At 44.9% G+C, this 72,089-nt stretch overlaps 2 annotated features.

The window, feature by feature from the left end:
• Positions 13,621 to 14,148: an enhancer, noted in NCBI's record as "NANOG hESC enhancer chr2:217753461-217753988 (GRCh37/hg19 assembly coordinates)". NCBI's record gives its function as "activates a minimal SCP1, AML or CMV promoter by ChIP-STARR-seq in primed H9 embryonic stem cells {active_cell/tissue: H9 hESC(primed)}" and the evidence as "EXISTENCE:reporter gene assay evidence [ECO:0000049][PMID:30033119]".
• Positions 34,369 to 34,663: a silencer, noted in NCBI's record as "tiled region #9678; K562 Repressive non-DNase unmatched - State 18:Pol2". NCBI's record gives its function as "represses a minimal TATA promoter and a strong SV40 promoter by Sharpr-MPRA in K562 cells {active_cell/tissue: K562}" and the evidence as "EXISTENCE:reporter gene assay evidence [ECO:0000049][PMID:27701403]".

Below are 72,089 nucleotides of genomic sequence, written 5' to 3' on the forward strand. Positions count from 1 at the left end.
ATGTTGGAGCAGGATAACTCACTGGATTATTAGTTTGTGTATATTCTCAATATATTTCCCCTCCCTTCTTTGAAGCAGAGAGCCACATTTTGATTTTGTGTTTTTTTGCTTTGGGTGGGGGATGAAATGAGCTCTTTGTACATAATTCCCGTCCTGATTTTTGGTATCCAAAATCCATAATTCCCTTGCTGAGTTTTTGATATTATTGGTATTATGTTTTGGGGGCAACTTAATTTTATCTCACCTTCCAATACAGCCTGAGATAAGAACTTGTGTCTGGGCTTTGTAATGGGAGGTAGATTATAGGAAGCAGAAGGGAGGGGACAGGCCATGTGGGACAGGGAAGGAAGAAAATAAAGAGTATGTTACTGAGCTGAGTATTGTCATCAGCAACGGGGGTTCAATCCTGCTGGAGACCCTCTAAGAAACTGTGGAATGCACCTTGGAATTATCTCTCCCGATGCTGGGAGGCTGGGACATGTAATGGATTTCCATCCTCTACTAGTTGAAGGTTTCCTCTAGGAATGTTAACTGCCCCCTTCCTGGGCTGCCTAGCACCTTTGATAGGTAGGAATACTTGGTCCCTGATGTATTATTCTCTGCTTTTTTAGGGCCTCAGCCAAAACGGAGACACAAAATGCATCATGCTAACATTGTTGTATGTATGTGTATGACTACATAATATTCTATCATTTTGTTTTATATAATCTATGAACCAACATCTTATATTTACTGTAGTTCTATTTTTATTAAAACGTATATGAAAATTTACATTTTTATTCAGTATTGTTTGTGTTTTTTATATTTTCTTAGGATACAGCTTATAAAAGTGGATTTATAGGGTCAAAGGGGTTAGGTTTTTTCTAAATTGCTTTTCAGAGAGGTTTCATTGACCTGTAGTCCCATCAGTAGTGCGAGAGAGCATTAAAGGTGAACTTTGGCAATGACCTGGCATGGGTGACTAAGAGAGATTGTAAACTCTTATTGCTTAGAGGACTTTTAGCACAGTGGAGGCCTCTATTTATTTGGGGTAGGTTAGAGCACTATTCTATGTGAATAGAAAATGTATGAAGGACATTCATTCTGGATTCCTTGTCTTCCCTGGATTCTAAAAGTACTTCTTTATAGTATCAGCTGAAATAAGCATATACAAAACACATAAAATAGATTCTTCAAAGATAATTCCAATTTGAGATATTTAATAGAGTTTTCAAAGCTTCTGAATTTACCATCCCATCATTACACCCTTATTTTCTGTGTATCCATGTACTAAATGGGTTACCAGGTGTTCCATGTTCAAATTTCTAAGATTATGTGGGAAATGATAACCCAGATACATATTAGAACTCTTGGAATTTTAATTTACATGACCAAGCACCTTGTAGAAGTTCTGACAGTTGATTGACAGAATTGGAGCCCAGTTTCCCTTTGTCCCTTTTGTTTCCCAGGAGTTAAACTAGAAAATCACAGGAAAAGATTAAAAAATGGAGATCAAGAGAAAGAGGGAAAAACAAAGACCAGAATAAACATAATTTCTATTCATCCCCTGGATTAGTGAGCACAAGCCATGCTTCTTGATTCGAGCTCAGGTGAAGGGTGAAATGCAGCCACATCTATATTTTCCAATGCCTTATCTGTCTTCCTTTTTGGTCTCTTTGCTTGTTTTATTTTATAGGCTCAACGCACCTTCATATCTATTATCAACAATAAATGGGCCTGGTATCATTGGAAACGTGAAAAATAGAACGTAAGAACTTTCAACCCCCCAAGTAAACCCTGGCTCCTCCATTATCTCTGAGGTTTCCCATAAGATCTCTTAAAAGTTTGTTGTTTTCCAATGCGAACACATCACACACTGGGGCCAGTTGTAGGGTGGGGAGCAAGGGGAGGGAGATCATTAGGACAAATACCTAAGTCATGTGGGGCTTGAAACCTAGATGACAGGTTGATAGGTGCAGCAAACCACTATGCACATGTATACCCATGTAATAAACCTGCACGTTCTGCACATGCATCTCAGAACTTAAAGCAAAAAGATAAAATAAAAGTTTGTTGTTTTCATGGAAGAGTTAGGTGAACTAATTTCCAAACCAGTTGATCACCACCAGTGTCCAAGACAGGCCATTCCTCCAGAGCACCAGGTGGGGCTGTTGTGCTACTCAGTCCTGGCACCAGTCTCTTTCCAAGAAGAATATGAATATGGACATATATACCCAACCATCCAGAAACAAGGTTCTTAGTTCGTACCAGTCACAAGAGCAGGATGTTTGAAATTGGTATGGTCTTAGGGTTTCCAGAACTATGGGGGCCAGTGGAGCATGGGGGAAAAATGCAGTGTCCATTGCACTGTGTTCCGTTGCCTCCCCAGGCTTCTCCTTTTAAGCACAACAACTCGCTGAAAGTGTTTTGTTTCATGATGAGGTCTGCAGATAAAATAAGTGAAAAATGAAGCCCTCCTAAAGTAATAAAGAGGGAGCACCTTAGGAAGAAGAGACACAGACAAAACCTCTTTGCCGCAGTATGGCTTACATTTCAGGTTTCCCAATCTCCTGGGAGTTTTATTCACTGATATTTTCCAAGAACCTAGACCCGTGGCCAGAACAATAGATGATCAATAAATACGTGTTGAACAAAAGAATGGCTCCAGTTCCAGGGCTAGTCCTGGCCACTCTTTGATCACTTGGTCCCTCTGTGATTTCGTTTCCTCATCTGTTAATGTCTGATAGTGGGTGAGAGGAGAGGGGAAGGTTGTAATAGCCAGTCCCTGAGATCCTTTCTATTTGGGATGGTGCGTGGTTTCCATTTTCAAGGTCCTAGTTGGTTAAGTGACTTAAGTAGGTATCTTCTTTACTGTTTCCCAGAATAAACTAACCCATATAGGAAAGAGAACAGTTCCATTCCTGAGTATGGGCATCAGAGTATGAGCAAGTTGAATCAAAATAGATCTCTTTCAATTTTGGCTTTGCCCTCTGTTAATTTCAAGCTGTCCCTGAAATTCATATACATGGCGGTAATATGGTTCTAGTGTTTCCGTAGGTGAATAAACTTAATCCCATCTCTGTAAGGCAGCCTCTAGTTTGGCCTGGCCGGTGTTCCTTTCTGTTTGCTTTCTGTTCCTCATTATGCTTTCCACTCCTATCAGTATCACTTAGCAATGCTTCCTCACCTTGGCAGTGGCAGTTCCTTCCAGTAACAGCCAGGGATACCAGTTTGCAATTTTGTCAACACTTGTAGAACTAGGTCCATTGTTCTCCCCCGGAAACACCATCGGCCATCATCTGGTTCAGGGGTTTGGGTCCCAGCATGGTGAGCCCTCCCCTTCAGCACCAGCAGAGAAGCAGCTCCTTTTCTAAGGGCTGCAGGTCAGCTCTGTGAGTGTCTGCCTTCAAGCTTTTAAGTTTTATAATTCTAATGCTCCCTTATAATTGCTACCTTATAATAGCTCCCTTATAATTGCTACCTCTTCAATACCTTAATAATATCCCCTTTAGCCTTTTCTGTTCCTAATACTGTTAATAATTCTTTATATTAAATTCTCTCTGTTAAAATAACTGGTGTGGTTTGTTGCCTAAGACTAGATCCTGACTGATATATGCCCTGGAACAAGGGAGCCAGGGGTTACCCCATGAGGTCATAGGTTCCTGGGCATATCAGTTTTTCTGCTTATATGCAAGTGAAGTGGCTCTAGCAGGCCAAAGTTAGCCCTCCAAAGAAGAGTCACCCATAGGGGTCGCTTGGGAAGAGAAAGTGCAACAAAACTGGAGGAGTGTGCAAAGAACCTCCTGGGGGATCTGCACAGAGATGGTGGTTTCAGCTATGTGAACATATAAAAAGCCAACTTACCAACCGACAGGCTGCAAGGGCCAGATGGGTGATTCAGGCATGGTGCTTTGGGAGTTCCAGGAAGGGAAATGTCAATAAAATTAAGGAAAATCAGAAAGTTGCTCAGAGGAGGTTATGCTGGAAAGATAGGGCTTTTCAGGCTGGAAAACTAGTCACAAGCATGGTCAAGGCAATTCCAGGGGCACAGATCACTTTAGGGAGCCTCATACACAAGGCCAAGGAACTTGGCTTTGCTTCTGTGTGGGCATCTTACCATGATATTGCCCTCAAAAATCATACTATATATATGATTCAGTCACTGTGTACACCACCCAGAAGGCCCCAGGAATAAGTCAGGGTTGAGACAAAAAGATTTGTTTGCTAAAGAAAGGGACTCGCCTTTCCCGCACTAGCTTTAGATGATCCTGAGATGGCACCCTGTCTGTGGGCTTTTCCGAGAAGAGACATCTGACTTGGTTTAAATTTTAGCGAAATCTGCAGTTGATAATAGGATGTCAGACAGTAGGAGGAGTGTTGATGGGTGATCTGCAGAGTGCTGGTCATGACATTTGGCTTTCCATCCCCTTTGGCTTTCCACCCATGCTGTCTTGATTTCTTTAGTGAAACAACTAAGCAATTGGACACACCTTGTCTGAATGCCTACTCCATATCTCTCCCAGACCCAGCTGGGGATAGTATGCATCATCTCCTTTACATAATAGATTTTCCAGGATGGTCCCAATTGAAAATATGTTGGTTTCAGAGTATCCACGTATGCAAGAGCTGCTAATTCATGCCTCAGTATTAACAATATGGCTCTCTCAACTTTTAAATAATAGAAGTAATACATTGGCCTTAAAAGCCAAGAAAATTGGTGCAGCTCCAAATAAAAGTAGTAAATATATTCAGCCACAAAGTCACAGTGGCTTTGTTGCACAACATCAAAAGGCACAGGTTCTTCCCTCAAGGAGCCTGTGGTTTAGTGGGTGAAGCTTCCTTGTCTTGCCTTATGATTTGGTGTTTTGCACGCCAATGTAGGCAGCTATCATAGAGGTAGGAACAGGTGAGCGATCCCCATCTTTCCTTTGGTCCTGTGGGTAAAGGGGAAAGGAAGGGAAGAGGGCAAATAAAGTGTGTGATGATGGGGGGACTGATTGGAAAAATAGGAGGTTTGCTGGTTTCCCCCTGTTGGTGATTGGACCTAGCAGGCATGGCCCTCCTGGAAGGAATGAGGCTTAGAGAGTGAAAGCAGGTGTGCAGGAGGCTGCTGAATCACTTGGGAGAAGTGAAGTCCCCACTGTGACTCTTATCTCCAAACCCCACTTGCTCAGCGTGGACAAGGGTTCAGGATGAGATTCTGCATCTGTCCTCAACTGGGCATTACGGAATGTGTAACTACCAAAGGGGTAGAGGAAGGTGGAGGTGGAGAAGTTCTACAGAAAGAAGAACGTGAAGGCAGAAGCAGAGGGACAGCAGGAAGAGAAGAGAGGGTTCAGGAGGCAAGAGGAAAGGGGCAGGAGGCCTGGAAGACAAGGCCAGCACCAGAGGGCCTTGGTTCCCTGCCTCCCGGGGCAAAGACATCCGGGGTGGACCAGGAACCTTTGCTCCCTTTTGTCCTTACCAGCCCTGGAGAAGCACATCAACCCCCCAGGCTGTCCAGGCCCAGAGTGGGCTTTGGGAAGAAGGCTTGGAAGGAGATTTATTGGAAGGCCTGGGGGCTTTCCCTAGGCTGCAGAAATCATTTGAGGGCTGGGGAAAGATAGGTCTCAGGCCCCTTCCTGCCTCCAGGAGCCTGGCCTGCCTGGCTGCTGGCCACAAGAGCAGGGCCCATTTCCCCTCCCCACTGCACACCCCACAAGCCAGTCATCTGCCTTTTTTTCCCTCCCCCTTCTGCTTCCCCACCCCTTCAAGTTCTCAGAACTGGCTCCCATTAGATTCCAGGAAATGGCTGGTGCAACTTTGTAACCAAATCCGCTCAAATCCCTTTGTATATCTTTTCTGCTCCCTCGCCCCCTCCTTGGTGTCCTTCATGGCTGTGTCCGGTTACAGAGTAGGGACCGGCCAGGGCAGGCTGGCCCTGGCACATGCAGTCAGATCTGAGTCAGGCAACAGCACCCAGGGCCAAATTGTGGCAAAGCAAAGTGAGCCCTTCAAGTCTGGGGGACCCTGGACCTTTTCCCGCTCCACCAAGAATTTATCTGTGCAACGCTGGGCATGTTATTTTTCCTCTGGGGATCTCAGCTTTTCTCACCTGCAATGTTAGGAGAACCTGCCTTTGGCCAGCTCCAAGATTTATTGGTGACGGTCAAGTGGGAGAAAGCACATGTGTCTGGCAGGACACCTGGAGGACAGAGGGGGGTTCTGACTGAGCAACTTCTGTGTGGAGACCCAAGACCCCGAGAATTCTAGCCCAGGCAGGGGTCTGCCCATCTCTCACTTGTGGGACCCTGAGGCTGTCATTTGACAGCAGAAATAGTGATGCGGTGTAGGCCTTCTGCTTGCAGGGACACTTCTTTCTCAGAAAAATTTGTGGAGTTTTACAAAGCCTTGGTGTGGGTGCCAGAGATCTTGCTAGCAATTCAGAGGGCAGGCACTGAGCCTCTAGCCAGGGCTCCCCACTATGATTTAGGCCAAGGCTGGGATCAGGCAACAGGTGGCTTCCGGTGCAGCCTGGGTGACTGATTCTGGCCAGGGCAGCATCTAGAAACCTGTCGGGGAGATGGTTGTGGACAAGATTCTATTCTGGGAGGACACCAGAGTGTCCCAGGCGAAAGGTGGCCAGCTGAGGTATTAAAAAAATGGATCAAACATCTACAGAAATAAAATTCTGCTTAAATCTTAAGTCTGGGGAAGAGGCAAAGAGAAGAAAGCAGACAGGAGGAAAATGAGGGAAAGTTGACAACTAAAAAAGTCTTCAGACATGTATTTAGGGGTTTAGATGTAAGTGGATGTTCAAAATGAAGTCATCTGTGTAATCCAGTGTCCAGATGAATGGGAAGAACAGAGCTGGCACCAGCTAGGTTCCCAGGTAAAGCCTGGTGTTCTTTTCCCTTCCATGGATTCAGGGAACTTCACTGAGAAAACGGGCTAGCTGAAAAATTGCTTAGGGCGGGTGTGGCGGCTCACGCCTGTAATCCCAGCACTTTGGGAGGCTGAGGTGGGTGGATCATTTGAGGCCAGAAGTTTGAGACCAGCCTGGCCAACATGGTGAAACCCTATCTCTACTAAAAATGCAAAAAGTCAGCCGAGTGTGGTGGCGCACACCTGTAATCCCAGCTACTCGAGAGGCTGAAGCAGAATTGCTTGAACCTGGGAGGTGGAGATTGTAGTGAGTTGAGATCGTACCACTGAACTCCAACCTGGGCGACAGAGTGAGACTCCATCTCAAAATAAAAATAAAAAGAAAAAAAGAAAAAGAGATATCACTTAGTCCACCCTAAAATGAGGAAAGTGGAGCCCAGGAGGTCCCATACCTCAGTGCCTATACCCCCCTAGACTGTGGGGAGAGAGGTGGCCATCACTCCTCATTAGGGGATTTCTTGGAATTAGGTTCTCTGGAGTAATGAAGGAGATGGATTTGAGGAATAGCCTAAGGATGAGGCTGGGGAGGGGCTGGACAGGTAGGTTTCATCAAGGGCCTACGGCAGCAGTTCTCAAAGTGTGGTGCTCGAACCAGTGGCATCAACATCACCAGGAAATTTGTTAGACATACAAATTCTTAGTCCCTTCCTGACCTGCTAAAGCAGGACCTGGGGTGGGGGCCCGCCACCTGTGTTTTAGAATCACCCCCAGGTGATTCTGATGCTCTCTAGAGTTGGAGAACTGCCAGCCTCGGGTACTCAGGTGGGGCATGTCAGGAGGCTCAGTGCCGTCTTGACTGGAGACCATTTGAAACCCACAAAGGAGGCTCCTGAGTGAACTCTTTCTGTTCTTCCCTTCCCTCTCCATCAGCTACAGTGTTCTTGGGTCTCCTTCCAGCTGGGCACATCCCATAGCCACCCCTCTTGGGCCACAGCCTTATCTGCTTGTCCCAGATAAACAGTGAATTGGCCTAATCAGTCTGGCTGGACTGGCTGGCTCCAGGGAGGTCTGCTGGTGGTGCCACTAACAGGAATGGAGCCACTCACACGGCTGACCCCCTTCCCCACCCCATAGGCCCTGTCGCCACCGCCATCTCTCGTCTAGGAAATGCCAGGCCTCGGTTGCACTTTCCCTCCTTTGCTAATCAACCCTCAGCAACTTTATTCCCAAGACAGATAAGGGGTGACTATCTAGGGCTTCTGTAAAAATCACCATGGTCAAAGCCTCTGTCAAGATCAGGCTGTCTTCTGGGCGGCTGCTGAAGGAAAGAAAGAGGAATTGAGCCTGCCCCCAAACTTAACAATATGCATTTGCACCTCTCAACAATCTTGCAAGAGAACAGACACTTGGAATTGCTGCAGATGATCTGCCTTCACTAAGGATTCTGACTGGCTTTTGGCTACTGCCTTGCTTGTTATAATGGATGGTTAAGTGAGTTAATAGGGTGCGTTTTCCCCACATTACAAAGAAGCAGAAACGGGCTCAGAGACGTTTGCTGACTTTCTCCAGGCATTAGAATTACTCAGTGGAGTAAGCTTCTTGGCTGGGGCTGGGACCCAAAGCCACATTCCTGGTGGTGTGGCAGGAACCAGGGCTCATGCCCATGAAGGCCCATCTGCGAGGGAGGTCGGCTGGTGGACCAGACGTGCCTCCCGGATGTTTTTCCCAGGCTCAGCCTGTGTGGCATGAAGGATGGGTTAAAGGGATTTTTAATCCTGGGGAAAATGACTGTCATTCAGGGCTGGCTCAAAAACTGGTAAAGTGTGCTGTGTGTGGAACTAAGCCACAGGGCCAAAAAGCACAGAGGGGTTTTCATGAGCTCTTGGGCAGCAGCTCTGAGGTGAGGTGGAATTGTGGGCTGGGAGCAAGGGATGGCAGGGGCTGTCAGAGGGGACGTTCAGATTGCGTAGCCACTAACACAGTGCTTGTTCTGGGCCACCCCTGCTCTGCTACCAGCTGTGGTTCCTTTTCCTTGCTGGGTCTCAGTTTTCTCCTTCATCTGCCTCCCTTCTCCAGAACTGGGAGGCAGGCAGACCTGAGTGTGTGAAGAGTATCTGGCAACTGCCAAGTTCATGGAGAAGCCAGAGGACTATTATTAGGGAAGAGTAGTTTAGGAGATGGTTGTACGTCTGGAGGGGCCAGAGGCAAAGGCTGGAGCCCTCTGTGTGTGGCAAATATGTTTTTCTTCTTATGGATCAGATGAACCTTTCTGGGCAGAGCCTCAGTAGAGAGCAGAGGGGCCTTCTGTGGCTGAGGCCAGCAGTTGCTGAAGCCCTATCCCTCAGCTGCTTGACACCTCTCTCAGTACCTCCCAAGGCACCTTGGAGGATCCCTGGTGGCCCAGTGGGACAGTTTAGAAGTCCCTGGAGAAGGCTAATTAATCTGCCAGTTCTTAGGTCATCTGGAGTCCAGGAGCTGTGTCTCATTGTGAGCTCTCTGGAGGCTCCAACCGCTCTCTCAGGAGCCTGGCCAGAAACAAGTTGTCCAGGGCCTGCTTGTTTGCGGAGCCTGGGCTATTGCTCCACAGCACTGGGCTTGGCCCCTGTGACAAGAGAAACCCAGGCAGGAGCTCTTACCCCATGCAAGTGCCACTGGGGGATTAATTTCTCTTTGGGACTTGGGGGTTGTGGCCAATGCAGAGAAGCAGCAGCTGGGCTGACAGGAGTAGCTACATTTCTGGATCAGCCTTCCCCCTCCTCTGATTTCCCCTATTCAGGTCTCAGGAACCCAGACGTTGAAGTAATATTCTTGTGAGCAGTGGCGAAATCATACCAGTTTGGAGCAACTCGATTCTTGCCTTTCCAGAGGAAATAACTCGACTGAGGGGCATAAGGCAGAGGGAGAGACTGAGGCAAGTTTTAGAGCAGGAGTGAAAGTTTATTAAAAAGTTTTAGAGCAGGAATGAAAAGAAGTAAAGTACACTTGTTAGAGGGCCAACAAGCAACTTTAGAGGTCCAAGTGCCCTGTTCTGTCCTTGACTTGGGGTTTTATACCTTGGAAGGTTCCAGAGTTTGCACTTCTTCTCCCCTGATTCTTCCCTTGGGGTGGGCTGTTAGTGAGAGGTGACAGCCTACTGGCAGCTGTCGCAGCCCTTGGCACCTCCTCGGCCTTGGCGCCCACTCTGGCCGTGCTTGAGGAGCCCTTCAGCCTGCGGCTGCACTGTGGGAGCCCCTTTCTGGACTGGCCAAGGCCGGAGCCGGCTCCCTCAGCTTGCTGGGAGGTGTGGAGGGAGAGGCGCAGGCGGGAACCGGGGCTGCGTGTGGTACTTGCGGGCCAGTGCGAGTTCCGGGTGGGCGTGGGCTTGGGGGGCCCGCACTCGGAGCTGCCGGCTGGCCCCGCGGGCCCTGGGCAGTGAGGAGCTTAGCACGTGGGCCAGCAGCTGTTGTGCTCAATTTCTCGCCGGGCCTTAGCTACCTCCCTGCCGGGCAGGGATCCGGACCTACAGCAGGCCATGCCTAAGCCTCCCCGACCCCGCCCACGCCCCCGCCCCCACCGTGGGCTCCTGCGCGCCTGAGCCTCCCCTAGGGCCGCTGCTCCCTGCTCCAGGGTGCCCAGTCCCATTGACAGCCCAAGGGCTGAGGAGTGCGGGTACATGGTGCAGGACTAGCAGGCAGCTCCACCTGCAGCCCCAGTGTGGTATCCACTGGGTGAAGCCAGCTGGGTTCCTGAGTATGGTGGGGACTTGGAGAATCTTTATGTCTAGCTAAGGGATTGTGAATACACCAATTGGCACTCTGTAGCTAGCTGAAGGTTTGTAAATGCACCAATCAGCACTCTCTGTCTAGCTCAAGGTTTGTAAATACACCAATCAGCACTCTGTATCAAGCTAATCTAGTGGGGAAGTGGAGAACTTCTGTGCCTAGCTCAGGGATTGTAAACGCACCAATCAGCACCCTGTCAAAACGGACCAATCACCTCTCTGTAAAACAGACCAATCGGCTCTCTGTAAAATGGACCAATCAGCAGGATGTGGGTGGGGCCAGATAAGAGCATAAAAGCAGGCTGCCAAGCCAGCAGTGGTAACCTGCTCGGGTTCTCTTCCACACTGTGGAGGGTTTGTTCTTTCTTTCTTTGTAATAACTCATTGTTGCTGGCTGTTTGGGTCCATACTTCCCTTATGAGCTGTAAGAACTCACCGTGAAAGTCTGCAGCTTCACTCCTGAAGCCATCAAGACCAATTGGGAGGAACGAACAACTCCAGACGCGCGGCATTAAGAGCTGTAACACTCACTGCGAAGATCTGTAGTTTCACTCCTGAAGCCAACAAGGCCACTAAACCCACCAGAAGGAAGAAAGTCCAGACACGCTGCCTTTTAAGAATTGTAACACTCACCGTGAGGGTCCTTGGCTTCATTCTCGAAGTCAGTGAGACTAAGAACCCACCAATTCCGGACATATTAGGATGCACAGTGGCCTGCCAGCACCTAAGAGGGGTCGTATGTGCAGTGAGTTTACTGAAGTTGTGTACTTGCTCATTTGAGGCATTTTTCCCTTACCAGGCGAGTGTTCCTAGAGGAGGGTCATAGATCAGTTAAAGTTGGCCATTTTGCCTCTGAGAGCTCATGCGTGGGCCCACTCGCCTAACTCCTGAGATCTTATGAGGAAGCTGCTGCTGATCACCAGCTTCAGGTGTTTTCTATCTATGGGGAGACTGCCTTTTCTTGGCACCAGCTGTGACCAGTTATTATCTTAGAGAGACAGTGTAGCAACTGCCTGACAATCACCTGATGGTCACTGGACATTGCTGGTCGGAGGGACCCCTCTCCAGCCCTGCTTGTATCTGCCTGACTACTTGCTCTAACATCCCTACACTGGCTGCCCAGGATGTCAGACTTTCTGGCTCTCCACCTGGGAGCCCAACTCATGTTTTTGTTTTCTTCCATCCGTGAAGCAAGTTTGACAAGCACTACAGCCCATCAGCTCCTGCTGGTGACTCCTGACGGCCATGAGCACCAGGACCCTGAGAAGCCGTGTTTGAAAGGTACCTGGTTTTCTTTGCTTAGCCGTACTTGACTTTTCTTTGAGAAGCACCTGTTTAACATTCCTGGCGATTAGGCTCCACATCAAGTTCTTCCTTATATTGAAATAAAAGCTGTTGTCTCGTAGCATTCTCCACCATGGAGGGTTCTTGTTTGCTGTATGTTGGGTCTCTTTCCTGGTAGAATTTAATCTCCACGAGAGCAGGGACTTTGCTTAATTTAGAACAGTGCTTTGCACACAGTGGACGATAAACATTGGTTTAGTGACGGTATCTAAGTGATCTGCGTGCTGGGAAAGGCAGCCGTTTGTCCCGTGCCTTTCCTCGTGCCATCCCTCTCACCAGGAATGCCCTCCCTGGCTCCTGCTCTCCCCATTCCATGCCTGCTGCTTCTCTCCAAACTCTGAACCAGTCTATGGAGTCTTACTGGCTACCCACCACCTGCCACCATCAGTCCCTGGCCCTGCTCCCTGTGGACACCTACTCTTACTTTATCAGATCCTGCTTGCTTGGCTTTCTTCTTTGGGTGATTTAAGGCGAGCAGGTCCAATTCAGGGAACAGCTTGAATGCTGAACTGTGACTGGCTGACTGTGTTGTTCTGTGATGAGTGCTGCAGACACAGATAGACAAGCACAGCCCCTACCCTTGTGGGTCCACTCAAGGTACTGCCTCAGTGGGATACGGGACCCAGCTTCTACTGGGTCCCAATTTTTAAATTGTCTAAAGTTTCACAAGCTGTTGCCAAACACAGCCGTTTGTCAAATCATAGTTGAACTGCAATGATAAACTCACTATAGACACAAGAGTTTGGCAAAAATTCACAAAAGCGTTCTGTGAGAATCCATTGGTCATACGGAACTTACAATAGAGTGTTGCTTATTTTATTATTAATAAATTGTACATGCCCTTGTATCAGCAACATTTATTTTATATGTACAATCATAGGCTAGAGCCAGGGTCACCGCCATTTGCTGCACCAGCACGCCTGCCTCCTTAGTGCTCTGTGGCCCCCAAGATGCCCTGTTAACTTTCCTGGTTCTCATGGGTCATGCAGATGTTCTCAACCCCTTTCCAACTCTTTCCCAGGAGGGCAAAAGGAGAACAAGTGGAACGGGCAGGTAAAATCCATATGAGCCTCACCTCGCAGGGCATTCTGAGACAACATCTGCTGCAGCTGGGCTGCTAGCTGGCCGGACACTCTTCAGTCACGCTCTGACAGATGGATCCAAATAAATCAGTTCACAGCAGGAAAGGGCTTGGAGAGTTCCAAGTTTGTTGAAACCAGATCTGGTCTGGAGGGACAGAGAGAAGCCATTTCAGAGAGAGCCAGGAGGGACAGGCCTCAGGCCAGATAGGTGCTCCTGCTCAGAAAGGAGCCCAAGAGGCAGTTTCCCGGTGGGACCTTCTACACTTTCCCCAGGAGCCCCTCTTAGCCTCCCCTTGACTGGACTTTTGAGACATTGATGGGCTACATGTGTGTAAGAGCGTGCAGCTGTCTAATTCTTGTGCACATTCCTAGACCTGTAGTGCCCAGGGTCAACATGGCAGTTAAGGGAGGTTTGGAGGGCAGCATGAGCCACTGGGTCAAGTGTGCATGAAATTGACAGGCCTGGGTGCAACTCACCTGCTACTGGCTGGAGAAGCTTGAGGCCCACTGTTGTCCTATCACCAGAGATGAGCTTGGAGAAGACCTTCTGTGTTTAAAGATGTTTCTGTGGATGTCGTGTGTTCCAAGCAGACATTCAGTTGTGCTCTAGCTTATTTCATAGTGCAAAGGATCATAGTTTTCCATCTCTGGAGTTTTCTTTCTGGGTCTGCCACAGTCCCCTGTTTCTGGATCAGAAAACGTGAGAGTAGGGTTGTCTATAACGCGCTTTGGTAACATGTCCCACTACCTCCAATCTGTGTTCTCATGCTGCAGTGGCAGTGTACAAAATCCTTTTGTCTAGTTCAAGTATCTCTAGCTGTGACTACAACACATTCCCTCTTATAACTAAAGAGCCTCTGAACCCAGGGGAGCTTCCTGCTGCTCATGCAAATTTTCTTTTTCAGATTCATGGGAAATACCTAACGCTTCTTTCTCCTGAACGTGGGGACTGCTGTGGATGTTGGCAAGGGAGAGACAGCAGGGGAGGGGTGGATCTGGCCTTGCAGGCAGGTCATTTAGGCTCATGAGGCATCTAAAATGGGGCAGTTGAGCCTTGGATTCAGAGTCTGGAGTCTCAAGAGATGGCAGAGCAGCCCTGGAGAACCAGGTTGGGAGTACTAATTCCAGGCCAGTGCCAGCTTGCTGTCTGTGCTCTTATTGATGTATGGAATCCAGGCCACTGCTCCCTCGCCAGGAGCCATGTGAAATAAACCTGTCTTATTACTCATGCCTAAGCCAGTTTGCTGGGTGCTGATCATTGCCAGAGAGAGGCCAGAAGCCAGCAGGCGAATGGTGTCCCTGACGGAGACTTACTTCCCCGGCTGTCATTGGAGTTGGCTCAGAGGACAGGGTCTCATATCACTGTGCCCTCCCACGATCCCCTTGGCAGTTTCTCCTTTGAGAATTGACCAGGCCAAGCTCAGCCACGCTGACATCACAGAGCCTGGTGGTGCCTGGGGTACTCATGATGGCAATGTCCAAAAATAAACGCTATTGACCGATAATGGTTTGAAATGCAATTTGTCAGGGTGGAAGTGGGCAGGTCTGATGACAGCAGGTGTTGCTAATGGCAGTGAGGGGCAAGATAGATGGGCAAAGGCCATCTGAGGACTTTCCTTCCCTTGCCCAGCACCCTCTACCTGGCGGCTCAGTCTTTTTCTCATTTCTTCCCATAAGGAACAATAATACCATTGCCAGATGGGCATGTCTTCCTATATGGTTTTCAAATTATGTTTCCTTGGAGAGCTGTGCTGAGGATCACCTGAGAGCTTGGGAGAGGGGACTAAGTGGGACTGTAATTGTCATTTTATGCGCTAGGAAGGTGAGACACAGAAGTTCAGTGAGGTGCCCAATTTGTAAGAGGCAGAGCTCGTTCTAGAACAGGATGTTCTGATTCTGGACTCAGAGTTTTTCTCCTCTGTGGCAGGTTTCCTCCTGCCACTCCTCCATGTTATGCCCCATGCTTCACGAAGTGCCCATGGCTTAGGTTAATGCCTGGTAGACCTGATAAACCAATCCATTGTTTTATTAGGAATAGGTAATGTGGATGGTCAAAAAGGAGAGACTTTTGAGTGGATTGCATGGTGACTTTTAATATAGAGTTAGCAGATTTAGCAAATGAAAATATGGATGCCCAGTTCAATTTGAATTTCAGGTAATCAGTGAATACTTTTTTAGTATAAGTATGTCCCAAATATTGCGTAAGACATGCTTTAGATTAAAAATATGAAATTCAAATTGAACTGGATGTTCTGTATTTTATCTGGCAATCCTATTTTAATGACCCCCCAAACTATGCCATGAGAACGTCATTTTCATCACTGCTAAGACCACTCTATATTAGAATATTAGAATTTGCTAGCCAAGGAAGATGACTGAGAAATTAAGGTTGGGAGCTGACTTTCAGGGTGACTTTGAAGTTAATGCTGTATAACTAGGGGTTAGGTGGGGACAGGTTGAACTAATAACCCTAGGACCCTTCCAGTTTATGTGATGACGGCATGTCCAGCCATTAGCTTTTTATCATCCCATAGCTCTTGGATGCTGTATTCTGTTTTTGTTTCACTTTGTTGTGTTTTCTACCCTTTTTTGCCTTTGCGCTTCAGTTTGTTTAATTTCTATTGACCCATCTTCAAGTTCACCAATTTTTTCCTCAGCTGTGTTGAGTCTGTGAAGAGTCAGCCACTGGTTTTAGCAGCAAGAACCAGCTCCATACATGGAATAAAGTTGTAGCTGGAGGAACTGGTCATGAGAAATAACTTCCTATGGTGGAGGATGTGATGTCCTAGAAGAGAAGACTGAGGGAATCTGTGCTCTAAGTCCGCTACAAGGAGTCTTTTGGGGAGTAGGGAGAGAGGGGGAAGGTGGTTCCCGTTTTTTCTAGCTCAAACATTTACTGTGGTTCGGAAGTGAAGGGAGGGGTTTTTCTGCAGTTACTCCTAAGGTGCCAAAGCAGGACCCACCAGGAAACTGGGCAAAGCCTTGAACCCAGTAAAAGATAAATGGGAGATGAAAAATGTTAGAAGGAGTCAAGGTTAGAAAATTTCTAGCCTAAGAAAAAAGTCTTTGTGCCCAGATATGGGGGTAAGGGCTGGATCTGCTGGCTCAAAGCCTCTAAGCACAGCTTTGTAGTGATTACGGTACTGGTTTAGGGAGGCTTGCAAAGTGTCAAGAGGTTAGGTAGGTCCTGGAGGTGATTATATATATTTTAAAGACCGTAAATACCTGCTCCTTTTTGAGTACCCAGCGCTAACACACTGTGGTAGTAACTCCAGTGACTGTAATGTTAAACAGGGCTCAGTCCCTGTTTTATGTAGTTTTTAGTCAAGAAATATTTGGGATCTTCCCCCAGATTTTTGTATTATGCCCCCGCTTTTTTCCTATTATTCATATTTTAGCTTAAATATTAACTATGGTGACAGGCGTTTCCTAAAAGTACAGCCTGCAGTACCTCTTCATTTCACACAGTCCTACTGCAATCATGAAGACTTAGTATTTTTTTGTTTATCTATTGCTGATTGACTATCTCCTCCTTCTTGAATGTGAGTCCCACAGGGAACTGGAGCAGACTCTTCCCTGCTGTATTCCCTTTGCCTGGCAAATAACAGATATTCAATAAAGTTCATTTGGTGAATGAAGAAAAGGAAAATTATCTGACTAGAGTTTTGTTGTGATAGAATGAGCTAACATTTGATCTAAAGAGAACCCCAGAACTCTTTTTAACATTTTGCTGTGTTTTTGTTCAGTTTCTCGTTTAACCGTCTAACAAGCATGGTGCAAAAGCAAAAGGCAGAAAATAGTCTCAGCCCACAAGCTTTTAAAGCACCATGTCTGTAATTCTTTTTTTTTTTTACAGTGATGAATACAGAGAGCTTAATGGCTGCTTTTCTGAGTGATTGATTAATTAAGGTGTAAGCTCAGGGAGGCTCTGACCCAGTGGACCATTCCTTTGTGAGCAGTTGTTTCCCTACTGCAGTTCTGTGTGGTGAATGAGCGTAGAGTTCCTGGAAACTTTAAAGGACAAAGAACATGAATTCACAAAATAATATATACATGGGAATATATTTATCTGATTGAAAAAGCTACAATTTTATATTTAAATGAATCAATTTATAGCAATGCTTTATGAAGCATATCTCTTATGGGAAATAACTATGATTTTAGACACCCAAACAAATAATAAAATCCAGCAATCGTTGTCAGTTTTGTTAAGTTTCTCTCTGAGTGTCTGGCTGAGCTGCTTAAAGAAACAGAGCCCTTTGCAGTTTTAAGGTCAAAGGTCCTGTGGCTACAGGTGCTAGGGTCAAAACACAATTTGACCCCAGATCTTTGTAAACTAAACAGACCTGACTTTTTGCCCAAAAGAAACAGAATAAGAGAGTGTGGTGCAGGGAGTAGGGCAGAGGGACCCAGAGAAAGAGACCTAGAGGTAATTGATTAATTCATTGGTTTAATCAGTTATTTATTCTACTATGTTTATTATGAGAGTCCAGACACATTGCTGCACTGTATGGAGCCTGGTAAGATAAGTCAGATAAGACTTCTGACCTTGTAGGATGGCGCCTTAACAGGGAAAAGGATGCAGGTGTCGAAATTGGTTTGCGGGAAGGTAACAGATTTGGGCTGAGATACATTGGTTTTGAGATAGCCAGACATGGAGCTGGAATTATCCAACAGTCACTGTAGCAACCATGAATAAGGCCTTTCCTCTGGGCTCTGGACTCACAGATCCACCAGCCTAGCTGGAATTTCCTTTTGGACATTTCAAATTTAATGCATTCAAAGCCAATTTCCCCCCACCTCTATGAGCTCCTCCTCAACTGTTCTCATTCTCTGTGGCACCACTGGTTACCCAAGCCCAGGAGCCTCCCTGACTTCTCCCTCTCTCCCATTCTCCATTTCCTACTCACCCAAACCCAAGTTACATTGATTTCATCTCTGAAACACCTCTTGAATCTTCATCTTCCTGTCTCTCTCCATCTTAAATTCCATTCTAGACTGCCATCACTTCCCATCTGCACCCTCTCCTCTCTACAACGTGTCTGCCTGCCCCACTCTGGCCTCTACTCTCTCCTTGTTACACACCTACCGTAGAGGTGTCAGAATGCTAATCCAATCACACCAATGCCCTGGTTAACATGCTTCAGAGCTCACCCTTGCTCTCAGGAAGACCACATTTCTAATGTAGCTTCCAAGGTCCATCATGTCTGGCCCTGTGACCTAACCTCCTGTCCACTTCTCCCTTCCTTTCCGCTGTTTCAACCACGTGGACCTTCCTCCACCTCTCATACTTGTCTCTTTTCTTCTACAAGGCTTTTGACATGCTGTCTGTAATAGGCAGAATAATGACCTCCCAAAGATGTCCACAGCTTAATCCTCAGAACCTGTGAATATGTTTCATCGCATGGCAAAGGGGAAATAAGGTTGCAGATGGAATTAAGGTTGTCAATCAACTGACCTTAACATAGAGAGATCATTCTGGATTATCTGGGTGGGCCCAGTGTAATCACAAGGGCCCTTAAGAGTAGCAGAGGGAGCAGAATAAAAGGCTGAAATGATTTGATGAGAGATGGACTCAATCAGACATCACTGGCTCTGAAGATGGAATGGAGCCGAAAGCCAAAGAATGCAGGCAGCCCCTAGAAGCTGGAAAAGGCAAGGAAACAGATTCCCCCTAGAGCCTTCAGAAAGGAATGCACTTCTGCCAACATCTTGATTTTTAGCTCAGTGAGACTAGCATCATGTGTCTAAACTATAGAACTGTAAGAGAATAAATGTGTGTTGTCTTAAGCCACTATGTTTGTGGTGATTTGTTACAGCAACAACATAAAACAAATACACATGCTGTCCCTCTGCCTGGAAGACCCTTCTCTGTCTTGGTTGTCAACTCCTCAGATCTTAGCCCAAGTGCCATTTCCTCAAGGAGTTCTCTTCAGGGCCTCCTGACTGTATTATACTTTCTTTTATAATAGCCATTCAAAGCTTTATTTTCCTCTCCTTTTAAAATAATTTGCTATCATTCCAGCTATGTGTTTGTTTATATGACAGGCAGCATGGCATGCTGGTTAAAAGCATAGATGGGCCCCGTAGCCCGGTGGCTTATGCCTGAATCCTGCCTCCACTACCTGTTGTCTGTGTGATCTTGTGCAAGTTACTTAACCTCTCTACATATTGCCTCAATGATCTCACTGATGACCCAGGAATAATAGTACCTTCCCATAGGACTATTGTAAGAATTAAATGAATATTGCCTCAGTGATCTCACTGATGACCCACCCAGGAATAATAATAGTACCTATCCCATAGGACTATTGTAAGAATTAAATGAATAAACAAAGTGCTTAGAACGGTTTCTGCTGTCAAGTATATACTCTTAATGTTGATCTCTCCCTGTATGATTGCATTCTCTTTAAGGACAGGGATCATGGCTACTTCCTCTTGCCACTTTACTCAGCACCTACACAGGGTTTGGTATACAGTAGTAGGAGTTCAATATATGCATATAGAATGAATGAATGAATAAATGAATGAGAGAATGAATGAATGCATTCAGAATTGGAGCTTGGGAGATGGTAGATCTGAAAATACATAGGAGAAACGACTCTTTTCCCAAATTGGTTACTCTAAAGGTAGCGTTTCTTAATCTTGGCACAATTGACATCTTGGGCTGGACAATACCTTGGGATGGGAGCTGTTTTGGGCATTGTAGAAAGTGTAGCAGCATCCTTGGCTTCTACCCTCTAGATGCTAATAACAACCCGCCATGTCCCACCCCACCCTCATACCAGTTGTGATAACTAAAAATTGTCTCAGACGTTGCGGCATGTCCCAGGGAGGGAAAAATCATCCCCATGTTGAGAATGGCTGCTCAGTGGGTGCAGCTGTCACACCAAACAGCGACCTCAGTGTGGGTGAGCATGTGTGTGCAAGGCTGTACTCTGCCATGTCTGCCTGGCAGGACTCCAGGAGTTACCTGCTGCACAGTACCCTCAGCACTTACTTGCCCCAGCTTAGCTGCTCTAGGCCTCTGAATGTGGAGTGCAATTTGGTGTGAGAACAAGGATAGGGTTGCCCTTAAAGCTACGACACAATCATTTCCCGAATGCAGGAGGGGTTTATGTCAAAGCATATAATTCTTGAACTTTTCAGAAAATAGATTTTCATGCTAATCTGAGTTCTACAAAGATTTTAATAAATGGGATAAAATTTTGGATATGCAGATGACTTTCCTCTCTGGCTTCCTTCTTTCATTATCAGCTTGAAAATACAAGAAACCCATTGGTTTCCCGCCCGCGTCCCCCATAAGTAGTTCTCTTTAAATGCTGCTTATCCTCAGAAAAGGGCTACTTGGGTAAATTCTAGCAGGTAAACATATTAATTCCCAGTACTGGGTGCAGAGATGGGAGGTTGAAGGAGGTGGTAAAAGCCCTCTCTCCAGAGAGTGGTATAAACAGATTGAAGTGCAATCTCCATGGATTGGACTTTATGGATGTGGAGACAGAGAGGGGGATAAACCCACAGCATCCATCCAATGGGCCACTGCTTAGAGAATGAGAACCCGCATTCTTTTCCGTACCATTCTTTATACTGTGACCTGCAGGTCCTTCCTCAGTAGAAAAACCTGAAAATGGAGAGTTTAAGTGGAAAGCAAGATAACCCTGACCTCTAATAAAGGGGGTCCTGAGGAAGGAAAGAACCAAGAGCAAAGTCAAAGGTGCCTCAAAGACCCTCAGGAAAAACCAGTTTCGCCACTCTCCAAGGCCACTGGAAAGGTGGAGGAGATAAGCTGAATCTCCCCAGGCAGCTTGGGAAAAAAAGGAGCCCAGAAATAGGGCTGAGTCTATTTGTAAAGTGGAGGTGGAGCCAAGTTAACACTGCAGGTCTCCTGCCCCGAAGAGAGGTCTAGTGACAGGTCACTTTCCTCAGGGACTATTCCCATGGGCTGTATTTATTACTGTCCCAAGGAATCCAATGGAAGTCAGCAATACAAAAACTAATCTCATCCCCAATTACATATCTGTGTTTTAGATGCACTGTAATGTGACAAATCTGTTAGGGTTTGTGAATGCGGTTTTTTTTCCTTGCACATTGGTGCATTGTTGCAGGGGTGGTTTGTGCAAGCCGTGGGACTGGTGCCCAGAAGAGGATCAAATGGAGGAGAGATGAGGATCTCGTAGGAGAATGAATTTGATTTCGGGAGGTAGGGCTAAAGAGACAAAGGTGATTGTAGAAGCCATGGGATGTTTTGAGCAGAAAAGATGGAATGTGGCCAGGCGGATCAGCCCAGGCAAAATAGAACTTAGAAATCCAACAGGCCCATTTTACAGATAAGGAAAGGAGGACAAGTAGGGAAATGATTTTCTCAAGGCCAAATATCAGAGTCAGTAACAGAGATGGATGCCGTAAGCAATCAATTGCTTACTGTAGTCTCATCAACTGCATTCGCTAGCTTCATTAATATTCAAGCCACTTAATGATTTCAGAATCAACTCTACAAGATAGGGAATAATTGATAATGGTTTTAGTTTTTACTTTAATGGGACAGTAATTTATTAACAGAAGTTGCCAAGAAATTATAAGATTCTTTGCAAACAATAACATATTATTTTCCTATATAGCCAGTGTTTTGTTTTCAGAAAAGGGAACCACTTGTTGAAAAAAATTATTATAAATTAATTGTATATATTTTATTATTATTAATGAGACATATTATTTTATTTCCATCCTGTATTGGATAGGTTTGGCTTTTGGAAAGGAAACTTAGATCCATTTGTCTGAAGAACTTAAAGGAGGCAGTCTACAAGATCAACATTAGGGTGGCCACTGTGACACTCTTCTTTTTAGCTCTTGCACTTCTTTCTTAGAAAAGTCAACAGGAAAAATAGGAAGATTTCTGTTGTATTCTCCCTTGGTCAAACCTCATATGAAAAATATATTTTACCTCTGGGGACCACATTTTAAGAGAGACACATTCAGACACTAAAAAACTGGTTAGAAGAGGAGCCAAAAGAGTAATCTAACCTGTTATCAGGGATGTGGGAAGAAACCCTTAGCTGGTGAACCAGTCCCTTCCTTCTCAAAGCCTATGTATTTGTCTGTTTTTTTTTTTAATGTATGTATGATTTATTTATTTATTGTTTTGATTATACTAGTGGCAGATGCTGCCAAATGTTCTGTTGGAAATACTGAGAAATGTTCTTTAGATTTTGAAACTAAGAGGTCACAGGTGAACTTAGAACTTTTGGTAGAAAGGACATAAAGGGGGTAGAGAGAGCAGAAGCCATATTGAGGAGTATATCAGAAGCGTAGAAGTGGTTCAAGTAACCTCTATAATCATTTCTAAATCTGTAACTTTATCCTCTCTTCTCACAATAATTTATATCCCCCTTAAGTCCACCTGTTGAGGATCTTCAGAATTTGCATTTGCCAAAGGGATGGCAAAGCATCTGGGCCTGCAGTGCTTCCTTTCCCTCCCTACAGGCTGGTCTTGAACTCCGACCTGCTTGTTCTGGCTTTTGGTTACTATTAGACAATCAAGATTTTCTCCCAAAACACTCTCCCAAGAATTAAGGCTGCTGGATAGGACTTGGCTCTCTGCCACCTCTCCTTCATAGAGGTCCCATCACAAGATTTCCTTCGGTAGCCATAAAAGCTGAAAGTGAACAATTAAAGCCTGTTCCCTAGACCCCTATTTCAAAATATTCCTTATAGTGTAATCATAAGTCTTAAAATGGTCTGAATGAGTCATAAAAGTAAAATCTTGATTTTTTAAATCTTTATAAGTTTTACTTTCTGTATAACTTTGATTCATGACCTCAAAGACAGAGTAATGTTTTCCTGTATTCTAACTCATTACTTCCTGTCTTAGTCCATTTTGTGCTGCTATAACAGAATGCTTGAGACTGGGTAAGTTATGAAGAACAGAAATTTGTTGGCTCACAGCTCTGGAGGCTGGGAAGTCCAATATCAAGGTGCTGGCACCTTGCTAGGGCTTTTTTGCTGCATCATAGCATGGCAGAAGGCATCACATGGTGGCCAAAGAGAAGGCAGAGAGATAGTGAAAGAGAGCAAAAGATGGAGTGAGCCCACTCCTGAGATAAGAAATCCACTTCTGTGATAATAGTGTTAGTCCATCATGAGTGTGGTGACCTCATGACCCAAACACCTCTTAAAGATCCTACCTCCCAAAATTGTCACAATGGGGCAATTAAATTTCAACATGAGTTCTGACAAAAAGAAATATTCATATCATAGCACCTCCTCTTTTCATTCCTTATTCTCTTCTTTCTTTCTCCTTCCCTTCCTCTATTCTTCTTTTTTTCTTTTTTTCTTACCATTTAGATACAGTCTTATTTCTGTTTGCCCTAAAATATTAAAAAAAAAAGTTCACCAGTAGTATATGAATGCAGTATCATTGCAGGGAAGGGAAAACTGTCACTAATACAGATCTTAGGTTTCTTTCTTAGATGCAGTGACAGTTATTGGGGTTTGAAATACATCTTCTACACCCTTGCCACTCAAAGTGAGGTCTGAGGAAGGCCAGCATCCAAATCCGTGGGGTTCTCTTTTGAAGTGCAGAATTTCAGCTCCATCTTAAGCTCAGTGATCCAAAATCTGCATTGTAACAATGTCTCCAGGTGATTCCTATGCACAATGAAATTTGAGAAGTGTTCTACTCTAGATAAGTAGCTTTTAAACAGTTTGGATCACTTGCTCCCACCTTTAAAAAAAGATTTTGAGTATATAGCCTAATATGTGTACTTATGAATTGTGTAGTTGCTTTTCTATTAATATTGCATATCATTAAAGCTTCTTGTAGACAATATATAGTTGGGACTTCTTTTTTATTCGTTCTGACAGTCTCTTACACTTAAAGTGATTATTAACATAGTTGTATTAACATCTATCATATTTACAACAATTTTCCACTCATTTGCCTCATTCTTTGTTTCTTTTTTGTCTTCTACTTTTTTTCTGCCTTCTCTTATTTTAATTGAATATTTAATATAATTCCATTTTCTCCCCTTAGTGTATAAATTACACTTTTTAAAAAGTGGCTGCCCTAGAGTTTGTGGTGTATATTTACAACAAATTCAAGACTACTATCAAATGACACTATACCATTTTATGGGTGGTGCAAATACCTTTTAACAACAAAGTATTCTTAATTCTTCCTCTTGTCCCTTACAACGTTGCTGTCACTCATTGCACTTACCCATAAGCTATAATTATCAAATACATTTTTGGTAACATTATTTTGAACAAATTGTTATCTGTTAGATTAAGATAAGAAAAATAAAGCATTTTATTTTACCTTCATTTAATCCTCTCTAATACTCTTTCTTTATGTAGATCCACGTTTCTGACCTATATAATTTTCCTTTTCTCTGAAGAACTTAACATTAATTGCAGGTCTATTGATGACAAATTCCCTCAATTTTCATTTGTCTAAGAAAGCCCAGTCTTTATTTTACCTTTGTTTTGAAGGATATTTTTGCTGAATATAAAATTTTAGGTTGGTGGTATAAATGGAAAATAAAATTTCAGAACCCCGAACTCACTATGCCATAGGGCAAAGTTAAGCTTGGAACTGAGTGGTGCAAACTGCCTCCTATTTTGTTCCTAAATATAGATAGCTGCAAAAATAGAAAGGCCACATACCCCCCTGGGGTCAGGGGGCTCCCTCACAATTTGCTCACAAGAAAACTTTTTTAGGGGCCGAAGATCTTTACCCTAAAACAGAGTTCTGTTGAATTTCACCCTGACAATGTAAATCAACAGCTTATCCTCACAGGTACAGGACAGACAGGACTAGAAGTCATTCCTCCATTCACCTGAGATAAATGTGTATTTCACTACTTCCTCTGCTCTATGTTTGATTCTTTGATGTGAAAATTCAGATTCACTGAATGACAGATGAATGCATAGTTTTCTGTTCCTCTAACCCTCTGTTAGGCTATTTTTGCACTGCTATAAAGAAATACCTGAGACTGGGTAATTTATAAAGAAAAGAGGTTTAACTGGCTCACGTCTGCAGGCTGGACAGGAAACATGGTGCTGGCAATTTCTAGGCTTCTGGGAAGGCTCAGGGAGCTTTTACTCATGGCAGAAGGTGAAGCAGGAGCAGGCATGTTACATGGCAGCAGTGGGAGCAAGAGAGACAGTGAGGGGCAAGATGCCACACACTTTTAAACAACCAGATCTTGCAAGAGCTCACTATCATGAGGACAGCATCAAACCATGAAGGATCTGCCATTACTACTGAAATCCTTCCCACTAGGCCCCACCTCCAACTTTGGGGACCACATTTCAAAATGAGATTTGGTCAGGACAAATATCTATACCATCTTCTGCTCTTAGCCCCACAAATCTCATGTCCTTCTTGCATTTCAAAATACAATCTCAATAGTCCTCCAAAGTCTTAACTCATTCCAGTGTTAAGTCCAAAGTCCCAAGTCCTAAGTCCAAAGTTTCATCAGGAAATGATTTCCTTAAATCTATGTGCCTGTAAAATCAAAACAAGTAATTTACTTCTAAGATACAATGAGGGTACTGACACTGGGTAAACATTCCCATTCCAAAGGGGAGAAATTGGCCAAAAGAAAGGGGCTACAGGCCCCATGCAAGTCTTAAACCTAGCAGGGCAGTCATTAAATCTTAAAGTTCCAAAATCTCCTTTGATTCCATGTCCCACATCCAGGGCACACTGCTGCAAGAAATGGGCTCCCAAAGCCTTGGCAGCTCTGCCTCTGTGTCTTTGTAGGGCAAAGTCCCCATAGCTGCCTCACGGATTAGAGTTGAGTGCTTGTGCTTTTTCCACATACATGATGTGAGCTGCGTGGAGGATCTATCATTCCAGGGTCTGGAGAACAGTTGCCCCTTCCCTCAGCTCCACGAGGAAGTGCCCCAGTGGGAACTCTGGGTGGAGCCTCCAACCCCATATTTACCCTCAGAACTACCCTAGTAGAGGTTCTCTGTGAGGGTTGCAGCAGGCTTCTGCCTGGACACCCAGGCTTTTCCATACATCCTCTGAAATATAGGATGAGGCTGCCAAGCCTCCTTTACTCTTACACCCTGCGAACTTGCAAATTTAACACCACGTGGAAGCCACAAAGGCTTATGGCTTGCAACCTCTGAAGCAGTGGCTAGAGGTGTACCTGGAGCCTTTTGAGCTGAGGCTGGAGCTAGAGCAGCCTGGCCATGTGGCAGACACAAAAAAGCATTATCAGGAGAGAAATTCAAGCAGGCTGCAAAGCAGCCACTTGTTAGAGATATTTGCATGATTGAAAGAAAGCCAGATGCTGGTAGCCAAGGCAATGGGGAAAAGACCGTGAAGGCATTTTAGAAGTCTTCCAGTCTGACCCTCCTATCACAGAGCTACAGGCCTATGAGGAAAGAATGATTTTGTAGGCCAGGCCCAGAGCCCTGCTGCCGTTTACAGCCTTAGAATACTGCTCCCTGCATCCAGGATGCTCCAGCTCCAGCCTCAGCTAAAAGGGCTTCAGGTATACCTCCAGCCACTGCTTCAGAGGTTGCAAGCCATAAGCCTTTGTGGCTTCCACGTGATGTTAAATTTGCAGGCTTGCAGGGTACAAGGGTAAAGGAGGCTTGGCAGCCTCAATCTAAATTTCAGAGGATGTATGGAAAAGCTTGGGTGTCCAGACAGAAGCCTGCTGTAGCCCTCACAGAGAACCTCTACTAGGACAGTTCTGAGAGTAAATATGGGGTTGGAGGCTCCACACGGAGCCCACACACTTCCTCATGGAGCTAGGGGGAGGGGCCCCTGTCCTCCAGACCCCAGAATGATAGATCTACCAAGCAGCTCACATCATGCACATGGAAAAAGCACAACTTTTTCAACTCCAACCCATGAGGCATCTACAGGGACTGTGCCCTACAAAGACACAGAGGCAGAGCTGCCAAGGCTTTGGGAGCCTATTTCTTGCAGTAGTGTGCCCTGGATGTGGGACATGGAATCAAAAGATTATTTTGGAGCTCTAAGATTTAATGGGCCAGGCGCAGTGGCTCATGCCTGTAATCCCAGCACTTTGGGAGGCCGAGACAGGTGGATCATGAGGTCAAGGGATCGAGACCATGCTGGCCAACAAGGTGAAACCCCATCTCTACTAAAAATTTAAAAATTAGCTGGGTGTGGTGGCACACGCCTGTAGTCCCAGCTACTCGGGAGGCTGAGGCAGGAAAATACCTTGAACCTGAACCCAGGAGGTGGAGGTTGCAGATAGCCGAGATGACGCCACTGCACTCCAGCCTGGCAACAGAGCGAGACTCCATCTCAAAAAAAAAAAAAAAAAAAAAAAATTAATGACTGCCCTGCTAGGTTTCAGAATAGCATGGGACCTGTAGCTCCTTTCTTTTGGTCAATTTCTCCCTTTCAAAATGGGAATGTTTACCCAGTGTCAGTATCCTCATTGTATCTTGAAAGTAAATAGCTTGTATTGATTTTATGGGCACATAGATTTAAGAAACTCATTTCCTGATGAGACTCTGGACTTAGGACTTGGGACTTTTGACTTAACGCTGAATGAGTTAAGACTTTGGGGGACTATTGAGAAGGGATGATTGTATTTTGAAATGCAAGAAGGACATGAGATTGTGGGGCTAAGAGCAGAATATGGTATGGATATTTGTCCTGATCAATTTTTCAAACTTTTACACTCTGCTTTCTCTTTAAATATAACTTCCAACTTTAAGTCATTTCTTTGCTCCTGCATCTGAGATAGGCTGTTAGAAGCAGCCAGGCCGTATCTTGAATGCTTTGCTGTTGAGCAATTTCTTCCATCAGATACCTTAAGTCATTACTCTTAAGTTCAAACTTCCACAGATCCCTAGGACATGAACACAGTACAGCCATGTTCTTTGCTAAGACATAACATGGGTGACCTTTGCTCCAGTTCCCAATAAGTTCCTCATTTCCATCTGAGACCTCAGCAACCTGGATTTCACTGTTTATATCAGTATCAGAAATTTGGTCACCACCATCTAACCAGTCCCTAAGAGTTTCCAAACTTTCCCTCATCTTCCTGCCTTCTTCTGAGTCCTCTGAACTTGTTAAGCCTCTGTTACCAAGTTCCAAAGTTGCTTCCACATTTTCAGGTATCTTTATACCAATGTCCCACTCTCACGACCAATTTTATGTGTTAGGCTGTTCTTGCAGCCTAACTTCAAGAACAATGCTATAAAGCAATACTTGAGACTAGGTAATTTATAAAGAAAAGCAGTTTAATTTGCTCATGGTTCTGAAGGCTATATAGAAAGCATGGCACTGGCATCTGCTAGGCTCCTGGGAAGGCCTCAAGGAGCTTTACTCATGGCAGAAGGCAAAGTGGGAACAGGAACATTACATGGCAAGGGTGGGAGCAAGCGAGAGAGTGAGGGGCAAGATGTCACACATTGTTAAACAACCAAATCTTGAGAGAACTCACTATCACAAGGACAGCAGTAAGCCACGAAGGATCTGCCCCCATGACCCAAACCCCTCCCACTAGGCTCCACCTCCAGTAGTGGGGACCACATTACAACATAAGATTTGGAGAGAGCAAACACCCAAACCACATCAACCCCCTCTTTTCACATGTAAAATGTAAATTCAGTGAACACTGATCAAAGCCTCAAAAGAATGCAACCACTTGCCTCTTCTATCTACCCTCCCTGTTTTCCCTTTCCTTTCCCCGCTACTGCTCATTCTTTCTACTAGAAATATTGAAGTCCCCAAACCCTCTGGACAAAGCACAGATCACAGATGTTCATGTGATTTTGTGTTCTTTTTTCCCAGGCACGTCCTCAACCTTGACAATATAAATCTCTAAATTGACTGAGATTTGCTTCAGTCATTTTCTTTGGTTTTACAGTGGTTTCTTATTTCAACACTTTAAATATTTCACTCCATTACCTTCTTGCTTGCATAGCTTCTGAAGAGAAGTCCAATCTAATTCCTATTCTGTTCCCCTGTAGGTTAAGATTGTATTGCCCCCTCTGGCTTCTTTCAAGATTTTCTCTTTGTCTTTGATTTTTTGCAGTTCACATATGATATGCCTATTGTATATTTTTTTGTATTCTGCTTAGTGTTTTTTTTTGGGGTGGGGGGGGCTTCCTGGGTCTGTGGCTTGCTGTCTGTCATTAATTTTGAAAAATTCTCAGCCATTATTACTTGAAATATTTCATTTCTTCCTTTTTTTCTGTTTTCCTTACTGGTATTCTCATTGTGTATGTATCTTTTATAATTGTCCCACAGTCCCTGAATACATTGTTGTATTTTTTTGTTCTTTTTTTCCCTGCATTTCAATTTTAAAAGTTTTTATTGACATTTGTTCAAGTTCACTGATTCTTTCCTGGGTGTCAAAGGCCAAACTTTTCTCTAGTGTTCTTATTTTTGTCTTTCCTGTTGTCTTTAGGTTTTCCTAGAAATCCCTTAAGTAGGGTTTGAAACGTACATTTCTTTGAACTGCAATACTCTGTTATTATAACATGCATTATTGATATGGTAAAATGTGGGAGGAAGGGAAACAGTCTATAGCACTCTGGCTGGGTCTCAGTCTTTTCATGAGTCAAAGTCAGATATATATTGTTTTCCTCTGGTTGGTCAGACTTTGGTAAAGCCCCAGTTGGTTAGGCTTAAGTAACACTGTTTCCCTTGAGGGTGAGGGTAAGCCTTGTTAAGGAGAATAGAAAGTTCTGCCTATTAATATATTTCATAATGGTTACTGCCCAGTCCCGCTCTCTCCCAGGGGATATTTTTGTCTGACCTTTACAATAAAAACCTGGTGGTGTGAGGTAAAACTCAGGAAAAGCATGGGGCCCTTTCTAAGACTGGGCCCCCTCAGAGATGTTAACTCTCAAGCAAATCTACACAGAGCCTCCAGCAAATCATCGATTATAATTTAAAGCATTCCTATTGATATTGGCTGCAGCTGACAGCTTTGACTTCTCCTTCTGGGCTTCTGCTTCCAGTAAGCCATGACTTTATGTATGCACCTGTCTCTTCAGAGCTGGAGCAGTGGTTTTCCCTGTGACTCAATTCCTTGGGGAATCTAAAACAAGTTGTTGATATTCAGTTTGTTCTGCTTTGCTCTTGTTTGTGAGGATGGGAGTGATGACTTTCAAGCTCTTTATGTGTCAGACTAGAAAGTAGAAGTCTAAAGTATTTTTCTCTTTTATTTTTAAACCTAAAAATACATTTTTTCTAGAAATTTGAAGATTTCATTCTCACATCCCAGGAGACTGTCTTGTACATACTCTTGGAATAAACACATCCCACCTTGGCCATCACTGCTCCAGATATTCTCAATTTGACTGCACATTAGGGACTCAGGAAGTTAAAAGCAAAAGCAACAAAAGATGCTCAGGCACCACCCCACACCACCTAAATCAGGATCTCTGGGGGAGCATGCTTATGTTTCAAAACCTCCCCCAGGTGATTCTAATAGCAGCCAGGGTTGACAGCCTCTGTTCTTCCAGACCAAATTCTAGACTATTTTATTGCTGCTGACATTAAGGACAAACTAGCATTTTAGCATTGGACTAACCACAATTCCACAGCAAACTGTCAAGGCAGAACCGAACTGGCAATTCCCTTTCTACTTCAGGTTTGTGTTCTTTGTGATTGCATCTCCTGCAACCACAACTTAAGGGAGACAATGTGGCAGGCAGAATTCTCAGGTTGCCCTGATGATTCCTATCCCCTGGTGGTCACATATTGCATAATTCCCTCCCGTGAGCGTAGGTGGGACATGAAAGTTTCTTCTAGCCAATATAATCATAGCAGATATAAGGAAGGTCCTGAAGTCAGTTAATTTTAAGTTAATCTAAAGGGAAATTATCCTATGTGGGTATTACTTAATCAGGTAAAAGCTCTTCAAAGAGAGACTAGGCCCCAGCTAAGGTAAGAGATTCTCCTTGCTGAGTTGATAAAATCCTCTAGTCAAGCCTCAGATGAGAGTGCAGCCTGGCCAATATCTTTCCTGCAGTCTGGTGAGACCTTGAGCAGGGGACCCAGATAAGCTGTGCCCAGAATCCTGACCCACAGAAGCCATGAGATAATAAATATATGTTTCTTAAGGTGCATAGTTTGTTGTAATTGTTTATGGAGCAAATGGAAAACCAATACAGGTGTTTGGCATAATTGGAAAAAAAAAACTTTGGACTTAAATACATCGAGGCCAAATTCCTAGCTCTACTACTAGCTGTGTCACCACTGATGAATTATTTAAGATGGCTGAACAGTTTTCTCATCTGTAAACAGAAAAACATAACTCTTGCCTTGCATGGGTGGGATGGGGATTGTGAGGAATACAGCTAAGTACATATAAGCTTGCTGTTGGTATGTTCAATGCAGTAAGTTCTCAATAGCTGAAAGCTATTACTCTAATGATCATTAAGATCACCATAGGTATTGAAGTAGATAATAAATAAGACCAGTGGTGTTTCTGAAGGTGCCCTTAATTGAAAAGTTTCCACTTCGTCAACCTTCTTTCCAAATAGAAGGAACCTAAGTGTCCAACAGCTGATGAATGGATCAAGAAAACGTGGTATATAGAGACAGTGGAATACTATTCAGCCATAAAAAAGAATAAAAACATGTCTTTTGCAGCAACGTGGATGGAACTGGAGGCCACTATCTTAACAACACAGAAACAGGAAGTCAAATACTGCATGTTCCCACTTATAAGTGGAAGCTAAATAATGTGTACACGTGGACATAGAGTACAGAATGACAGACATTGGAAACTCAAAAGGGTGGGAAGGTGGGGGGCTTAGGGATGTGAAATTACTTCATGGGTACAACGCACATTATTCAGGCACTGAGTACACTAAAACCTCAGGCTTCACCACTATGCAATATATCCATGTAACAGAATGGCCCTTGGACCCCTTGAATTTATACAAATTTTTAAAATGCAAAGAACAAAGCAAAAAAAAAAAAAAAGGAAGAAATAGCATTCTTTACCCTCCTTAGAAGTGGAACAACCTCGTGCAAAGAAAACTCTCCTCAGAAGGAATCTTGATTAACTTCTATCAACTTGTTTCTAGTTTTCAGCAGGCCTCATGGGGGTAGATTGGGCTTTCTGATGTCCAATTTGAATTCTCTTGTGTTCTTTTATTTTGTTTTGAGAAAGAGTCTCCCTCTGTCACCCAGGCAGGAGCACAGTGGCGTGATCGTAGATTGCCATAGCCTCTAACTCCTGGGCCCAAGCTACTCTCCCGCCTCAGCCTCCTGAGTACCCGGGACTACAGGTGCATGCCACTACATCCAACTAGTTAATTTTTTTTTTTTTTTTTTTTTTTTTTTTTTTTTTTTTGTAGAGACGGGGTCTTACTGTGTTGCCCAGGCTGGTCTCAAATTCCTGGCCTCAAGCTATCCTCTCACCTTGGCCTCACAAAGTATTGGGATTATAGGCATGAGCCACTGCACATGTCCTCTTGTTTTCTAATAGAAAGTTGTTTTTTTTTAATCACTTTTCAGATTCCAAACTGACATAGATTTGGAGTTTTAGCCATTGCAATTATAAATTGCAAAGCAATTTATAGCACACAAGCTGCTTTCTATAAACATCACTTCATGTAATCCTCACCACAGTGCTGTGAAGTAGGCATTATTTTCTTAGCTTTATAAGTGAAGGAATGAAAGCTCACAGAATGTAAATAGCTCATCCAAAGTTCCAAAGCTAAGGAGGTGTAGAAAGGAGAATCAGTTTCAGGTCTGTATCTCCAGTGTGCTGTCTTTCAAACCAGAGAGCTAGTTAAAACAATTACCAGCCCTTAGACCAGCTGCCTGGTCACCATGTCACCCAGACATCTCCCTTTGCACTGTGGGCATATGTGAACCCCCACATGAAGGCTTTGTCATTCCCTAATTATCCAGGTTTGTTACTGATCAGTCATACTCCTGATTTGTCCTAATTGTGTGTGTGTGTATGTGTGTTTGTTTCCCTTAAGAGGAAGGCAAGTTTCCTTAAAAAACAACAACAACAAAAAAAACACATACGGAGTAAGAAAATTTACCAGTTTACTATTAACAAACTTAAAAATTCAAAAAAAAGGGGGATTCTGAGGGAACATGAAAATTTATATGGGACTAGATAATGAATAAATATATTCACTAAAAATATGGCACCCTTACTTAGTGCTCTGCCTTTTTAAAAGACATGATACACATCTTCTTGGTACGGTATATCCACTATTATCCATTCAATTTCCATTTATTTCCCCGTTTGCTAGAACTTTTCAAGCTTTCACTCCCCTGCTGTTTTAATGACAGGCTAGATGGTCATTTTGCTTTGCTTCCTATAATGAGCGAGTTAAAAGGCATGTTTTCTGCATCTGCTCGCCACACAATGGCCAATGTGATTTTACAACTGGGATGCTAAGGCAGTCTGTGGAAACACAGTGGGCCCTGGTCAGTTGGAATGTTTGAATGCTTCGGTTAACTTTTATTGAACTTGCTTGGAGAACTGCATGGGCCTTTCTCAAGCCTCCTCAACACATGTGATTTCAAAGGCTTAGCCCTCTGGAAGTCTTAGCCAGTACCCCCGCACCCATCAATTCCCTTCCTCCTGTAATAGTGATTACTGGTGCTCTTCTCTCTTTCATGACTTCTTTGCAAAACTTTCAACTTTTTCTTAACGATTTTACCTCTTTTACCTATTTCTTGCAAAGACTTACCACCTTTTCTGATTATTCTCAACAGAAGAGCTCACTGGAACACAAGACATCTTGGATGAGGAATATGTAAAACACAGATAGACCCATGTTCTCTAAATTCAAATGCTTCATTAAGGGGAACTGGAGGGTCAGAAACAATTAGTATGTCTTGGCTAGTTATAAAGAAAATTCAGCATTTGATAAAATGCTATAGTTTCCTTAAAATTTAAGTTTTTAAACGGACTTCTAAACTTTCTTTAGCTATTAAAGATTGTTATTGGAATAGCCCACTTTACAAAATTTAGTACAGTTACTTGCAAAAATGTGATATTTTGAGATCTGTAAAAATTCAAAACCAAAGAATTATGATACTTTGAATAGAGAGTAAATGAATAAATCCATAGTTGATCCCATTATGATGTTTATATTCTTATTGGTAAGGAGTAAGTACAAAGCAAAATGCTGGGCTGGATGACTCAGGCTCTGCTAGCTGAACCACACGGGATGGGTCCTTGGAACCTACATAAGTGTGGGTGCTCATCTGCAGAATGAGAGCGTCAGATACCATGATCCCTCTGGATCTGTAACTTGAAGATCTGGGATTTTCAGGAAAAGTTGAACAAAGCTTAGCAGTTGGTTCCAAATTATCTGGCCCTTCCTGCTTTTGTTGCTCACCACATCTGAAAGGTGGCATCCTTAACACTGAGGTCCAAGCCAGCTAAAGGCAGGAGGTCAACTTTGTATGCACAGTCCGTTTCCCCTTCACCTGTTGTTTGGTTGTTTTTGTGCCACGGGTCTTGTGCTCCTTCCTCTGTCCGGCCTCGGAGCTGGGCCTCCCTCACATCAGCACCATTTTGGCTGTAAGCTGCTGGAGCAGCTGCTGCCCGGGAGGGCTCTGCTCATGTCCTGAGCTGACACATGACAACTTCTATTAGGCTGAGGTGCTCCGAGGGAAGCCAGTGGGCTCTACCAGCCATCTCCCTTCTGTTTCCCCATCTGCTGGCTCCCAGGGAGGTGGTGGCAGAACTTAGGTAAAAGAGCACATCCAAAGTGAGGACATGGTGAAGACCTGGAGGGATTGCACTCTCCCTCTTTGTCAGATGTTGCCTGGCAGGGGTGGAACCTGTCCCTTAGGAGAGAATGGGGTGACTCAGACTAGCCTGGCTCATGCTGAGGACGTCCAGTCTGCCTCCCACCATCCCTGCTGGGAGTCCCCACTTGGAAATCATATTTGCAGCTTGGGTTAAACATGACCAGGTGCTCCACAGAGGCAGTGCCAGAGGATTCTTGGCATGGCCTCTGCACTTGTTTGAATGTTGTGGCTTTTAATATTTATCCCAGTTCTTATGTGTGTTTGTGAATGCCCGTGCACATGTGTTGCAGTTCCTTCCCAGGGTCCCCCAGCATAGGGATGTTCCCATCCATCAAACAGGAAGAGCAACAACAGGTTGTAGCGGGGAGCTGGGGCAGACTGCGTGAGGGCAGGGCCTGGGGAGCCTGAGGGGCCAAGCCATGTGTTCTGCTGTTAGTTCATTGGGCTGACAAAGTGGGAGGCTGCTGTGCTGGGACCCCCTCTCTCAGCCAGGGGTCCTATAGATTCCCAGACGCTACAGCTTGAAGGGAGGGGCCTGAGAGGTGATGTGGTTCAATGCTTTTATTTTCTGAAGATGAAAATGAGGCCCAGAGAGGGGCAATGGCTTGTGAAAGACACATCTAATTGTAACAGGAGCTGAACCACCAAAATCTAGGCTGTGAGTGTGCAGGCCCTTAGCTGTCTCCATTGGTGCTCTGGGGTCCAGGAAGAATCTATTGACGAATAAGCCAGCTCAGGCCTCTACATCCTAAGTCAATGCTTATACAATGCTTCCTTCTCCACCAAGAAGGACTCTAAGATTTCTTATGGTTTTGGGACTGTACGTCCCCGTTTCTTTTGATTTGCCCTACTCTAACCCTCTGAAAAGCATGCCAGTTTGGATAATAAATCATATGGTCTCATTATTTAGGATTGTCTCATTTTCTAGAATGCTGCTTCTTTGAACATATATATTCCTGGGCCAAAGAGTTCCTGTGACTGCCAGCTCAAAGCTTCACAGAAGTTCTGATGAGTTCCTGGATGCAGGTGGTGGGAGCTCTAGTGAACACATGTGAACTCAGTTACTCATGACTGGATTTATCCTAACAAAGGAATTCAAAAGCAACTGTCTAGAATTCATTTGCCTCATCTGTAAAATGGCAGAGCTGTAGTGGGTGATTCTAAGGCCCCTGACAACTCAAAAATCTGCATCCACAAATTAATTTCAGGGATCATTCTGCCCCTTGCTATGTTGGTGGTGGTTATCTAGCTTCTGCAGTGAGGTGATTGGGCCCATCTGGATAGTGCCTTAGAGGTTGTGTGTACCAGACGCCTAACATGAGAGATAGTAGCTTTACAGCCAAGATGACAGATGCCTGTCCCTGCCCTTCCTTCTGGTTCCCAAATCACAATCTCTAAGCACCGGGTCTGAGGAGAGCCCAAGGACACATGGGGAGGCCGGACTCCCATTTCCTAGTCCTTACCCTTTGTCCTTCATGTTACCCTGCCTAGTGTGTAAAACCTGGGGCTCCCAGAAGGTAGGGCATGGGCTGTGGGGGAGGATTGCTGACTTCTCAGTATAAGGCTGTTCTCTAGCAGTGCTACCCAAAAAGAGGGGTGACAAAGAGGCCCCCATCTCCTAGGCCCTCAGACCAATTAGATGCCTGATCTTGGGAAAACACAATCTCCCTAGGGAGAGCTTGTTCTTAAAAACATGATGTGTAAATCATGGTTTTGTCTTTCCAAACAGACAAAAGCTACCTCCAGCTACATTTATTGAGAGCTGTGAAATATCATGGGGCCTCATGGAGTGGCAGTTAAGTCAGGTTGCCCAGGTCCAAATCCTAGCTCAACCATTCTAGCCGTGGACCTTTGGTAACGTTCTTTCTTAATCTCCCTCATGCTCATTTGCAAACATCCTTATAGGGCTATTTTGAGGATTAAATGCGATGATTCTTATCACAGGCAGAATACGGTGCCCACAGTGGTGAGTGCTTTGTGATCGTAGTGAATACATTGGACTTTTGGTACTTACAGTCCTTTGATCACTGAAAGGGGCCATGGCTTCAGGAATGATGCATAAACCCATTCTGTGCACTTCAGCAGGCAGGCAGGGTTTGGGCATTGGGTCAATGCAGAAGGAGGAGGAAGAATTCTGCAGTCACTCTGGGGCTGCTGCTCTCATCAGTGAGTCACTAATGGGCATCAGGAGATCCCCTTAGAAGGAGGTGCATGTGCCTGAGCCTCAGGCAAAATTGGCCCTGGTCATGGTTCTCAGGCTCTCTTCTCAATGCCAAGGGGGAGACATCTGGGGAGGTTGTGAAGGACTATCAAGTTCTTATGATTCTGATGTGTTTATGGCAGTGAGTAAAATTCATAGGTCATTTATGAGCTTTGCCTCCCATTTCACACAGCTGGTCCTTTTTAGTCAGGCTGTACATGCTCCAGAAAGAACTCAGCATCAGCACCTGGAGGGGCACCTTCTCCTCCCAGTCCTGGGAGGCTCTGAGAGGGGAGGCCAGGAGAGAAGTGGAGGGTGAGGCTGATAGCCTACCTGTGCAGCACTCGGGCCTACCTCCAATGGCCTGAACCACATTCTTCTCCAGCACATGGTCCTGGGTGAGGAGGGCTAGGGCTAGAATTCATCCACTCTCTGGATGGGGTCCTGAGTCCCAGCACTCTTTGGGACCTAGAGGTTCACCTGTGATATTTTCCTGATGATATCCACAGTTTTAATATAGTCTGGCTCCCTGAAGAGAACCAGTGGTACACACAAGACATTGGGAAGGTAACTGTCCATGGGCTAGGATAAAGAAAGTCAATTCTGGTGGCTCTTGTTCATTGAAGTCTAATAGGATTTAATCCTAGGTTAAAGAAAGGATTTGCTTTACTCAAAACTACTCTAAGGTACTGTGAAACAAAGTTTAAGAATCGTTCACAGCTTAACGTGAAACAGATATGGGCCTGATCTTGACAAACTGGCTGTGGACACAAAGCTCAAGTCTCTTCCTCCTGACCACAAAGATAATGACCTTCACAAATATCTTGTGGGAAGAGACAATGAGATTCCCAGTCAAGTGCTAAGTCTTGGTAAGTTCAATTTCAGATAACCTCTTCTTCTTCCTTTCTTTCCTTAATTCATGTAGTTTTCTCTGTCTCTTCAGTGTTTTTCTGACTTGATGGTGCCTGGTCAAGAAAGGGCCATAGAACAAGTCAATACCAGAATAAGCCATGTGGAAAAGGGCAGCTGAACACAATCTGCTCCTGTCTGAATTAGTGCCTACACTGGTGATCTGGCTTATTGGTGGGAAGTCATCTGTCATCCAGACACCCAGGGGGCCAGGTGCTCCATGTTTAAATTATGTAAAGATTATTAGAGAGATAAACCTGCAAAAGTGTCTCTGGCACCAATGAGAACAGGCACGGATAAGAAGGGGCAAGGTGGCCAGGTGCGGTGGCTCACGCCTGTAATCCCAGCACTTTGGGAGGCGGAGGTGGGCGGATCATGAGGTCAGGAGTTCGAGACAATCCTGGCCAACATGGTGAAACCCCGTCTCTACTAAAAATACAAAATTAGCCGGGTATGGTGGCACACACCTGCAGTTCCAGCTACTCAGGAGGCTCAGGCAGAAGAATCGCTTGTACCTAGGAGGCGGAGGTTGCAGTGAGCTGAGATCGTGCCACTGAACTCCAGCCTGTGTGATGGAGCAAGACTCCATCTCAAAAAAAAAAAAAAAAAAAAAGGTGGGGGGGCAAAGCTTCGGTGGAACAAATGGAAGCTTAGACGCCAAGAAAGCATTCCCAATAGGAAAGAGGTGTCCTCCCCGGGAGGGCTATGACAATAAGAGGCTCATGTGTATGGCCCAGGAAGAAGGTTTTCTGTAAAAAAGGCAGGGATGGTTGACTTTTCAAGGCATTTAGCCACCTGAGGGGTCTGCCACCTACTCTCCAAGGGCACTATGTCATGGCTCTTACCAACAGAAAAAAAATCTTAACTCATTTGCTTTGCTGATAGAATGGAAATCCCAGAGGCATGAGGCTTATGCCCAGAAAGTGGCAAAGACTGAGCCAGGTTGAATGCACATCTTCTGACTTCCACCCTGGTTGTATGTGGAAGGCAGCCTCCGAGATGGCCCCCAGTGATCCCTGCCTCCAAGTAGTCACACCCTTGTGGAACCCCTTCATGTTGAGCATGAGCTGGACTTAGAGTAAGTCAGTCTTATTTACACTAGACTTGCTTCTAGTGGAGAAAATACAGCAGAAGCAATAGAATATCACCTCTAAGGTTAGGTTGTAAAAAGACTGAGGCTTCTGTCTTTGGTGCCTCCTCTCTCTCTCTCTCTCTCTCCCCCTCTGTCCCAGGTATTTAATAAAGGTATGTTGATTGACACAGGAATTATTCCATCCATAAGTTGTAACCTTGGTATCGGAGGAAAAAGCAATGTAGGACTAGATGTCATCTCTGCAGCGGGAATAACTGGACTGAGGTATTCAGTAAGCAACATTCTCTGCATCTGGGATTCTATGGACATCAACACTCACTTGCACACAGATGGTTTCTCTTTCCCACCCCCATTCTCAGTGTGTGAAATCATTCCAGCATCTAAACTGCCATCTTCATGCATGGTACCTCAACTCTGTGCTCAGGAGCCAGAATAATCCATGCAGCCAAGTCTGTGCCCTGGCTGAATGAGAGAGGATGACTGGAGGCTAGATTCACCAGCTGGGAGAGCCCATGGTTACTTTTCTGGCTTTGTCCTCACCCAGCATGACAAAGCACCAGCAACTATGGGCTGCCCCAGAGGGCACTGGAGGCATCTGACCTTTTCATCCCTAGGAGTCCGTGGTCTTAAGAGAAGAACGACATAATGGCCCTCTGTTCTTAGTGGGCTCTGCTGAGTTAAGCTGGGTTGATGGAGAGAATGGTAAAAGCCCTGGGGGAGCAAGGGTCCCCGAAGGTCATCTTACCCATTCTTCTGCCTCTGGGAAGGGTAGCTAATTAGCAACTTAGTAGGTCAAAGATGCAATGAGAAGGTGAGTCTGATCACCCTTTACTTTGGGATGTACAGAAAGGAAGATTCTACAGTTTCCTTAGTTAATAATCTGGTACCTCATGTCCTGGATGCTCAGTTCTTCCTGCTTCTCTTTTCATCCAACGGTTCCCTGTTTTTGTCCAAGCAACCTTATTCTGTCTGAGGTTCAGCTGATTCTGGAGACTAAATCTTCATAGCCATTAAAGAATTGCTTTTGGCCCCTGCCACACTCATACTTCCTCAGACTTCATCTTGAAGGTTTTCATTAAGAACAGAATTTATGTAACTAAAGTCTGGGCAAGGCATAGATGATGAGGAGGTGACAACGATAAACAGATAAGTTAGGGACTTCAGGAACTTCGATGCCATGCGAATCCTTTGGCCGTAAGCATCTTTCTATGTCACTTGAGGAGTTTGGATGTGTGCAGAAGCTCAAGAAGATAAGTGGTCAAGAGAAGATCACCTCGGTCAAGGCAGATCTAAGTCCAATACATGGACTTTTGCCTTTTTGTCTTGTAGTCTTTCCAAAGATGTCAGTTTCGTAGGCCTGAATCACTGTACAGGATGTGACTGCTTGCTTTTCTGGAGAGAAAAGAGGAAAATAAAAATCCCATCCTTTCTCAAAAAATAAGAGTAATAAAGCTCTTTAGTCTCATTAAACAGGCGTGTTGGACTTCAAATAACTCTCATCACATAACATGTTGATGAGTTAAGTGTTAATGAATCAGAAACATATGGATACAATTTCCCTGAAAATACACAAGGGTTTTGGAATCAAGGGGAGTCACCCCTACCGCCAGCCCTGCCCACCTCCTTGGCTCTGGGCTCAGGAGTTAGGATCTTGCCTCCCCTCCTGGGCTCACTGATGGGGCTGCTCCCTTTCTGGCCACCCAGACTGCTCTCAGCTTCTCCCTGGAATTCCTCCTCTCCTGTGGCTTAGTGGCCAAGTGGCAGGGGTGGGCTGAGAGATGAAAGGTCAACTGCTGAGAGAAATGAATGACACAGGGAAGAGAGGCCCGGGAGTTGTCGGCCCAAGTGCTCAGGAGATGGGCCACGTGCTGTGTGCGGGAGGGACCCGTGCTGGCGGCTACATGCTGGCTTCAGGTCTGGGGCTCTTCGGAAAGTAGTTTAAGATGTTTTCTTTCTTTCCAAGCAATATGAAATTCTCTTGATCCGTACTCACTGATTTGTGTTTTCCGGGTTGCCAGGGTTTCCTGGAGATTGCGCCTGCATCTTTGCAGGGGCTGGGACAGACAATTCGGAACTCACCAGGACGGGCACTTCTGAGCAGAAATCATGCCTTGGGGTCACCTCAACTTTTCAGAGTATGTCTCACTTGCCTCACACAAAATCCCACTGCCTTCCATGCCAGGTTAAAGTGGCTTAAAGTAGATGAAAGGACTTGCCTGTGGACCTGGGAGTTCTGCAGCCCGACCCAGCTTCCAGTGAACAGTTTCAGAGCTGGGCAGTGTCTGTGGAGTGAGGGGCCCAGTTCCTTCTTTCTTCTTGCCTGAGGTTCTCAGATGGTTGACTGTCACCCAGGCAGACCCAATAGTGGCGCATAGGGACACACTCCATGCAGGAGTGTGGATGATCCCCATATTAGATTCTTTAAGCCCCATCCTAAATTCATTTTGGGTTCCCTCAGAGTATACCTTGAAGAGAGAATTGTGGTGCAATGATTTATTCATGAGGTGATTCCAGGAAGCATGGTAGAAAATAGGGAATGTTGGGCCTGATGTGGTGGCTCATGCCTGCAATCCCAGCACTCTGGGAGGCCGAGATGGGTAGATCACCTGAGGTCAGGAGTTCGAGACCAGCCTGGCCAATATGGTGAAACCCTGTCTCTACTAAAAGTATAAAAATTAGCTGGGCATGGTGGCGTGCGCCTGTACTCTCAGCTACTCAGGAGGCTGGGATGGGAGAATTGCCTGAACCTAGGAAGTGGAGGTTGCAGTGAGCTGAGATCGCACCACTGCACTCCAGCCTGCGTGACAGAGCGATATTCCATCTTAAAAAAATAGGGAAAGTGGGATGTGGGAAGCAGATGTGTTAATGAGTGGGTTGTTTGTGTGGGCACCTGGGCTCAGTCTGGATGGGGATATTTGGAGAGGCACTCCCTCTAGGAGGAAACTGGGTGTTTATTTACCAACTCCCATTCCTCATGGGTTGCTTCTGAGACGCTCACCTCTGTGCTCTCAACCCGCTCCATGTGTAAGTAGATCATATTCCTGAGGCCAGAGAAAGCCCCAGGGCAGAGAGATGATGGTGGCTGAGGTAGGAAGCTGTTGGAGTGGCTGTGGGTGACCTTCAGGGAGGAAGAAGGGAAGAGGGGCTGGCACAGACATCATCTCCTGCAAGGGTCTGGATGTGCTCCCACTCCCCTTCTTTCTGCTTTTTGAGACTGATTCACTTCTCAATCAAGTCTTGGATGCAGAAGGAAAGAAGGGAGCAAAATAAATTAGGTACCCCCAAATGCGCTTGTTTGTGGGGACTAGAGAGTTGAAGGTATAAATGTGTGTTTGCATTGCTTGCCAAGCTGTGACTCAGAGTGTCTGGCCTGAGAGTGGCAATGCCCACAGGCCCCCAGGGCCCACTGCAAACTGCACAGGGGGCTGAGCTCTCCTACCTGTCCTGGCTTTTGGCATTTCTGGCCTGGCATAGTCATTTAAAACCTTGGTTTGGGGTCTTTTTATTTTTCTTTCCACACTTCCTGGAATCACTGGTCAGCTTCAGAGCCAGGCTGTTGCTCTGAAAGTCCTGGGAGAGGGGAAGAGAGCAAGATGGACGAGTGCAATGAAACTGTGACCCTCCTTCCTATGACGGGGCGAGCGTTATCATGCTAAGGCCAGGAATTAGGTATTCTTCATGCCCAGAGAAGACAGACGAGGGGGAAGATGGGACAGCCAGGTGGAAGCTGGGAGACTGAAAGATTATAGCTTTTAAGAGGATCCTGTCCAGATTTGATGGCCTCTGAGGGGCCTCCTTGTTTTCTACATACAAAGTTTTTCTCCCATGCAATATTGAAATCGTGCTTTAAGGCATTCATGTTAATCCATTCTTTATTTCTTAATTTCACATCATGTTCCTTAGCCTTAAAAAAAAAAAAATAAGGTCAAAGGCAGTTTTGCCACTGTCCTCGAAGATGATTGAGTTGGGGGGTGGACTGGCAGTCAGCCTTCAGGAGGATCCTGCCAGGTAAGGGGAGGAGCCACCCTTGGCTCTGAGCCACTGGGACAGAGTAGAGAGAGGTACAGAAATGGAGATGAGCAGGGGTGGAGTGGAAGAAGAAAGGATCATGCCTTGGTCATCTTCTCCTCTCTCTCCTTCCCCGGTGATTCATGCCGTCATCACTTCCCATCTCAGATCCTGGGCTCACAGCCATCCCAAAGCCTTTCCTGCTCTGCTTGGCTGGAAACAGATGCAGACTGACAGATGTCTCCTTCAGGAACTGTGACATCTTCACACCCATCCTGGGGCAGCCACTCCCTTCCAGGCCTCTGCCGAGAACAGCTCTTCTTAGGGCTTTCCCAAGGCCACCAGGCCTGGTCCTGACACCCTCCAATACCGGGCGTCTTCTCTCCCAGCTCTTTCCCCCTCCACCAGCCTCCAAGCACCCTCCTCTCCTTGCATGCACCCCACTCAGTCCTATTGGCTTCCAGTGCCTTAATGTGACTTTCCCCTTCCCTCTTGCTCGGTGCAGTTCCACCCCTCTTAAGATCTTCTCACTCTTTCTTCCTCTTGCTGGAATGATTTGGTTGTGGGGTTGGGTGGGGGGTACATGCTCTTAGGAGTCCCCTTCAGCCAGTCAAATGCCCACATCCTCTGACTGCCTCTTCTACCCCACTTGCTGCCCCACCCCCTTTCCTTGGCTTGGCCTGCCTTTCCTGACAGTGACAGTCCCTTTCCACATCCTAGGGTGCTGTGAGAACCAAACAAGACCATATACATGAAGTGCGTTGTAAACTGTAAAATCTCCAAAAGTAGGCCGGGCGCAGTGGCTCACACCTGTAATCCCAGCACTTTGGGAGGCTGAGGCTGGCGGATCACGAGGTCAGGAGATTGAGACCATCCTGGCTAACATGGTGAAACCCTATCTCTACTAAAAATACAAAAAAAAAAAAAAAATTAGCCAGGCGTGGTGGCAGGCACCTGTAGTCCCAGCTACTGGGGAGGCTGAGGCAGGAGAATGGCGTGAACCCGAGAGGCGGATCTTGCAGTGAGCCCACATCACGCCACTGCACTCCAGCCTGGGTGACAGAGCAAGACTCCGTCTCAAAAAAAAAAAAAAAAAAAAAAAAAAAATCTCCAAAAGTAAAAGAAATTCTGCAATCCATTTATATAGAAAACCAAGGTCCCCAGAAGCTTGCCAGTCCTATGGTGGACACAAGACCAGGCTCTATCTGGTCAGTGGTTTTCATGGCTCACGATGCTCAGAGCAACCCAAGAAGTGGAGTCAAGTGTGGTCTCTCCAGACCTCCTAATGTGCTCCCCTTCAGACCTCCTAATGTGCTCCCCTTCAGACCTCCTAATGTACTCCTCTTCAGACCTCCTAATGTGCTCCCCTTCAGTGGGGTGGCCTCTCTAGACCTCCTTATGTGCTCCCCTTCAGTGGGGCGGCCTCTCCAGACCTCCTAATGTGCTCCCCTTCAGTGGGCCTGATGAACCTAGACCTTAAACACACGGCCAAGGGGTTCTGAGGAGGAAGGCCTGGTGAAAAGACACTCACCTAGATTGTTTGACTCTTGACCCTCTTTCACCAAACTCTAGATCTTCCTCTTGCTGAATCCTACTAAGGGGGTGCTTAGCTCCCTGTGTTTACCTTTGTAAATTCACTTTGTATTTTCCAAAGGACTCAGTTTGGGGCTCAGGCTCCTCAAACAGCAGCTTCTGAAGCTTTCTGGAGGATAAAGCCAGAGTTCTCAAAGTGGGTGGGAGCAGGAGACCATGTCCCAACTTGGAGCACCCAACATGGCTTGGAGGCCCCTCTGGGCACAGAGGCAGTGAGAGCCATCAGCACCTCTCCTCGAGGCCAGTAGAGAGGTTCTAGGGACGTTGAGGGCCACTCTCACTTCCTATGTAAACTCATCCCTCTGGGCAGCATCTCCCTTTCTAGCAGACACTGCGCTTGCACAGCTGCTCTCTCTGGATGCTGTGTGCTGCCATGCTTGTCCCCCTCAGGGCTTTCCAGGGCAGTGGTGGGTGTGGAGAAGCTCCCCCTGTTTTGATGTGTACAGGGAAGCATGTGGATGAAGGCATTGCTAGGTGATGCTAAGATGGCAACAGCCTGCTGCAGATTGTGGGAGACATGGCATTGCCAGTGTGCAGAAGGCCAGCTGGGCTCAGGGTGGAGGGGAGCTGGCACCCAGCACCGAGTCCATGGGGGAGCCAAGCAGCTGGGAGGACCAGCCATGGGAAGGGTGTGACACCAAGTGGACAGCGATAAAACAGGACCGAAGGGGCCAGGACTGGGGCTGTCCTCCTGGCCTGCAGGAGCTGGCTGTGTGTCCTTCCACATGGTACCTCCCTTCCATGGGCCTCTGCTTGCCTGGGGGACATATCAGAGACTGGAGTCTAACAGGCACTGGTTACACAAAACATCATGTATTTTCAACAAGATGACTGGCTTAAATTGAGGGTTCCCAAATGGTTTTCTGTGAACAGAGGTTTCCACTGCTGGGCCATCCCCCAGAGGAGCCCGTTCTGAAGAGGAGTCCTGGCCACACTTACTCGCTGTCTCACTTCCAGGCATTCCTGGGGTCCTCAGGGGAATTTTCAGGGTGTCTTCTGAGCTGACCTGGTCCAGTGGTTTTCGGTGAGTAACTGAATCACAGCTCTCTCCCCCTTTCTCTGGTGGCTCACTGTGCTGGGGACTGAACAGTCCTGGGTGGTACAATAGGCTGAACCATAAGTCACTTCAGGAAGTGGGCGTCTATTTCATGCTCTGCAAGGAGCGCTGTAAAATAGTCATAACCCCCAATCTAGCAGAGTGTCAGATCCCCCCTGAGTTTTTCACTGCGATGCATAGTAATACGACTCACCATTTCTTATTAGATGCGTGAATGAATAAATTTGCGTATTTATTAGGTCCTGATGGCTTCCCGTCTTTGAGTCCTGAGAGAAAAAACTTGCGCAGTAAGTTGTTCCAGCTGACGCCTTAGAGAGGGTTCACTTTTCAGGTCATTTTCAAACCCTTCTGGGCAGCTGGCTATGAGGTTCTGGGGAAGAATGGGAGAGGTGTTCAGGGCACAACAGCAGGGCCTTTCCTCTATGTGGACGACCGGCAGGCGTGCTGCCCAGACCCCCGTTCAGGGCAGGACTTCTTGCCCAGCTATGGGGGTGTGGTCAGCAGATGGTTTCCAGCTGTCAGGTCCCTTGGAACCTCAGCTTCAGAAAACAAACTTGCTCAAGGTCACACCCTTCTCAGGGCAGCCCACCTCCAGTGACTGGGCAAGATGGAGTACACAGGCCTGGCCATTTCTGCTTGACCCAGGGTGGGATGACCAGCAATATTCACTTCAGAGCTTCCCACCAGCTTGGCCAAGACCTTGTCAGGCTGCATCGCATTTAATCTCTCCCTCCCCGAATCCTCATTCTATCCCCTCCTACAAGTAGTGATCCCTAATAAACATCATGCATCCAAAGTCCATCTCAGCATCTGCTTTCAGAGAACGCTTACTTCACAGTTCTCCCCAGGGGTGGTTCAGAATCTTGCTATAGGTCCAGTCCTTCCCCAAAACCAGTAAAGCCGATGTGCGGCCCTCCGAAAACCCATTCTGACCAAGTCAAATCCATAGCCACCAGAGTGTGTGGGGGACGACATCAGAGATGGCTGCTATGGTATCCAGTTGCCTAGAAAAAGAAATCTATCAAGCCCATACTAGCCTCAGGCCTCAGGGCCTTTGCACTTCATGTTCTCTTTTAGGAATGCTAGAGTTTGTGCCCAGTTCACCTTCTTAGGCAAGTCTTCATAGACCGCCAATCAAAATGATCCTCTCCTCAACACACAGTCACCCCACTATGTGCTGTGTTGTTGGTGATTTTCTGTTGCAATAAAAATTAAAGGTAACCTTGGATACTTAGGTTTTCAGTCTCTGTCTCTTCCCACTGGAACATGAATCCTGTGAAAGCAGGGGTCTTTCTACTTTGTTCATCTCCTCATCCCAGGACCTTGCAGCATGTCTTAAGTAAGTACCAGATAGAGAATGACAGAATGAATAGGATGGACAAATATTTTTTGAGTGGAAGTAAGAGAATCTAAGAATTCAATATTTTAAATAATTTTTAAAATATTTTGTTTACTGAATATTTTCGCTTTTTCTTTCTAGTTAAGGTAAGTGGCACTGGTTTTCACTTAGAGAAGGGACAAACTTTCTTCTTCAGAGAGCCACTTAGTAAATACTTTTGGCTTTGCAAGTCTCAAGGGCTTGGTTGCAACTGCTTAACTCTGTGGTTGTAGCACAAAGGCAGCCATTGACAATACAAAACGAATGGGCGTGGCTGTGTTACAATAAAACTTTCTCTGAAAAAACAGGTGGATGTCTGAATTTGGCTGGCAGGTTGTTACTTAGAGTAATAACATAAAATTTCCTATAAATAACTTTATTGGAGGAAAAAAGGAAGTCCGTTTAAATAAAAGTATTAACTAAATAGCTGTATAGAAACCATATGCAAATTCCTAATGTTGGTTAGTTCTAATGTTTCTTGTAACATCTGTGGCCACAGCTGTGAGGGTGAGGGAGGTGGAAGGGAGAAAACCTTTAATTTAACGTTACCAAACAGGGTGGGAGGCTCACTTAGATATTCCCGAGAGCTTGTTCTGCTTTTTCTCCCCTTGCTATTCCTTTGTCCTATATTCTTTTCACTGCCAACTCTGTACCTAGAACTAGTGGTTGTCTTAAAACGCTCTTGCTTGGTAAGCAATCCTTCTATGGGGTTTAAATACCCCCAGGTTGGATGTGACCCCACTTACCTACCTCATAAATATACCCTGAGCTTAAACATAAACATGGCAGGGCACTCAGGAGTTAGGTGTGGCAGAAGGTGACAAAGTTAGAGTGAGATTCCTAAACTTTTAGGAATGAGAATGGCTCAGGTCTACTGGGCACTTAACACAAACCAGGCCTGCTCGCATGTATTAGTTGATTCAGTTCTCACAGTCATCTTATAATAATAGTATTTCCATTTGCAGATGAGACAACTGAGGCCCAGGAGCTAAGTCAGTTGCCCAAGATTATTCAGCTAGCAAGAGGCAGAGTTAGGTTACCAACCCAGGTCATCGGCACCAGAGCCATGCTGCTAACATGTACACCTGTGATGACATGCTACAGCGTTCCACGAGATAGCAATATCAGTGTTTCCTAGGAGTCCGAATCAATTCACTATTCTTTCTCTATTACCTTTTTTACAAAAATCATGTATTTATGTATTCATTTATTTATTTATTTACTCATTATTTTTATTGAGGTGAAACTCACATCATATAAAATCAAACATTTAAAAGAATACAATTCAGGCTAGGTGCATTGGTTCATGCCTGTGATCTGAGCATTTTGGGAGGCTGAGGCAGGAGGGTAACCTGAGGTCAGGAGTTAGAGACTAGCCTGGGCAAATAGTGAGACACTCTCTCTACAGAAAAATTAAAACAAAAAGTATACAATTCAGTGCCACTTAGCGCATTCACAATGTTGTACAAGCACCACTTCTCTTGAGTTTCAATCTTTTTTTTTTTAATAACCCCAGGAGAATATTCCGTATCCATTAAGTAATCCCTCCCTAGTCCCTTCTTCCCCCTACTGGCAATGTAATCTGCTTCGTCTCTAGTGATTTGGCTTCTCTGAATATTTTATATAAAAAGAATCATATAATATGTGACCTTTTGTGTCTGGCTTCTTTCATTTAACTTGTTTTAAAGGTTCATCTAAGTTGTAGAATGAATCAATACTTTGTTCTTTTTTGTGACTGAATAATGTTCCATTGTGTGGATATACTACATTTCATTTATCCATTTATCTGTTGATGAATATTTGGGTTGTTTCCACCTTTTGGCTGTTGCGAATAGGGCTGATATAAACATGCATGAACAAATACTTGTTTGAGTATCTATTTTCAATTCTTTTGAGTACATAACTAGGAGTGGAATTGCTGGGTCACAAAGTACTCAATGTTTAACTTTTTGAGGAACTGCCGAACTGTTTTCCATAGTGGCTGCACCATTTTACATTCCCAATGAGGTAGGAGGTAGGATTTGACTCTGGACTGGACTGAAGACTGACTGAAACAGGGAAGAGGCACCAGCACCACGACAGTTCAGCATTTCCATGGCAACACTTGGAAATTACTGCCCCTTTCCATGGCAATGGCCTGGAGGTTACCACTCCTTTTCTAAAAATATCTGAATAACCTGCCCCTTAGTTTGCATATAATTAGAAGTGGGTAATTAAATATGACTGCAGAACTGCCCCTGAGCTGCTACTTTCAGCACATTGCCCGTGGGGTAGCTTGCTCTGCAGGAGCAGTCATGGAGTTGTCACACTGCCTCCTCAATAAAGCTGTTTTCTTCTGCCACCGTCTCACTCTTGAATTCTTTCCTAAGTGAAGTCAAGAAACTTCTCAGGCTAAGCCCCAGTTTTGGGGTTCACCTGCCTAGCTCATATTTCTCCACATCATTACCAACACTTGTTATTTTTTGTTTTTTGATGTTGTTTTTGTCTTTTAATATGTTAATAGATACCCCGTGGATTTGAAGTGTTATCTCATTGCAGTTTTGATTTCCATCCCATTAATGACCAGTTATGTTAAACCTCTCTTCATTGGCTGGGCAGAGTGGCTCATGCCTGTAATCGTTGGGAGGCCAAGGCATAGGATTGCTTGAGCCCTTGAGTTTGAGGCTGTATTGAGCCATGATTGTGCCACTGCACTCCAGTCTGGTGACACAGCAAGACTTTGGCTCTAAAAACAGACAAACAAACAAACAAACAAAAAAATCTCAAAACATCTCTTCATTAGCTTTTTGCTCATTTATATATCTTTTTTGGAGAAATATCCATTTAAGTACTTTAATTGGGTTGTGTATCTTTTTATTGCTCTGTTGGAAGAATTCTTTGAATATTCTGGATGTTAGAGCCTTATCAGATATATAATTTGCAAATATTTTTTCCCATTCTATAGGTAGTCTTTTTACTTTCTTGCTAACGCCCTTGTAACTGCATCAGATGAATGTGGTTTAACTTTTACGTAGCAAAGTTGTGAATTGTTTCTCAGTTGCCATGGACCCCCCAGGTTGAAGGTCATGTAACCTGAGCATGCCTAGATGAACCAAGTGTGCAACCGCAAGGGGAATCTAAGTGCTTGGACCAAGGAATGGGAATAGAATTAAGAAATGGAAACCATACATAGCAGGATCTAGTCAGATCCTGCTTCCCGGCATCACTTCATTCCAAGATCCAATCAGATCCTGCCACCTTACCCTATCCTTATAAAACCTGACTCAGATCCCAGCTAAGGGGGACACTGCTTCGAGAGCTACCGGCTATGTGCTCCTTACTTGTTGCAAGTAATAAAATGTCCTCCTAAATCCTCCCTGGCTGTGGCCATTGGGCTGTCACCTGCTAAACAACGAAACCTCCCCCGTTGTGTGGGTAACATCTTTTGTTGCACCAAAATTTTTATTTTTCTGAAGTCCAATTTATATTTTTTTCTTTCATTGCTTGTGCTTTTGGTGTTAAATCTAAGAATCCCCTGTCAAATTCAAGGTCATGAAGATTTACCCTTATGTTTTCTTCTGACAGCTTTTGTTTCAGCTTTTATATTTAGGTCATTGCTCCATCTCTGTTGATTTTAAGAGGACCTAATACAGACCTGGTTAGGGGAGGATGGGAAGACTTCAGTAGAGCCACACCGTCTCAAGTGAATAAACATCAGTTTGGATTTCAGGCCCTCCCTACTGTAGTGTGACCTCATTTCATTAATGACATCTACAAAGACCCTGTTTCCAAATACGGTCACATTCTGATGTTCTGAATGGACATGAATTTTGGTGGGGACACTATTCATACCAGCATGCCCCCCTAGTTAACTTGAGACAGAGGATAGTGGCTGCCTCCCAGACAGCAGGAGAAGGCAAAATCCCTGCAGAAGCAGCAGCTTAAACAAACTCTCAGCCGGGAGCATGGTGGTTGGGGTGGGGAGAAAACAGTGTGAGTACCAAGGGTAGCAGTATGATGTGACAGTGGCAATCCCCAAACCGCAGCTCCTTTCAAAGGAGCTTATGAGTGATAAATGCCGCTAAAGACTCTGGGCAGTGTGCAGAGTTGGAGGAAGGGGGACAGGCTAACCAGGCCGTGTGTGAGAGCAGCCTTTGGTTTCTTGTCCTGCTTTTAATTTTTGTATGTGTTAGCCTTTTTCCTTGAGGCAAAGCATACATACAGTAGAAGTGCATAAAGTGCACTAATCTTAACCGTACAGCTTGGAGGATATTTACATAGGCATGTGCTCATGAAACCATCATCCAGATGAAAAAGCAGCATGCTTCCAGCACCCCGACAGGTACCCCAGTGTTAGGGCCTGGTTCATGGCAGTGTGACCTCTCTGATGCTCAAAAGGGCTTGCATTTGGTTTAATGCTCTGCTGTCACTGTCCTGGCATTTTTGAACACGGGGCCTTGCATTTCCATTGTTCACTGGGCCCAGGTAACCCCTATTCTCTCCTTTCCATGAGTACAAATATTTCAAGGTTCAGCTGAAGTTCTACCTCCTTCAGAAAGCTTTCCCTGACTCCTCTCTGCTCTCTGGGTAACTGCGTGTCCTCAATTTCTATAGGGGCTATGCCTGACCAATACCACTCAGTACTTGGTCACATGAATTACACTCAGCCCTTGCTAGTCTCTGTTTTCTCTGTGCATGAAAGTTTTGTCTCTCCCATCTGGTTATGAACTGACTAAAGCATTGGGAAAAGCTCCTACTCTTGGGCGCTCTGATGTGGAACACTGAGAATTATTGGGATCCATGTTTCATCTCTTCTTTTAACCTGCAAAATTCCTTTATTTATCTTGATGTCCCACAGCACACCCAGCCTAGTGTCTCTGTCAAGTTCAATAAACTGTGGCCGGCCTTTTACTGCTCGCTCTTCCTGTCTTATTTCTGACCAGGTGGCTTTGCCGCACCCCAGGATTCTAGAATGTTAAGGCAGGAAGGGATCTGAGACTCATCTGGTAAAATCCATGTGTGAATGGAGGAGACTCCTCTAGGTCTAGTGTCTTGCCCAAGGTTACACAGCTAGTGGGGGGCACTGCAGGAGGGACAGAACATTTTCCTCTGTAACTGCCTCCACCCCTTTGTCCCTTCCTCTTTACAGATGTGGACCCCTCCTGTGAGTGCAGGTGGGAGGTAGCCCTCTCTCTGCCTGGAGCATCTGACCTGATTCTCCCTGAGACCGGCAGTCCATCACTGGATTGGCTTCCGGCTTCCTCTGCGGAATGGCTCCCTGGAGCCTCCCTGAGAAGTTCAGGAACCAGCTGCCTGTCAGCCACCTTATTAAACCGGTTTCCAGATGTCTCCACCTCAAAATGAGGAAGCAGGAGGAGGGTGAGGGGCTGGGAGTTTTGTCCCTTAAATGAAGTCAGCCAGATCCCTAATAAATAATGTCATGTACCGATGGAGCAGGTGGTCATGGGAGATGATGTGATGCAGAGGAGGTCCTCATGAAGCCATGTGTGAGGGTGGGAGAGGCCGACAGACAAGCAGGTAGAACATTTGGGGACAAGGACAAGAGGAAGAGATAGATGTGCAATTAGAGACTGAGAGGGGGCAGGGAGAACCCATGAAAATGTGAATGTATAAGAGAGAAACAGGACAGAGAAAGAAAAGGAAGCTGAAAAAGAGAGATGGGAAATGAGGGCCCAGACAAGGCTATTTTGCCTAAGATTTTCCATTGTGCTGATCTGCCAGGGTCTGTCTTCATTGAAATTGCTAATCACAGCCAACCCTTGAGGCCTTTCTGTATGCAAGTCCTGTGTTGTGTGCCTTATAGGTATTGGATCATTTACTCTTTGCCATAACCTCAGGAGGTAGCCCTTGCAATTATGCCCATTTCACAGGCAAGGAAAGTGAGGCTCAGAGAACTTACAGAACTTGCTCAAGGTCACACAGTAGAGAAGTCTGGTCCTCACACTTGTACCCTTAACCACTCCACTCTCCTTAGTGGTAAAATTTGGGGGAGTGGTCTTCCCAGGCTTGGCTCATTCCACTGCTGGGCACAGGGCTATAGTAGGTTGGCACAGCCTAAACTTAATATCATCCTTAGAGAGTAATTCTGAATCTGTCTGCATGTGGGCACAGGCAGAGAGACACAGAACAAGAAATAAGAACGTATCCTTTCTTCCAAGCACTTGTTTTGGAATATGCTGCATTTAGCCAGTTGGGTGGACTTATTTTCTTTTAGCTCATGAATGAACTGACTGCTTCATGTGCCTCTTTTCTGTTTGCATTTATGCATTGTATTAGTCTGTTCTCGTGCCGCTATAAAGAACTGCCGAGACTGGGTAATTTATAAAGGAAAGAGGTTTAATTGATTCACAGTTCTGCATGGCCAGGGAGGCCTCAGGAAACTTATATGGTGGAAGACACCACTTCACAGGGCAGCAGGAGACAAAATGGGAGCCAGCAGGGGAAATGCCAGAAGCTTCTAAAACTGTCAGATCTCGTGAGACCCACTCATTATCAAGAGAACAGCATGGGGGAAACTGCCCCCATGATTCAAAAACTTCTACCTGGTCCCACCCTTGACACATGGGGATTATTACAATTCAAGGTGAGATTTGGGTGGGGACACAGAGCCAAACCATATCATGCATATGTGAGAAACATGGATATATTAGTTTCCTGGGCTGCCATAACAAGTTATCACAAAATTAGTTGTTTAAGACAACAAACAACATGAATATATTCTCTCACAGTTCTGGAGGCCAAAAATCTGAAATCCAAAGTGTTGGTAGGACCACACTACCTGTGAGGGCTCTAGGGAAGAGTCCTTACTTGCTTTTTCCTGGCTTTCAATGGCTTTTTGAGCATCTTTGACATCCCTTGGTTTGAAGCTGCATCACTCCAATCTCTGCCTTTGTCGTCACATGGACTACTTCCTTGTGTCTCCTCTCTGTCTCTGTATTCCAATTTTCTTCTCTTTTTTTTAACCAGTCATTGGATTTAGGGCCTACCCTAATCCAGAATGACTTTATTTTAACTAGATTACATCTGCAAAAAACCCTATTTCTTTTATTTATTTATTTATTTATTTTAACTTTTAAGTTCTGGGATACGTGTGGAGGACATGCAGGTTTGTTACGTAGGTAAACATGTGCCATGTTGGTTTGCTGCACCTATCAACCCATCACCTAGGTATTAAGCCCTGCATGCATCAGCTATTTATCCTCATGCTTTCCCTCCCCCCACAACCCCTGACAGGCCCCAGTGTGTGTTGTTCCCCTCCCTGTGTCCTTGTGTTCTCATTGTTCAGGTCCCACTTGTAAGTGAGAACACGTGGTGTTTGGTTTTCTGTTCCTGTGCTAGTTTGCTGAGGATAATGGCTTCCAGCTCCATCCATGTCCCTGCAAAGGACATGATCTCGTTCCTTTTTATGGCTGCATAGTATTCCATAGCGTGTATGTACCATATTTTCTTTATCCAGTCTATCATTGATGGCCATTTGCAAAAATCCTATTTCTAAATAAAATCACGTTTATAAGTATTGGGGGTTAGGAGTTGAACAAGTATTTTGGGGGGACACAATTCAAACCACTACTATGGGAATATATGCAAAGTATAGGTGATAAAAAGATGTGAATAAAAGCAAATGCAAAGGATGAGTGTGTGGCAGATCAATGCTCAGGCATTTCCCTTAAATGTGGAATGTTAAACTATTATTTATACCTTCTGTCTAGTCCTTGATGCCTCCTCTTTGCCCCACCATGTGTTTCTATCTGCCTCCTTCCACCTCCCAGACACCATCCCTAAGTTTTTACATATGACCATGCTTTGGAATTGAGATACTTCCAAAATTATTCAAAATTCTTAAAAGGACACCATTTTGGGGCAAATATTCTGTTTTACCCGGGGGCAGAGCTGATTCTTGTCTCTAATCCTGGATTCATTTCCTAGATCAGAGCTACCTGCCTAGCTGATGTGTAAGGAATACAGTAAAATGGCCTTAATGTAAAATACCAGCACCCACTGACTTACCAGCAGGACCTTGTGTGATGGGGTGCTCTGAGTGCCTCATTCACCATCGATGATGAACTTAGGATGTACTGGTCTCCAGGGACTCTTCTTAAATCCAAAATAATCCTCTAGTGTTGGTTAGATCACTTTCTATGGGAAGAATATAAATACACTGGCAATAACTTTTTGCCCAGAGGAGATCTGATGACTCATGCTACTGGGGATTCCAAGGAGTGGTCTAGCTTCAGGTATAGCTGGACCCAGGAGTTCATTGGCGTCATTGAAACTCCCTCTCCCTTTCTTTGTGGAAGCAAGATGCCCCCATGGGTTCTAGAGAAAGACAGTACATAGCACATTTCAGGAAGTGACTCTCAGTCCAGCCTGGGTCTCATGTCCATCACAGGCACAATCTCAGTGGCCAGGGAGAGGGGATTTTCTGATTGCCAAGGGCAGAGTCACTAGCCACAAGGGACTAGCAAAGTAGTTCTAGCTGCTGTAACAACAATCCCTGACAATCTCAGTAACTTAATACAATGGAAGTTTACCTTTTAGTTATTTACACAGTCATATTGGGAGAACCTTCTTGAGAACACAGGGTGAGGGAGGTCCTGCCATCTTTAACAAGTGGCTTCCAAGGTCACCAAAAGCATCAGTATCCAGCCCCCTAATAGGGGAAGAGAAACTGGACCATCATGCATGGGGTTCTTTCAGGGACTAGGTCTAACATTTTCATTGGCCAGAACTCAGTCACACGAACAGATTGTAATGCTGTCTGGGAATGCAGTCTAACTGTGAGCTTGGCAGGAAAGGACACAGGTTTGTTAAATGGCTAGCCATTTCTGCCACAAGTCATAATGCTGAGCAATGTTATCAGAGAATGAAGATGAGTCCCAAAGAAAAAGGTTCAGAGCGGATTAAAAAAAAAAAGTCCTCTGAACTAACTCATGAGATGTTTTAGTCTCATCTGACTTTGCTGCTCTTAGTTCTAATTACATCTAGTAATTAGATACTATTGTGCTGCTCTTAGTTCTAATTACATCTAGTACAGATACTATTGTCCATTGCTGTATGACCAACTATCCCAAAACTTAATGGTATACAACAAGTATTTTGTTATATTTTATCATATTTCTTATATATTATGATTTCATGATTGGGAATTTGAGTAGGGCTCAGCTGGATGGTTCTTTCACTCTTCATGGTGGCAACTAGAGTCACTCATTGGCACACAGCTGGCAGATGGGTTGGTTTGGCAGGTCCAAGATAGCTCCACTCACAAGTCTGGTGCCTTGGTGGGACTGGCTGGATGTCTGGGCTCACCTGGGCCCCTCTTCCTCTCCATGTAGTCTCAGGCCTTGCCATGTGGTGTCTGCAGCAGGCTAGTCAGATTTCTTATATGGTGGCTCATGGCTTTAAGAGTGTTTCAGGTGACGCAGGAAGAAGCTGCATGGCTTCTAAGGACCTGGTCTCCAAAGCCCTGGAGTGTCACTTAGCCACATTCTATTGGCCAAGTAAGTCTTTAAGGCCAGTCCAGATTCAAGGGAGGAGAACTAGACCTTCCTGCTCAATTGTGGCAGTTTTAATCAATGACAGATCCTTTCCAGTCAAGTGACTTTTTCACATGGCAGATGTGAATTTGAGGGTCTTTTCTTCTCTATGAGAGGCTGCAGGATATGAGCCTCAACTGTTCCACCTACTGCTAGATGTTATGGCCATTTAGCTCCTGGCATTGCAGTTCTTGTCTTGAGCTGGGCCTCCAGAAACAGGATGCCATATTCTGGAACATGAGACAGGTGTTCTGGTTTAGAGACACGGGACAGAATGTCAGGGACCACGGACCACATGGATGTAACAAAGAACAGGGACCCACCCCCAGAAGTGGTATCTAACTAAGCTCAACAGCAAATATGATAGCCGCTACTTATATACTAGGCCTTATTCTAAAGTTACATGTACTAACTTGCTAAATATTTTCAGCAGCCCTATATTTAAGTACCACATTTGTGCCCATTTTATAAAAGAAGAAACTCAGACACAAAGAGGTTAAGCAACTTGCCTGGGCTCATACTGCTGCAAAATGAAGAACCAGTATTCAGACTCAAGCAGCCTGGGTCCTGATGCCATGGGGCCGGAATAACCTGCTAAAACTAGTAATTGTCCCTGTAACACTCAAGAGCCCTGAGGTTTACTGCTATTAGCTGGGGGCTCTCAAGTCTATCATCGGCACTACTGAGTTAACTGACTTTCTGTAGGAAACCAAATGTTCTTTTTGTGAATTTGTAGGTTTCTGAGCTAACAAAAAATCCTTTTCTTCAGCTACCTATTATAGTCAGGGTGACTGGGCATACCTATTCATTTCCCATGGTGTCCTAGGACTCATATGCAAATTAAGCAAAAAGAATTCTGAGTTACATTGTAGCTTTGTTACTGCAAACCTGGGTTGTTGTTGTAAAGTCAAACAGTTTTGTTTGAGGATCCAGTGGGTGTGTGTGGCAGCACTAAGCACCTTAATGTGGAAATCAGAGATCTGAGTTTTCTTCTCTGAGTGAGCAGGGTCAAGAAGCCATGCAAAGTCCAGACTTTCATAAGAAAAAGCTGATGTGGGATTCCTGTCTAGGCCTCCCATCTCTCCTAATCCCACATCCTGACCCCTCCTCCTAGCTGTGTGCACTTTGCATTTGCCCTTCTAAACTCATTTCCTTCTGAGAAAAACACAGAAAGCCCCTTTGGGAAGAAATAGTCTGACTCTTCCAGGCATTTTCTGGGATTGGATAGTTGAGGCTGCTTGGCAGAGATGAGCATTATGGGCCTGGCATCACGTAGGATCTGTTTTTGGCCCTCCAGCCGTCTCCTTCCTCCTACGTGGATGGCAGATGGCCTATATTTTTAATAATTAAAAAAATAAAGTAGGAGGGAAATCAGGCTCAGCAGGAGGAATTTGGAACCATCCAGGCAGTGCAATTGAGCTGTGAATTCATTTGTTTGGAAATTGGAAATGGTGTCTTCCCATTAAGCAGGCCTGTGGCCTCAGCCATTTCCAGGAAACTTCGAGGGCCCTGCGTAGTGATTTTCATCAGCAGGTCTCTGCTGGGGGTGGTGAATGAATGGGAGCCACTGGCAGTCCCTGGACCTTGTACTCATAGGACTGTACCTCCCAGGGGCCATGACGGGATAGTCCGTGAAACCTTCACCCCCTAATCTATCCGTAGCTTCTCAATAGCCCTGGGAGGCAGGGATCTCAAATGATTACACCAAGCAGCCGGCAAGACCCGCTTTGGGTCATTTAGAGATAAAGAGGAAATGTCCAGCTGTAACAGAAAAGATAAAGGCATCTAAGAAGAGATGGTGGAGGTCTGAGACCCTGTTGCGTTACACGGTAGAGTGTGGGACTGTTAACTTCATTTGTTTCTCATTTAGTGGGGAATGGGAGGCATGGAGGAGGAAGTGCCAGACTGGAATGCAGACTCCCAGGTTCCCTGGCCTGGTACCCCAAGCTTTGTGTTCCTCACCTGGTCATCTTCCTTTTCTGGGTCTCAGCCTTTTTTTTTTTTTTTTTTAATTAAATTTGTAAAAGAACAAAACTGAATTCTGCGAGAGGTCGAGAGAGCTGAGAAAGGTTGGAGAAGCAGCCTTCCTGTACATAACCTGACTGTCTGCTGAGGCACAGAAAGATCTCAGCAGCCAAGAAGGCTGTGAGGCATTGGCAAGGTGACCAGAGAAGCGACTGCGTTTTGTTTTGGAAAAACCACCAGTAAACACAGGCGGCATGAAAGAGGTTGGGTAGGCTCAGATACATGGGTTCCAAGGTCATCTTTTCATCCTCAATAGGCTACGAAAGAGCTGGGACCCCACAGCACATTTCTCCAATTCTCTGTCCGACTGCTCCCCTCTCTGTCAGCATCCCCCTCCCTGCTTGCTTGACGCTGTGTTGGGATTTCTAGAGAGTGTGTTGAGCAGCTCTGATGGTGTGAGGGCTGGCTGAGCAGAGCACCAGTCCTCCCGGCCCCTGTTCTGTCTGGTCTGGGAGACCACTGCATCTCAGAACCTCAAGTTCTGGCAGGAAGGGATGGGATGAACATTCCAAGAGCACAGGGAGGAAGGAAAGCTACCCCCTCGGCCTCTTCCCCCAGCTTTCTCGGTAAGTCCATGCTGGGTCCCACTGACCAGCTGCCACCAGGGGCGAGTCAGCCCAGCAGATGGTGTGAGGCTGGGCTGGGAGGGGCGTGTCGGCCAGCCATGTTACCCTCTGCAATTTGGGACGTTCTGTTCCCAAAGTTCCCTGCTCTCCCTCTCCTCCCCCTGTCCCTTCATCATCCAGCCTGCTTCCCTTTCTTTCTTCTTTCCTTCGTCTTCCTGGCTCCCTTCCCCCTTTCCCTCCCCATGTTCTCTCTGCCACTCCCTTTTCTTTATTTTGTTTTAGCCATTGCAGAGTTTGAAAAAGAGAGTCCTTCTGGCTATCCCTAGGAAAGGGAGGGGCCCAAGTTAGAGGTAGGACCCTTAAGGTAGCCACAGTGTTAATAGGAGGGCCAAAGGGGTCTGTTTCTTGGCATAACGTATCCCTAGCCAGAGAGCCACAGGTTTAAGGAGTCCCTTTCTGCACTTAGTGAAAACCTCAGCTTAACACCCATTGGCCTTGCTGTGTCGAAAACAATACTGTTAGCTTGGAGCAGAGGCCAAGGTCTGCCAGTGGATCAATTTCTGCCTAGAGAAGGCCAAGGTGAAAGCTCCAGTGCCCCAGGGCTACTTTCCAGGTCACAGATGGTTCTTCCCCCTGCACTCTCCATCCCCCTTACTATTTGGAAGGGAGTGTGGCAATTCCTGGGTCCTCGCACATTCCTTTCCTGCTGCTGAAAACACCAGGATGCTGTCTGGGCAGATTGGTTGAATGTGCTAGGTTGTTTATCTTCTCTCCTCTTTAGAAGCCTTGCTTCTCTAGGAGACTGGCCAGGGTGATGACAGCAGTAAGGGTGGTCCCAGACCCTCTTACTGAGACTCAAGCCTCTCCTGCTCTGTCTGTCCTCCTTCCTAGAGCCCCATCCCACAGGAGCAGGTGCAGCCAGCACAGTCTCCAGGCCTTTCCTTCAGGAACGTACATGTTTTCAATCCAAATCAAGAAGCCAGAGGCAGCCCTGAAGAGAAGGAAAAGAAAAGGGTTTGTTTAAAGGAGCCCAAAGATAAGCTGCTTCTACTTTTCCAGGACTCCTCCGGACTCCTAGATTCTAAACCTGTACTATCCAACAGGAGGCTCTGCAGTGGTGGAAAATGTCCTGTATCTGCATTGTCCAATAAGAAGCCACTAGCTGCAGGCAGCTACTGGATGCTTATAATGGGGTTAGTGCCACTGAAGAACTCAGTTGTTCATTTAATTCTGAGTCATTTAAATTTAAATAGCCACATGTGGCTGGTGGGTGCCATATTGGGCAATTCTAAAACATTAGGGGAACTTGGGGAATAGTAGTAACCCATTAATTGAAATAACATTTTACAAAACTCTTTACTCAGTTCCTTCCTTCCTTCCTTTCTTTTCTTCCTCTTCTTCCTCTTCTTTTTCTCTCTCTCTCTCTCTTTTCTTTCTTTGTTTTTTTTTTTTGTTTTTTGAGTACAGTGGTGCGATCTTGGCTTACTGCAACCTCCACCTCCCAGGTTCAAGTGATTCTCATGTCTCAGCATCCCAAGTAACTGGGATTACAGGTTGTGCCAACATGGCTGGCTAATTTTTGTATTTTTAGTAGAGACAAGTGTTCACCATGTTGACCAGGCTGGTCTTGAACTCCTGACCTCAAGTGATCTTCCCACCTCAGCCTCCCAAAGTGCTGGGATTACAGCTGTGAGCCACTGTGCCCAGCCTACTCAGTTCTTTTTACAGAGAGCTCGGTTTTCTGGCACAGGTAAAGAACTCCATAAATAGGTTCTTTCTTTTAATCAACAACAACAACAACAACAACAACAAAACCCTTGAATGGAGATACTGTTATCATCCACATTCTACAGAAAAGAAGAGGAAGGGGAGACACAGGGAGACTAAATTGTTTGCCCAAAGTTGCTCAGCTAGTTGGTGCTGGGACAGGATTTGTGAATGGCCCGCCTGACTCCAGAGCTGAGCTTTAACAAGCACACCACATATCACCCAAACTCCCAAGACTAGATTCCAATTCTGCCTCTACCACCTGTCAGCTCTGTGGCCTTGGTCGTCATTTCTCCACTTTTGGCCTCAGGTGGCTCATGTATGAAAGTAGAGTGTGGAAGTGATGTGTCCTACGTCCTCTTTGGCTCTGAGAATGGATGCTTCTGCTTGCCTGAGCTCAACTGGGGTCACATGGCTGTGTCCAAACACACTCTTAGAAGGACATTCCATGGTTTGAAACACCATGGCCTTCTGTGAGGATGGTAGCATGAAAAGAAGGGCTGCTTTCGGCTGAGGGTATGGAGGAGGGCTCCAGGGGCAGGCAGGATTTGAGATGGGTCTGGAGGATAGGGAAGGCTATGGATGGGCAGAGATGGGGAGACAGCCGGGGGGCAGAGACACAATGAAGACAGATAGGAGAAGAGGCCCATTTGAGGGAGGAGCACATCATGTTGTGTGATTCTTCTGAAACCTCTTCTAGAAACCCACTTAAGAAATTTTCCTCCAAGAACAAGGGAGGTAGCAGGAAACCCAAAAGTAACCAAAGGTGAGGGTGAGAGATGTCTAATATCTGTTACGCTTCCATCAAGTGTACACTGTACGTCTCTTCTGAGCTGGCTGTAATATAAATAGTTAGATCCATCTCCCTTCCTTCCACCAGCCAGCAGAGTAGTCCCTGGGGGCTGATGGTGCATTAGGCATTTTCTGCTAAGCCTGTGTGACTTTCAACATGTCCTAGGACACAACGACACATCCACCCTGCCCTGTCTCCAGGCGCCCAAGCTGTTGTCTGAAATTGCCCAGACAGCATTCTTGGCCCCGACACACCCACTCTTCTCTCGCTCCCAGACTGTATTATTTATCTCTGTGGAGCAGCCTCCACTCCCTTCTTTCTGGCAGATACTGGCACTGCCTGCCACTAGAGAAGTCAGGTTGTGACCTCAGCTAGGTCCTGTGATCTAGCTGAATCCTGCGCTTCACTCATGTAGGAGATTCCCTTGAGAGTTTTGTGTGTGCTGGTCACTGTGCAGAGCCCTGCAGGGAATCCCCAGGTGAATAAGCAAGGTCTGCCTTCCAGAAGCTCCAGGGCAGCATAGCTGAAGGGGTTCCACCTCAGATACCTAGATACACAGTAGATGATGGAAGTGCCTGCTGTGAGATCATAGGGAACAGTGGAGATCGGCAGAATTTAAGCCCTGCTTCATCTCCTTATCTCCAGCTCGTTACTACACTATACCACACAAAAACGCAGGCAGAATGGTTTGGTGCTCTTTTTTGCAAAGAGAAGCTAGAATCTGGATTTTAAGTAGAAATTTCCCAAGTTTTAAAAAGGGCATGCTGGCCAAATAAAACTCATCTCTTGGTGAAAAACATTCCTGTTTCTTTCTTATACATTGGCAAATTCCTGAAGATGTGTTTGTTGACTGGTTGAAGAAAGGAAGGAATGAGATGAGCCAATCTCTGGAAGTTGCCCCTCCCTGTTTGTGCCCACATTGACACCGTTTTCCTGCTTCAGTGTAGACAGAGCCTTGTTTGCACCAGAGCAATTAACCGGATAATTATCTCCTTGGAAAATTAGTCACAAAGACCAAGTCAACACAAGAGCAGTGGGCACATGTGCATTGGCTGCTCCTGGGTTTTCGAGGGGGTGGATTTCTTCTGCCCTCTCTCTCCCTTGCACACAGGGTCAGAAAAGGACACTGGTAACTGGGTTTCTTAGATTATGAAACCTGAAGTTTCTAGGTAAAGGCAAGGTTGAGAAGAGGGCTTAGGGCTCCCCCAAAGCCCTCCACTCAAAAACACATTAACATTTATGTCAAAAAAATTGCACTTTTAAAAAATAGTATTGGTCGTGCAGTTAGTACCCTCATGGGATTGTAGAATATGTATTGTGCTGTGTTCTTGACAGGTGTATTAGTCAGGGTTCTCCAAAGAAACAGAACCAACAGGATGCGTCTGTGTGTTTATATGTGCGTATGGAGAGAGAGAGAGAGAGAGAAGTTTATTTTTAAAAATTGGTTCATGCAATTGTGATGGCTGGCAAGTCCAAAATCTGCAGGGAAGGCCAAGAGACTAGAGACTCAGGGAAGAGTTGATGCTGCAGCCTTGAGTTCAAATGCAGTATAAGGGTAGAATTCTTTCCTCTTTCCTCTTAAGACCTTTAACTGATTACATGAGATCTACCCACACATGGAGGGTAGTTTACTTCAAAAGTCTACTGATTTAAATATTACATCTAAAAATACTTCTCTAGTAACATCTAGAATAGTGTTTGAACAAACACTGGGCACCAAAACTTACCCAAGCTGATACACAAAAACTAACCATGACAGTGGGGTAGCCATCTTGGATTAAATTCCGTCAAAGTGTTTTAAACAATACAACAAACAACCTAATGCCTGTAAAACGTTGTTGGATAGATGTGGCCAGTGCTCATCAAGATGATTGTCCAGGTAATGTTCTTTCCAGTGTTAGTTCATTCTTTCGATTTTTTTTTGTCATCTAATTTATCAAACAATCACAAGTTAATTTAGTGATTAGCTCAAACTGAGGTAGCAAAGACATTTTGTTTCCTATGACAGTTCTTTTCAATTGTTGATGACTACTTTGTGTACTAAATGTGAAGGAGCTGTGGGTGAACTCAGCTCAGAGGGGAGGAGTGTTGTATTTGAATACTCATGTCTGTGATGGGAACAGGCATGGAAGTGGTGGTATGTGTGCTGTGTATATGCCATCTACCATCAAGATCAAATCTTCATTAGAGAAGAGAGGGAAGATCAGAAAGAATAAATCATTTGAGTGAGCTCCCCCAACAAGTAAATATCAGGTGAGGAGGAGAAACTAGAAGTCAGGTCTTCTAACTCATGGTGCAGAGTTTCCCTATCAGACAAGGAATATCTAATGTACACACTTATCAAGGGACTAATTAGCCAAGTAGTGTTCTCATTTCCTCCATGTCTTATTTGTTTCATTAGAAAAAAATTTTTTGTCTCCTCAAAGAAGCCTATGTATCGTGTAACTAGTAAACTACATCCCAAATTTGGATCTCTCAAATTTTCCTTTTAAGACTGGGCAGGGTGAGTCACATCTATAATCCCAACCCTTTGGGAGGCTGAAGCAAGAGGATTGCTTGAATCCAGGGGTTCAAGACCAGCCTGGGCAACATAGTGAGATTGCCCTCTACAAAAAATATGAAAATTATCTGGGTGTGGGGGGCATTCCTGTAGTTCCAGTCACTTGGGAGGGTGAGGTGGGAGGATTGCATTTCAAGACTGCAGTGAGCTATGATTGTGCTACTGCCCTCCAGCCTGGGCAACAGAACAAGAACTTGTCTCAAAAAAAATATTTCCTTCTATGTATTTCAATTATACTATACCTCAACAAAATTTTGTAATCTAGAATGGTGATGTCCAATACAGTAGCCACTAGCCCCTTCTGGTACTGAGAACTTGAAATGTAGCTTGCTGAGGAAATAATTTGAAACGTTCTTTAATTTTAAAAAATTGAATTTCAGTAGCCACATGTGACTAGTAGATATTGTATTGGATAGCCCAGAACATTTTGATTATTTCAGATAATTCTATTGAGAAGTACCAACCTAAAGAAATGTCTAATTCATTTTTTCTTTCTTTGCTTTTTCTGTTCCTAGTAGCCTAAATTTTCAAGGCTTGACCTAAATAAGACTTTTTTTGTAGCCCCAATGCCCAATTTCTTTTGACCATCTCCTCCTTTATTTTAATTTATTTTACAGCCTCCCCTTAGTTTGGGTCCTAAACAAGGCTGGGCTTGAGGTAGGGTCTGAAGAGTCATGTGGCAAGCAGCCCTTTCTTTTTAAGGCAGAAATTGAAAGGCAGAGATGTAGGTGTTGGTAGGGAGAGACCTTTTGGAGAGAAAGGCAAGGCCAGTACATTTTGTCTGGTAATATGGTTTGGCTGTGTCCCCATCCAAATCTCATCCTGAATTGTAGTTCCCATAATCTCCACGTGTTGTGGAAGGTAATTGAATCATGGGGGCAGTTACCTTCATGCTGTTCTCATGATAGTGAGTGAGTTGTCATGAGATCTTATGGTTTTACAAGGGCTTTTTCCCCTTTTGCTCATTCTTCTCTCTCCTGCCACCTTGTAAAGAAGGATGTGTTTGCTTCTCCTTCCACCATGATTGTAAGTTTCCTGAGGCCACCCCAGCCCCACAGAACTGTGAGTCAATTAAACCTCTTTATTTTATAAATTGCCCAGTCTTGGGTATGACCTTATAGCAGCATGAGAACGGATTAATACATCTGGTCAAGCTGAATTTTTGCATCTTCCTGATTTTGAAGTGCCAAATCCTAACTCCTAATCTATTTCTATACTTCTTAGTTTAAATTTCTTGATTCTTTTTCTCTCTCCCTTAGTCAGCTCAAGCCTTAATAGTTTTCTTTCATGCTTTGTCCACTATCCTTCAGAGCTTCATTTGATATGAGGAAAGGGTTTCTGAGCCACCTCCTCTGTCATCTTACCACCCTGTCCTTGCTTTTCCTTTCTCCTGTGAACTTGTCCTCTGTTTTCAAGGTCAATACTGCCTCTTAGCACAATATGTTAAGAGCACAGGCTTTTCACCCCAGCTCTGCCACTTATACCTGGATAATATACGGCATGTCACTTAACCACCTGGTGCTTTAGTTGCATCATTTGTAAAATGAGAGTGATACTAATGATAGGATCTACCTCCTAGGTTGTTTGGAGGATTAAATATATAGTGCTTTGTATTAATCTGTTCACACACAGCAATAAAGGACTGCCCGAGACTGGGTACTTTTTAAAGAAGAGAGGTTTAATTGACTCACAGTTCTGCATGGTTGGGGAAGCCTCAGGAAACTTACAATCATGGCAGAAGGGGAAGCAGGTACGTCTTACATGGCGGCAGGTGACAGAAAGGTGAGCAGGGGGAAACGGCCACTTATAAAACCATCAAATCATGTGAGAACTCATTCACTATCATGAGAATAGCATGGGGGAAACCACTCCTATGATCCAATCACCTCCCACCAGGTCCCTCCCTCTACACTTGGGGATTACAGTTTGAGATGAGATTTGGGTGGGGACACAGAGCCAAACCATATTATGCTTAGAAAGCATGCCTGGCATTGGCAGATCCTACATAAACATTAGATAGAATTGCAGGTGTCTATGTACTTGTTTCTCTCCCCCAGTAGATGGTAAACTCCTTGAGGGCAGGGGCTCAGCATGATTCCTGGCAGGTAGGAACACTTCCATAAATATTTCCTTAATGAATAAGTAAGTTAATCACTTGGATCAGATAATCACTTTCCACTTCTTTCAAATGTCTCTGCATGAACTTTCAGATCAGATCCAACACTCGACTCCTGGCTTCTGCTACTCAGTGCCTCTTGTTTCTGTGGCCTCCTTTGTCTCTGTTTATTCTCTTTCCTGAGTTCTTCTGCTGATGAGGTCTTGTAGGGGTCATTTAATCCATTCCCCAATTTCCAGCAAGTTCTAACATTCATTCACTGTGTGCTCCAGCTTGGAAGCTGGGCCTGGGGAAGACATCCAACACAAAGATTTTTTAGAATTCCCTAAACAGGAATTCTTTCTCCCTTTAGGAAAGTCCCAGGGATGCAGACATGAGGGCATTGGTCTGTCTTCCATGATGCCATTTCCTGGGCACTGAGGCAAGGAAGTGGGTGGGGTAAGAGGAGATGGTGTCACTGGTCCCGTCATTGAAGGATGGGTGGGGGGCACACCTTCCTGCCATATTGGCTGTGATTATGTTAACCTAAAAACAGCCTCGCCTTCTGGTTTTTATCACGTGGCCTGCCTACCCTTCCTCCCATCTTCATTCCTGGCACAGAGGTGGTTTTGTTCTGTCTTTGGCCCTTTCTGAAATATCAAACCCCATTGCGTCATGGTGCCAACCAACAGCTTGTTCAAGCCAGGAACAAAGAAACCATAACTGCTTCTTAAATTCTCCAGAATTTTCTGTTCCAGAGACACACTCCTAACTGTGTAGTGCCGACGTGACCTTTCATATGCAGTACAAATGAGGAATCCCTTCAACCCACAGCCCTCAGGGCTCAATGTCTAAACCATTGCCTGTCCTGACTGGTAGCTCTAATGAATTATAACTTTCTTCAGACCACCTCCTGTGAGATCTTCTTTAGCAACTTCTCTTCCCCCGGCCTTCTGCTGCCCCTGTTTTCCTCCTGGAAGCCACGGTTCTGACATAAGTTCATCTCTAGAGAGTGAGCAGCCAGAGAAAAGCCATGCTTGATATCTGATGGAGGTTGACAGTGCGCAGTTGACTTGGTTCCAGGTGCGGCTTCCTTAGCTGGTTGAGGTTGTTTGGCTCAGGTTGTTGACTCTAAGGGTCCCTTTCCCTTCTAAGAAAGCCAGAAATATCTGGATATTAGGCATATCTTGTCTGTGGCAAAATCCAGTTTCTTTTTCCACCCCTCCCTCCCTTCCTCCCTCCTTTCCATTTTCCCTCCCTCCCTCCCTCCCTCCCTTCCTTCCTTCCTTCCTTCCTTCCTTTCCTCCCTCTTTCCACAATTATTTATTGCCTAGCTCTCGTATGCCAGATAGATGCTGAAGAAACAAAATAAAATATTCCATTAGTCTCAATTCTTGCTCTTAGAACTTAGATCAGAGTGTGAAAAACATACTTAAAAGCAGAAACTATAAATGAATATAAAATTGCAATTATTGAAATATACACAAGATGCTGTAGGAGCCCATGAGGGGTGGCCTAAGCCAGACTGTGCAGAAGGCAGTTGTGCATAGAGGAAAAGTGATTCCCAAACATTGGTGTCTTATATAAAATGATGGTGATATGAGGTGGTAAGGACAATAATGGTAAAAGTTGCTGTCTTTGTATCCATATCTTCATTTGATAAGATCTAAGAGGGGGAAATCATGCATCAGTCCTCTAAAATTGTTAGAAATGTTACTGATCCATGAAACCTCAAAAGTTTAGGAACCTCTAGCTTAAAGCATGAATCAGAAGTAGGCTGGCAAAGGATAGAGCATTTCTGGCTGAAGACACCAGAACTGGGTCACTGGTGTGATGTTCTCTTGGCTTACTCGGGTTATACTGGGTTACCCCTGGCTTACATTGTTCTACTTTCGGGACATGCACCATGTGGCTCTTCCTATACAAAGATGGTGTCACAGAACCAACACCTGGGGTATGCTTTGTATTATTTCCCAGTAGAAGCAATGGAAGTTTTACTAAGCCTTCCATAATTTCACATCTATTCTTCCTGTTGACCAAGGGAATGCCTTTGCAGGAGGGAATGCCTTTGTGAGATGGGATGGAAAATGAAAACAGTTTCCAGTGGGGATCAAATTCATGACCTTGGTTCGTTAATATCCTTCACTAAGGAATTGGCCCAACCAATTACATAAAAGCTGGTTGTTCTAGGCACAGCTGCCATCATGGCAGATGTGGAAGTAAACACTGACCTGGGACTCACAAAATTGTGCTGTACTTATGGAACTCACTGTTTCCCAGCTGTGTAGCCTTGACTGTGTTGCTCCTCTTTTCTGCCTTTGGGTTTCTCATCTGAAAGAAAGAGAGCAGAATAGCTTTAGATTAGTGGTTCTCAAATTTGAATATGTAATATAATCACTTGGAAGGCTTGTTAAAACTCAGATTACTGTGTTCTACCCCCAGAATTTCTGGTTCAGTAAATCTGGGTGGGCCTAGGATTCTGTACTTCTGAAGATTTCCACATGATGCTCATGCTGCTGGTCCAAACACTACACTTTGGGAAACCCTAGATTAGACATTCATTCAGATCCTTCATCCCTAAGGTGATATTAGTAATTCCTATCTTTGAAAAGTTTATAATCTGATTATCATTTTACCTGTGGGAGGAAAGAGATTGATGATGTAATTCTCTCAGGCACCTTCTGTGCACTCATGCTGCAAAACAGAGAAAGGAAGGCTACCATAGTCTTCCCATCCATGCATCCCTGAGAACCTTTTTGCTGTGCAAGAGCTTTGATTCCTATCAGTCACCCTGTGTGGCCAAATCTACTATATGTGGTTCCAGGGACAGGGACAGTCTAGGAAATTCAGAGCAACAGATGGTAGTAAGTCTCCTCCCTCCAAACACTTTTTCGGGGATGACTGGTGAAAATGATGACGCAGAGAGAAGCCTGTTTGTATATACACATCAGGATGGATGAAGCAGTGCCAAAGATGATTAAATTAGATCAGATTAGATTGGATTAGATTAGATTAGATTAACCTGCAGATTAGTGTGCTCCCGTCTAGGTCACCATTACCTCCTCCATGTTCCCAGCATAAACGTTTTGTTGTGTAATTCTCATCCCATCCTCCAGTGGATGCTGGACCAGAAAGCAAAGGCAGATGTGGGTCCTAATATCTTCAGTACAGCCCAGATCCAGATGGTGTTAGAGATGGGTGTACATCTAAGGACTGGGTTTAATGGGCCATGGTAGAATGTAAAAGCATTTATATTCATGAAGGGCTTTTTTAGGTTTGGGGAGTATAGGAGAGAGTGGGACTGTGGTACCAATCTGGGGGTCAAACAAGCAGTGGCTTGGAATAGATGCGTGTTGGTCAGCTTTTATTCTCCAGCTCACATCCTCTTAGCCTGTGTTTCTGCTTTGGCCATTGCTTCAGCGAACAGCAGTGTGCAGATGTGGCCTGACCATGATTCCCCCCAGTACCTCACTTATCTCCCGCCTTCTGCCCCAAGCTTCCGTCCTGTGGTATGGGAATCCTGGGGTGAGCCTGCTAAGACAGTCTAAAGTGCTCAGGAGGTAACATTTTCTGGGGCAATCTTGACCAGTGAAGGACCAGAGCTAGGGGATAAATACTCATCTTTTGTGGTTTCAGGCAATCCTGAAGCACATAGTTCTCCAGGGGATCTTCAGGAGGGCTTAGCTGTAGTTGCCCACAGAAACCTAAACAGAAACCCATCCTTGGATTAGCTTTTCTTCTTTTCCAGTTTTATCCTCCCAGGTTCTTTTCTGTACTCTGGGGTCACTTCCTCAAAATAAACCACTTGCATGCAAGTTCTTGTTTTAGGCTCTGCATTTTGGAGGATTCAAAGTTAGGGTAATTAACATGTTTCAGATGTATGGCAACATTTTAAGATGAGTATGAGTAGACAGCTTAGTTTTTTTGTGTGTTTTTTTTTTGAGATGGAGTCTCGCTCTTGTCACCCAGGCTGGAGTGCAATGGCACAATCTCAGCTCACTGCAACCTCCGCCTCCAGGGTTCAAGCAATTCTCCTGCCTCAGCCTCCCAAGTAGCTGGGATGATAGGCATGTGCCACCACACCCGGCTAATTTTGTATTTTTAGTAGAGACGGGGTTTCTCCATGTTGGTCAGGCTGGTCACGAACGACAGCTTAGATTTTTTGAGCACTATTGATGTTCCAGTCTATATCCTTGCTTTTTAAAAATTAATATTAATATTTATTTCTATTAAAGCAACACAGATATAGTTTATGAAGGCAAATAGCACAACATGATATATAATAAAATGACTGTCCCCTATCTTGCCCCAGCTCAGTATCATCCCACTTACCAAAGGCAGGCAAGTTTAATTCTTAGCAATGTCTCTCTGTTGCTGTAAATACCATCAATGTATCAATTTTAGGCATTCATTTTTAAATGCCTGTTATGTTGGGTGAGATCTTAGCTCTTTTATACGCACCATCCCTCCCCATTCCACCACTTTAATTATAATTATTTTTTATTAAATTATGAGCAGTGTTACATTATTATAACTACATGAATATTGTTCATCGATGATCCAAGTAGTGGACTGTGATTGTGGCTCCTTTCTTGTATACCTTTTTGCGTTCTAGAGTATATAGCCATTTCTCATGTCTTTTTTTCTGCGTCTTGAGTTTTTAGATATTTATTATTTTTTCCGCTCTCTAAAACATCTCTTAATACTATCTTCCATGTGAGCAAATGCATCTGATAATCTGCCAATTCCATTTTTATTCTGGAGTCCTGGGTCCTGCCCTAGGCTCAGCAGGGCCTGCTGTAGAGTTCTCTCTCTGGGACTTCCTTCTCCCGTCTTCCTCTCTTTCCCTTCACCACTCTCTTGTATTGGGTCCCACATTTCTTAGATATAGATTTATCAGTTGACTCCCTAATTTTTGTGATCATGTATTCAGTAACAGCTTTTTTTTTTTTTTTTTTTTTTTTTTTTTTGAGGCAGAGTCTCGCTCTGTCGCCCCAGCTGGAGTGCAGTGGTGCAATCTCAGCTTACTGCAACCTCCGCCTCCTGGGTCCAAGTGATTCACCTGCCTCAGCCTCCCAAATAGCTGGGATTACAGGTGCCCACCACCACTGCCCAGCTAACTTTTGTATTTTTAGTAGAGAAGGGGTTTCACCAGGTTGGCCAGGCTGGCCTCGAACTCTTGACCTCAGGTGATCCACCTGCCTCAGCCTCCCAAAGTGCTGGGATTACAGGCGTGAGCCACCGTGCCCGGCCAGTAACATCTTAAAAAAGAATAAATAGAGGGTAAAATTTGAAACCTTTGTTTATCTGGACATGTCAGTTAGGTCTATAATTCTAGGTTGGAAATAATTTTTATTGCAACATATTGTTGTCAATAAGATAGTGTCAACAATATACTATCTTAATTACTTAAATAAATTTATTAAGCCCCAAAATAAGCCCCACTGACATTAAAATCTGAGAGCAGTAGTATAAAGAACTGACCTTCTAGAAATGTGATATAAGCCACATATGTAATTTGAAACTTTTTAGTAATCACATTAACAAAACTTTAAAAAGCAGATGAACTTAAATTTTAATGATATGTTTTATTTAACTTACTATAACAAGAATATTATGCTATTTATATAGAATTATTAATGAGAGATTTTACATTATTTTAGGACAAACTTTTTGAAATCTAGTATATATTTTACACTGATAGCACATTTCATTCCAGCCCCTCTGTCATG

This window comes from Homo sapiens, chromosome 2 (assembly GCF_000001405.40).
Source record: "Homo sapiens chromosome 2, GRCh38.p14 Primary Assembly".
In the NCBI taxonomy this organism is placed as follows: Eukaryota; Metazoa; Chordata; class Mammalia; order Primates; family Hominidae; genus Homo; species Homo sapiens.